Below are 72,089 nucleotides of genomic sequence, written 5' to 3' on the forward strand. Positions count from 1 at the left end.
TCAAAGGAGTGTGACCCCCACACATGGGGCATTCGTGCTTGAACTGGCAAGCCTTCCTGTTACACACTCCCAAAAAACCATATTCCCAGCAGAGGAAGCGGGGTTGAACTGCCTGCCCTGCTGCACCGCGGGGAGAGCTGGATGAAGTCAAAGATGATGCATCTGACCTGTTCACCAGGTGACTGCTATTAGAGCGATCACCCAAATTAGGCCTAGCCGGGGACATAACCTGCATCCACAGCTGCTGATGAATACGGTCCCACGGAAGTGACGGATACAAGGCAGCCCTCATCTGAAACTCCTGATCATATTGCAACCAGGCAGGGCCACTAAATGCTGTGTATCCCTTATAGATTATATCTAAATATTGAAAAAGGGCAGCTGCCCGCCACAGCTGCGCCCGGGCAGTAACCCCAGCATAAATACAAAACCCCGGCAACCAATTCGCCCAGGTCCTGTCAACTTTCCTTTTTTTCAATTTTTCCTTCTTTTATCATCCAACTCTTCCTTATCTTTTTTCTCCAACTCTCGAAAGAGCAAAGAAAAAATGTCCACATATTCCCCTTTCAGGATTTTTTTCCTGGTTGCGGGTCCCCTAATGGCAAGGCAATATCCCCAAAGGCAAGGATGTAAAAGGAACCATCCCATAAGGGGAAGGTCCACCCATAAAAGAACCTGTCAAGCCAGGAAGCCCTGCACCGGGATAAGCACCAGCATTACCTTGTCCATTAGGCCAGCCCCAATTGGGGATTGCACCGACTCCCAAAGGAGCCGGCACCCCAACACCTGCAGCAGACGTACCCTGCCCAACCCCTATAGCTGGTCCCCAAGGCCCCCATGGCCAAACTTGCCCTGCACCAGCCTGCCAATTATCACCAGACCTACCTCCAAATCCAGAAGGAACCAATGGCAAACCGCTTCCCAATGCTCCAGCCGCCACCGCCGTACCCAACTCAGGACCACCAAGGCCAAGATCCTTGCCAGGCACCACTCCACCAGACCTGCCCTCAAGAATAGACAGCCTGGTAAGTATATTAGCCTGCATACCCTTTTTGGAGGGCCTAGGTCCCTCTGGCCCCCCTGGAGAAGGGATACCTGAAGCCTGCTCCAAAGCCTGCAGTCTACTAATGATATTAACATCCACCATTACATCACCCTCCTCATCAAATGAGGATGACGGGGGTGGTGGCATCTTAGCCAGCGCCTTAGATGCCCTAGGTGCTGGCTTCTTCCCCTTGGGCTTACCCGACCCTTTACCTCCTGCCATTTTAGCAGAAGGAACAGCACCACAAAATGGCCTCCAACAAATACCCATTAAGATGGCCGCCTTCCCCTCAACAAGAAAGGGACTTAAAATGGCCGCTCTACTGTCTTTTTTATCACTACCCTACCTCACACCAATGCAATACTGTGAGCGTAACTAACCCTACTGTTAGCGTAACTCACATTAACCCAGCTCTGAGGAACACCAGTGACAACTCTGGACTTCCTTGCAGGTCCCTTATCCCAATCCCACCTACAATGGACCCCGCTTAACTACTTAAAAACAAACCCTACCGGAGTACGGTGGGATATGCCCCTCAGGGACACCGGAATGGCAGCCACCCTTTCAAATAAAGGGACTAAAAAGGCAACACCACCCCTCCTTCAAAAAAAGGCAGCCTTGAATCCTCCAGCCACCAGAAAAAACCCACCTGGGACTCCACTACGCCTACTCCCAACAAGGAAGGAGGCCAACCACACCAGGTGCCAACCACCCAGGCTCCTGGAAGACCAGTCCCCCGCCCCAGGCACACCCAGGCCCCTGGCAGCCCAGCCCCAAGCAAACTCAGCCTCAGACAAGCCACCACTGCTGCCACCGCCCCAAATTCCGTTCTGATGCTCACCACCGCTGCGAAGCCTCCAACGCAACCCTAAAGGCCTCAGAAGCCTTCAAGCTGCCTCCCGAACGTCCAAAGGACTCGAAGGCAGAGCAGGGTCTGGCAGTTGGGAACGCCAAACCCCGCCCACAGAATTGCGCACCCAAACAGCGTGTGCCGACTCCCGCTGTCCCGGGTGGCAAACAGGCTAATGCAGCCTAGCAGCATTGCTGCTGGCTGCAAGCCTCAGATTGCTGCAGAAAGCTAGCTTCGTTTTCAGAAGAGTTTTTGAAAGGTGTCATGTTGTTTTATTTTGGATTATATTATAAATTATCTTAGGTGGTTAGTTCCAACAGACCAGTAGCAATTCCAACAGCAGCAATAACAACAAACCTTTGCTGGATCAGCCCAAAAGTCGATGTAGTTCAGCATCCTGTTTCCAGCGGTAGCTTGCCGGATACTTCCATAAAGGCCAGTAGAAAAGCAGGAAGGCAACAGCTTTCACTTTCTTCTCCAGCAACTAGTATTCCAAAGTACATTACCTCTAAACCTAGAGACTCCATATAGCTATTACAAGTTAATGTCACCAATAGACCTATCTTACACAAATTTGTCTAACTCAGTTTTAAAGCCTTCTAAGCTTGTGAATATCACTACATCCCACAGCAACAAATCCCATAAATTGTAAGCTACTTTGAGCAACCAGCAGTGCAGAACTACAGTAAATAAATATGCGGTGTATGAAATAGTATTATTCTAGTCTACAGCCAAGAGCCCCGTGGCAAAGAGTGGTAAAGCTGCAGTACTGCAGTCCTAAGCTCTGCTCACGACCTGAGTTTGATCCCAGCAGAAGCTGGGTTCAGGTAGCCGGCTCGAGGTTGACTCAGCCATCCTTCCGAGGTCGGTAAAATGAGTACCCAGCCTGCTGGGGGGAAAGTGTAGATGACTGGGGAAGGCAATGGCAAACTACCCCGTAAAAAGTCTGCCGTGAAAACGTCTGCCGTGAAAGCAACGTCACCCCAGAGTTGGAAATGACTGATGTTTGCACAGGGGACTACCTTGACCTTTTTAGTCAACAGCCATTTAGAGAAACTGGGTGATTCTGAGTATTATGACTAGAGTATTATGAAAGTAAAAAAACCCTCTCCCTCTACTATTTCCGTATGATCCACATGTTCCTGTCTCTGTATAGCAACCCTTGAACTCCTTTGTGGTCCCCAATCCAAATAGTAACCACACCAACCTGCTTAGCTTTTGAGATCTGACAAGATTAGGCTAGTGAGGGTCATCCAGGTCAGGGCACTACTCAAAGACAGAACTTTAAAATACCACTGGGTGTATAAAAAACCCAAACATTTGGAATGTGTAAAATAGTTCTTTGGATCCTAGCACTGGGGTTTTGTAAATAAAAAGTTCTCAAGCTCTGGGATCATTTTCTTAGAACTTGAGAGCACAATCAGAATATAACCTCTATATACAAATATCCAGATGTTCTTTAATAGGTACCTTGATCAAATAATTGATTCTTCCTGTTTTTGTTCCCCCTTGCTAGCAAATCTGGAGAAGCTACTTGGCACAAGTAATCATATGATAGCCTCACTATAGCCCCTCATGTATATACAGATTGCATTTTTCTCTTTGACTAAAGGAGGTTGGAGAGGAAGGCATCCAAAATATTATGAGGTACCTTGACGAAATAGGTATGAGAACAAAGGGTTGAAATCCTTTCAATCATGAGCCAAAGGCATTGAGCAGAAGGCATTTGTGGATCTATCTCATTACTTCCTTTCCATAGTAATGTCGGCCTTTTCAGAACAGGTTAAAAGTTTGGGGGTGCTCTTGGACCCTCCTTTGTTGTTTGAAAAGGAGGTTGGCATGGTGGCCAGGAACATCTTCTATGAGCTGTTATCTGACTTACTAACTTTCTTGTTACCTAGACTCAGCTGATCTGGCCATATTGTTCCATGCTTCTGTAACCTCACAGCTGGATTACTGCAACATGCACTATGTGAAGCAGCCCTTGAAGACAAGCAGGAAACTACAACTGGTCCTGAATGTAGCAGCACAAGTGATGTGATAAGCTAGCCGCCAGGAACACATGTTGCCCATTTTGAAAGCTATATTGGCTGCCAGTCCATTTCTGAGTTCAATTCAAGGTGCTGGTTCTGTCCTTGAAACCATCCTTCACAATCTGGTTCTGAGTGATGCTGCAGTTATAAGTTCCACAATAAACCTTGTTTTGAACTTAAACTGTATTCATTTGCATGATTTAAAAAAAAACCCTTTGTGGCAACGAAGCAGTGTCTTCTGCCTCTGAACAAGGGTTGCCAAACTCCAGGTGGAGCCAAAAGTTTTTCTCAAATTACAACTGATCTCTTGAGTACTGAGACCCATTTCGCTGGAGAAAACGGCAGTTTCAGACAGCAGACTTGATAGTATTTCATAGATTCCACATGGAATCCCTTCTCAAATTACCCCCTTCACACAGGCAGCACCCCCAAATCTCCAGGCATTTCCCAGGCAGTACTTGATAACTATACAGTCTGGACCCACCTACACCCTTTTTTCAAAGCCCAGGTAAGCCTGCAATTGCCTTCACTGCTTGGATTTGGGTGTTTGACATTTACTTGCTAACAACACACAAGCAGCCTACCCCAATACTAAATCATTGTAAGATTACTTCAATTTTTAAGAACCAGCCATAGGAAAATGTAAACCCCTGCAAGCCTGTAAAATGTCAGTAACATGCTATAAACTACATATAATACATGCATATCGACTGGATAAAATTTCTCCCTTGATATACACATGCCATGCATTTAATCTGCATACAGCTGATTCAAAACAGGCTTTTAAAAACTGGATTGGAAAAGAAATCCTTCCTTGCTTGCCACAGAAGCAGGTCAATTAAAAATAACTTGTAATTTCATGGTTCAAGCACATTTTCTACAGTGAATTTTTACACTAAAGAATAAACATACTAGCTTGCAATTCTATGGGACCTTTCACATCACTCTTTCAATTTTACAAACATTAATTAACTTTGATGTTGGAAAGCAAATATCTGTGAGCGTGACATATTCACATTGAGTGAAAGGTTAAAAAGTAAATGGTATTTTAATTGCTAGCATTGTGAGCATTATTTCTTTGAGCAACTATTTAGAATTAATAAACACATGAAGCATATAAAGTAACAAAAAAGAGACCTGTCCCTGAAAACAGAATGCCAAAAGGGAGGCCATCATGGAATTCTCCCACAGTTCACAAAGACATCCAAGGCAAGGAGACAGACATGCTTTGAGAGGGGTTTCAAAGTATTCAACAACTATAGGCTGAAAATAACAAGAGACTTCAGCTCCTGTGATATAACATGGAAAACGCCATCTAAAAAGTTGCTGGCATATGGTAACGATACCTCTGTGTTAAGGAAGGGTAGATGAGAAACTTGACTATTTTAGATTATATTCTTTTCTGATCAGCAGAGAACAGATGGAGAATGTAATGATGAAAGGCATTATGGAAGAAAAATATCATGAATTGTGTGGAATCTGACAAAAGCAGAGAGAAGAGAATTTGGCAAAACATCAGAAAGTAGAAAATGATATAGTCCAGCAAAAGTGCAATGTGATGCACAGCTGGTTTTCATATGCATATTCAACCCAATTAAAGCATTGTCAAGCAATAATGTGAATAAGATAATGAGCCATCACCAGTCTGATTATATAGAACTTTCATACTGCCCAGTGTCACTCCCAATGAAGTGTTTTTCAATATAGTCACTTCATACATCAGTTCCTAGTCATCATGTGCTGTATGAACCATCCTTAAGGGCAATTAAATCAATGGGACATATTAGTCCTGACCAAGTCCCATTCCATTATTTTCACTCAGTTGTACTAAAAGTCACAAAGCAGAACCTCACAGAACATTAAATTAAGCAAAATAGGAGGAGTTGTGGATAGCTAGTGACTGTGATCATTATTACTCCATTACATTTCTCTATTACAATTCCCAAACAACTGATTATTTGGCAGAAGCTAGTATTAGTGGAATAGCTGTTAGTTTGTTGAAGCAAAAACAAAGCAAAGCAGAAGAGTCTTGTAGCACCTTAAGAGATTTACAGACACATAAGCTATCATGGGCTAAAGCCCACTTCATCAGAACCCATAGAAGTTTATGCTTATTTTGGTCATGTCATGCAGAAGAATTCACTAGAAAAAACAATTATGCTTGGATTGGTTAGCACCAGGAGCAAAAGGAAACCAGACTGCCAAAGAACACGGTGGCCAAAGAACCATAAAAGCTGACACCAGTCTGAACAAGGAACAGCTCAAAGAAACAGTACAAGATCAGAAAACATGGAGAGAGCTGGCCCATAGAATCACCAAGAGTTGAACACGGCTGAATGGTTAACAACCACAAAGTAAACCAGCAGTATGAGTAGATGCCACATTCGTTGAGATAGCTTTTTTCGATTTAAAGTTATTGAAAACATCTGAAGAATTATTCCAAAGAAAGCAAAAGCACAAACATTTTTTCTCTAATTTTAGATTTTACCAGAAGTCAAGACATTTAATAAATCTTTTATCAAACCTGCTTTGCTGATTTGGGGGGGGGGGGGATCCATGTGAAGCAGCAGTAGTTGTGACTGTTCCATAGCAAGAATTCTCTCTCACTTACTTTTTAGCAGTGTTAGATGACAAGCCACATTTTTAAAAAAAATGTGATGCCTTTAGGTTTGCTGGCAATATTGTTTGAAATGTCTATTGCAGCAGCTCCCAAAAGCTTTAATTAGAATCAATGCTCTGTTGCATTAGACACTATACAAACACTCACAAAGACATTTTGCATGTCCCTGAGAGTTTATATGCCATGAACTGCTCTAATTCTCTTCTCATATTTGTATAAGCTATTCAATCCATTCTGTTCTAATAAGGGGGGGGGGAGCCTCCCTATTTAACTCACTCCAGAAATCCAAACTAGCACTGGCAAAGAGTTGCCCTTGTCAATGGATGCAAAAATAATCTTATTCATTTAACAGAGTTAGAGTCTCTAAGGATCATCCTGGGTTGTTGGGGGTTTTTTTTGCAAAACTGTCTTGTATGGCAATGTTTGCATTTGGAATCTTTAGATATTAATATTACACATGGATAGTTAAGAGCTTTTATCTATTATCAACAAAGCCCCAGGCAGCTGCTTCTTTTATTGGCTGCATGAGAAAGGAATGAGACTGGGCAACCAAAGCTCATTCAGCCTTTGAGGGAAGCAGGTTTTTCACCTTTCAGGTCAATAGATCTGAGGTCTCCAAAGCATCCACCTCTCCATTAGATTGAAGATAGGTAGCTGGGCTATCCACAGTACAATCTTAAACAGAGTTACACTATTCTGTGCTCATTGACTTAAATGGATTTAGAAGGGTTAACTCTGTTTGGAATTGCACTGCAGTCTAGAAAAATCAGAAGCATGACCTGATTTTCTTCTCAGCAAACCATTAAGGGACACATGGAGACACCTCACTAGGAAGTCACAAACTGTTAATCGGGGCAGAACTGGCTGCAGCAGCTGCAAAATAGCACATGAATGGGCATATAGGGGCCACATTTTGCACCCAACTGATCAAGTTCAGGCTGTTCAGGCATAGGTGAACAGAGTGGCACACCTTTGACTGTGAGAGCGTAAAATTGGCAAGTAGTCTGCAAGCTGAACCAGCAAGTGATCGAGAATCCCTGGAGAAAAAGAGCAACTATTACTCTTCTTTTATAAGTGAGGATGTATACAAAAGGCAAATGTAGCAAATTCTTCAAAGCTAATCTGGAAGTACAGAAAACAATACCCCATTTGAACCATCAACAATTACTTGTCCATATTATTCAGAACAATTAATAAAGTAGGTTAGGTTAACAAATATGTTTTGCACTTGTATAGTAATTCAGGGTGTTCAAAGTGTTACACAGACATGATCTCAGTAATTCTTACAAAAACCCAGTAAGGTTTGCAAATATTATTATCACTTTATTGCAGCCATGGGATGACCAGTAATAGGCTTCCCAAAAGACTCCCACGTTTTAAAAATATGGCTCAGGTGAGATTTTAAGCAGAGACTTCTGGTTCACAGCTCACATTGTTATCTGCTATGCAGTACCCAATCTATTATAGCACTCTTTATGTGTGCTACAAGAGCTTTTGAAAAAAAGGTTTTATGTGGTTACAAACTAGGCATCTGAAAAAAGATCTTGAGGACTGATATGTAGATGAATTTTACATAACTGTATATTTTTTCCATTCCATTCTTTAATTAGTGCTCATAGACAGATCATAAGCAAAACAGAGGAAAAGGGGGGGGGAGTAATAGACAGGCAAACAAGGAGGGGGGAACAAAGGTGCAGAATTATGACTAAAAGATTTATATTAAAAAGTAATACTATTAAATGCCATAGACAAAAATTTTGCAACTGTGAGAGTCACATTTGGGTCATTGTCAGCTAATAGCTTAACTACAATCTCCTGGTTTATCACAGGGCTTTATTTTTGGATGTAAACTGTGATTTCCCTTGTCATAGGCAGTGTTGTACTTGTTGCAATCAATGAAAAAAAAATGCCAAACAGTATTAAATTCCTGGATCTGCAGTCATAAAGCTGCTCAGAGAATAGAATCCCTATGAATCTACCTGCTAGTTGCCTTGAGAATAGTATTCTATATTTGGGAACTGTTAAAAACTTACCGTAAGCACGTAGGGACTTTGGGGCTAAGAGACCCAAATAATATAGGGAATATATCCTTTGATGATTGTTAATATGTATGGAAATGTTTTATTATATATTTTATTTTTAAATGTTCTATATGTTTGTTAATTGTTAATATTTTTAACTGTTGTTAGCTGCTCTGAGTCCGTCAGGGGAGGGTGGGATATAAATCTAATAAATAAATAAATTTGAGCTCTACAACCAGTGCTCCATTGATCAAAGTGTAGCATGCTAGATTTTAATCAGCTTACATGTGGAGGGATATTCCATTCAGCTAAAACACACAAAGGAGAATCCCAACCTTTGTAGCCTATAATTAGCCATGAGCTTCAAAAACCATCATTAGCAAGATGCTGAAGATAGCAACCCTCTATGGAATAAAAAAATGTTCAATCTGGAGAGGAATGTTGCTATCCAAGCTTTGGCTTCCAGGGATAGTTCAGCAAATTCCAAACAGATAGCTGGACCAGAGATACCCACTGGCAGATTGGACAATGAACACAGAAAGAAGGTTAAAAAAGAGACATACTTATCATTAACCTTGGCTGTGGGTCAACAGTATGCCATATAGTAATGAAGGAACTACCTGAGCCTGAATGGCCCAGACAGCACACAGTGGCATTCTCTATCAAGCCAGGATTTATTGCCAGTTTAGGAACCAAACATTGGTCAAAATTTGCCCCAGAATCATGGATTGCCTAATGGACAAAACCTCATTAATAAATTGGGATATAAGAAGAATTTGGCATGTGGTCAAATAATAGATTTTGCAGGCCTCCTTAGACTTATTAGCATCCCAGCAGGCTCTCTTCATGACATTGCTTAAGTAAAAAATTATTTCCAGTTTTTGATCTAGCTTTTCACCAAAAGGCAGTGTTAATTCCACATAAAGTGGAAAATGGGCTCTGCCCATTGGTTCACACACCCTAAACCTACAGCAGTAAGGAAGGGTAAGACAAAATCAACTATGCCGCTTTCCTTCTCACTGATTCTTGTAAATTCTCCTAAATCCCCTAAATATCTACTGCCATTAAGAATGTTAAGAGCCGAATGGGAAAAAAATCCCTTCCCCGTAGTGCAGGAGTGTCAAACATGCGGCCTGTGAATCAGATCAGGCCCTCAGAAGGCTCCTATCAGGCCTGTGAGCAACTCACTGTCATCTGCTGCCTTTTTCTCTCTTGCTTCCTTCTGCATCACAGTCTGCTTTGCCAGGCTTCATCAATTGCACAGGAGCGACAGAGTAAAATCTCTATTTTCTTCCCTCCCCCCCCCCCGCCCTGCTTCAGAGCAAAACCTCTGGTTGACCAGCACATGAAGCAACTTATGTACAAAAAGCTCACAATGCCCAACCATTTCATGTTTTCCTCAGGTCATAGGTTCAAAGCACTGATCATGAGATTTCTGTAATGAATGCCAGAAAATCAAGAATAGGTTGGCAACTTAGAGATACACAACTAGACAACACTTGAACAGCATACTCAAAATTGCTACAGCACAGACATTGTCTCCAAATTTTGATGCAATAATTCAGATCAAGAGGTATCAGTTATCAGAAACTGTTAAATAAACAAAATATTGCAAGAGTACTAATCTTTTAAACATGCTTTTATTTATTTTTTTTAAAAAATCTTTGTGTTTGTCTGTGTCCTTTATAAAGTTTTTACTTCCGTTACCTGGCATTACATTTTATGACACACATGGGCCAGACCAACAAGATCTCATTTATGTCAGATCTGGCCCTCATAACAAATGAGTTTGACACTCCTGCCCTAGTATTTATTTTAGAGTCTTCAGAAGAAATGATTATATTGGAATTATACCCTGCTCTTCACTACCCAAAGGATTCTCAGAATGACTTACAATCTCCTTTCCCTTCCCCTCCCCACAACAGACATCCTGTGGGATAGCTGGAGCTGAGAGAGCCTTCCCAGAACTGCTTTTGAGCACAGCTCTGTGAGAACTTGTGACTGACTCAAAGTCACATCAGCAGGTACATGTAGAAGAGTAGGGAATCAAACCCAATTCTCCCAGATAAGAGTCTGTACACTTAACCACTATACCAAACTGGCTCTATCCAGGATTATAAGGTCCAAAGCATCAGCTCCATACAGGGGAGAAAGTATTGACTCACTGCAGCATCCTATGCGAGCATTTATATCTCCAGCTAGCAAGATAAATGATTTGGGATAATATTCTAAAACAGAGAGTATCCTAGTCTCAATGTCCTTCCATAATAAAGGAATATTCACCAATAGACTGCCCTGGAGACATATAAGTGGTAAGCAAGACCAAATGATGGCCCTTAGATTCAAATTTATTGGCAAAAAATAATCTGTCTAAAATCAAGTCTAAACTATGAAATCTAAAGAAGAGGAAATCAAACAAGCAGGGGCACCCTTAGGTCTCCCTCTCTTGGAACTGGGGATAGCTGGGGATAGATTAAAAAGATACAAAACCAGAAAAATAAATACATTCTTTGCACCAAGTTTCTTGATACAAGATAATCTCATGGGTACTAATAAATTCGTGGACTTCAAAGGATGAAAAAGGAGAATACCAGCCAGCTAAATCCCAGAATTTTCAAAGCTAATCAGCTTTGAGTTTGATCAGCAGATTGAATGTGATAACCAGGCTTCTTCTTGACTACAATATGTGATTTCAGAGGAATCATTGGCATGGTATGTGGAGAATCCTCTGCTGCAATAGAAACAATAGAAGCAGGTTTTCACTGAACATTTATAACACTGCTTTGAGGAGAGATATAATGAAGGAAGGATTCTTGGAAACTGGCACCATAAGAAGAACCAAAACATCTTGCATCTTGGTATCACATTTCACTGAAGCAACAGATTTTAGATTAGAACACATTGCTTCAAATCTGCTTAACATATATAACTGATCAGAAGGTGGTAATCTGCTAAAGGAACAAAGTCGATTAGAATCTCCTAGATCATAGTGAAAATCTAAACCATTCAGTTCATCAGGATTTGTTATTACTGGAACATTCTGGCATGTCTGATGTGTCTTACAGGGAGAAGGCACTGTTATATCAATTAGCAGAGGAGAATCGTAATTAGTCTTCACACTTGAAGAAAGACAAGGCTTTCCACAAGAATCACTATTCTTCACTAATTTTAATGAGAAATGCATTCGTTTACAAACAGGGCCACTAAAATTCTTTGGAAAGAGCAGCTTTATGTCAGAAATAAAATGCTTCTTAACAAAAAAATTAAAATTACCCAAATAATCTTCCTTATCCAAGAGAAGGTAAAGGACTGATCTTGAGCAATAAGACAACAGTTTGGGCCTGGAAATCATTCTGATCTTCATTATATTGATGATAAAAATGGGTATCTCCAATAGGAAAGATTAAGGCTGGCCTTAATCAAGGAGGTGGAAGTCTCCCCAGGATCCGCTGCTCCTTGGACTCCAGACAACGGGCAGCAGGAAAGAAAAGGCAGTGATGAGGACTGTTTGGTGGGGCCATAAATGGTCCATGGCAGGGTAATTGGAGGTGCTGAGACCCTGGGGCCCCACCATAGCTACAGGCCTGAATAAACGAGCAATAAATAAAATGAAACAAAGTAAGATATAATAAATAATACAACATAAAAGATTCTAGCAATCCCACTCCCCCAATGCTGCAATTGCTCATGGAGCTTTAATTAGCTTCCATGCTACAATGTAAACTGGCCCTATTTAAAGAGTCAGGTACTATTTAAATATTATTAAGAAACTAAAACCAACACCAGAAGAAGCAAAAAATAAAGTGTGAGATCTTAGACTCCTTTTCCCCCATCCTCTCTGCACAAGTGTTTAACCTGTTTATAGATTCTTTTTTTATGCTTACCTTAACATCTTAAGAGACATACGGAAGAATGTATAAATTTCACTGTTGTATCTCCATAGGCAAACAAGGAGTCTCAAGGCTAACTTCTCTACCCTAACCTCAAACTTGGCATGAGGAGCTCAGCTTTATTAGCAGACTGAAGCCTAATCAACAAAACAAAGGCTCAACTTTGCCAGCGAGCCACTGGAAGCAGAAACAAGACTGGAAGCAGAAACAAGAACTCCATATGCTTCTAACAAAAACAACGGATAAAATGAAATAAATAAAATTAGAAGACTGTAGATGGAAGGCTTTTAAAAGTTTTCAAATACAATAGAGCACAACCACAACACTTCCCTTTGCCTGTAGACCAGGTGTCCCCCATAATCATATATAAAAAGACAAAGCTGTGATAAAGATGGTGACCAAAGCTGGTGGTAGGAAGAGGGAAAGGAAACAGAGAAAAGGAACTGCAAGATGTTTTTCCAAATGACCATTTCTAATGTTAAATAACATCACATTAAAGTTAATAGCTATTTTATGGGATATTGATTATAGCATTAAAAGCCTTAAGACTATAGCACAGATCAGAGAGGCCAATGTAGTAGGTGCAAGCTACACCAAGTGGTCTTTGCTAGAACAACTATATTGTCTATCAATGGGAATATGTCCAAACCAACTTGTTCCCAGCAATGCTATCTCACAACAATAGCAATTGCATTATATTACTACTTACATTTACAGCTCAAGCCTATCTTCAGATTATGCTGACAAACCAAAGAACCTGATGATAGGATTTCAGTTAAGTATTCTTGACTCCATGGATTCTAAATAAGCAAATTCCTCCATGGAATGTCTGCTTTCATGTTCTAAAATTGATCTCATCTCATTACAAGCTGCTTGAACCTCTGCTAACTCATGTAGGAAGCAATAATATTAATCTATCTTGCTTTCAGAATTTCAGCACACACATATACACACGCATGCTGATACATTTCAATAAACGCTAGTCATTTATCAGTTGTATCTTTATGGCTGTGAGAGTTAAACAAGATGGCTTCCTCCCCTTCACAATCTTCAGGATAGGGACAGCAGCTCAGACAGCCTCCACAACACACACCCCAGTGCTCAGTAGCTACATCTTATCTACCCTGCGACTATGTGACCAAGAGAAGCAGAAAGCTCCTAAAAGTTCACAATCCCCCAGTTCTGCTGGTACAATAAACCACACAACAGGGTTGCATTAACGAGAAACAAGTTGACAAGATCTGCTGGGATGATAACCAGCAGGGAATGGCAACCAACCCAATGAACAAAGTGTCTGCATGTCTGACTAGTATTTAGGGCCACCCCTTCTGATTGTCTACAGTGCTACAATTACATAGGGGTGCCAGAAACTCCACTAAGCTCTTTCTCCTGGGTGACCACGGCCAGGGATTGAAAGTGGGAACTTGCTATCCCCAAGGGATTGCAATTCTACTTCACAGTATCCTTGTGTTTATGGCAGGGTTCATGGGAGATAACAAAAGGCCCATGATGCACCAGTCTCAGGTGGCTGTGAGCTTCTATACGGAGTGATATGTACAACTTTCACCCTGTCTACCCCCCCCCCCCATTCCCATGTTGTCCACCAAGTATGTGTGGTAAAATAGGACAATGTTGTCATGGAGGTTTTGTGGTATATCCATGCATGGTTTGGTTCTTTTCATGCATTACTAATACAGAGGCATTGTCAATGTTGAATGCATGATCAATCGGTGATGGTGAAATTGCCATGGAAATGTCTATCAGTATTGCTAGTCTTAAAGTATGACAATATGCCCCTGTAACTGACATTGTAGCAGGTGCAGTGGTACCAGAAAGTTCTACCTGAGGATGGAGGATCATCTTTCAGGATTCATGGCAAAACTGGGAGAGTCTTTGAAGACTTGAGAACTGCAAATATGGGCGATTCTATGAATGAAACTAATCACACATATTTAATTGTATAAAGCAGGGTAAACATTATTATAGTACCTTGTACTGAGATTCATGCAGACTATTGCTCCCATTGTTGGGAGCTATGTAATTAAGTGCTGAAAAACTAATTAAAACCACATTCATATTTGCAACAAAAAAACCCTTCAGAACTCAGTAATCTTATCAGGGGAGGGGGGAATTTAAGTTCTAAGACATTTCATAACAACAGAATCCCAACAATCACCTCTCATGTGATCTCAGATTTCTCTAATATCAGAAGAGCTGTCACTCTTTTTACTCAAGGCAAGTAAATAAAAGTTATTATTGCTCTCACATTTTGACACTATGAGAAATTATTTTAGATGACCCTGGAGGTCCCTTCCAACTCTATGATTCGTGATTCTATGATTTCATTAAGATTGAATGCTATATGATAATATATGTGTTTTAGGACTACTTCCTCCCTCTACTGGTCTCTTAATGAAATGAGAAATCCTTTTCCCAAGGGGGGTGGAAATTATGATTATTTTTTAAAGATTGTCATATTTGTCACTAAACAAAGTTTACCCAACACTTCCAAGGACACATTCTTTGCAGGATTGCTGAATCACATGCTGCAGTAAATCACAAGAAAATGGCAAAGACAAGTTGGCATATTTGTGACTATAATCATGTCCACATTATTCCTTCTCAGTGTACTGCATTGTACAAGGATTTGAGTTCAGTCACATGATGGCAAGAAACCTGTTCCAAAATCCAAGATTAACATTGGTGACTGCCTAGCAGTGAATACATTTATTGTGTGACAGTTAGCTGGGTGAAGTAATGTGGAACAACTAGTCATTAAAAACACAAAATAACAGTTTCTCTCTGATGGGGGCTGTGTTGTCCTTGCTTACTACCAGAAGTCATTTCAGAGTAGTCTTCCCTCAGTAATGCAATGCTCACTCAAATGTTCTATTGCACTTATTCCAGGAAGATGATACCAGAGTTTGAGTACTGTGTACTGTGACAGTACCCACGTACTGTGACAGTGCACAAATTTGGAGGAATTTCTAGAGCATCTGGGGGATTTCTAGAGCCTCACCAATGTCATGACATTACTTCCAGGTTGACAGCCAGAAGTGATGTCATGGTTTTGCTCAAAACTGTTTCAAGAGTCTCCACTCCCACAGAAACCTTCACCATATGCCTGCAACAGTTTATCAACCAGGAAGTAAAGGAGTCCAAGCTATAAAAGAGGTACCTTCACAACACCCAGAATCTTGTCATTTTTATTGAGGAACATCATGCAGAAACTACCTATAGAAATAAGATTTAGCAGGATAATGGGGGCAGGTGTCCTCATTGTCTCACCTCTATTAATGATAAGTTTTAGAGCAGATCTTATTGATTTGATTTTGGCTGACTACACGAACAAAGCATTCAAGGCATCTTACAGTTTAAAATAATGTTACTTATTACAATAATTATGTTCTACCTCTAGGACTTCAAGGTAGTGCATGGGTTAAATTTTTAAAAAAGTTCTATTACAAAAAGAAAAAAGAAAAATTAGACCCGTATATGCAAGAGAGTTCACCAGATCAGCCAGTCCCTTTTTGCCAAAAGTAAAGGTATACCAAAATGTTACAACTTGCCTCCTAAATGTTAACCAAAAAGGCCTTCCAACCTTCCTTTCATAGGGTTAGAACTAGACCAAAATTTCCAATGGCAGAATGGAACTTTCATTCCTCCTCCCCTTTCATTACATCCCAGTGATCTCCATTTAATAATGCTCCTGGGAGATAGCGGATCTTGAAGAATGACATAATGGGGGGGGGGTCTGACTTGGGAAGGGGGAATCAGTAGAAATTGCCACTTTAGTCTGGGTTCAGTTCACTACCTTTGAATGCATTAAAATGGCCAAGAGACACTCCATAAAAGGGTTATTGGAAGGAAAGGACATCGGCAAATTCAAGGTACCAGTTGTATCATAATGTTATATATAGTGAAATCACATAACGGAACTGAAGGAAACAGTTCTGGGAGAAGAACCAAAGGGCCATTGGTCCCCGGCCAACCTTTTATATTGGGCAGCATAGAATCCAGAACGGGTGCACACTTAATTTCTAGCAGTCATGCATTGTGTTAATAAGGTTGCAAATGCCTGCTGACATCTCAGAAAATGAAGAAGGACTCCGAGTCATGAATCCTAGTGATCAAGTGCAGTCTGCGATCTCTTCTGCTCTACGTAGTCCTTGGTATCATTGCCCTGGACAGTTACCAGTTCTAACTTCATTGCCTATATGAAAAGACTGCAATTTTTTAATGAAGCCAGGTATTATAAATTTTGAATAAAATATGCAAAGCAAATGTACAGAGTTCCACAATTGTTGTATTTTTTGATGAAGAAAGTATTTGTTATCGGTGTTTGATATGATATCTCTGAGGAAAAACTACGGCATTGAAAATAACCTACGAGTATGGTTTTTTTTAAAGTGTTTCAGTTTCTACCCATGTACAACACACACTGTGATCACTGTTTGATACCAGAATTACAAAGAAGTGATCTCTTTCTTTCAACAATACACTCTTCAGAGGTTTGGCAACTGATTAGTTCTGTACAAGAGACCCCTGTGGATGGCTACAGCTGCAGCATGGCTTGCAACTGTGTGTGGATGCTGAGGTTTTGTTTTGGATTGTGTCACGGAGGAGAAATCACCTAACTCCTTGCACACACACACACCAGGCAGTTTGGATAAACAAAGGGGCATGGTCCAAAAAAACCATCCTAAAATGTGCTTTGCACTGAATACCAGGACTTTTTTTTTGCCAGGACTTTTTTTAGTTTGATGTTCTCTTCCTTTCTCCTTCCAGAACAGGGCAAAGTCTGTTAGTTAGAACAACAATTAGCAGTCCTTTGCAGGGCCGGCCCTGCCACTAGGCAAACTAGGTGATTGCCTAGGACGCCAGCCTTCTGGGAGCACCAAATTGGGTGCCCCCTATGTGACTCGGTGATGTTATCAGTGCGAGGGGGGCACCAGGAGTTAGCCTTGCCTAGGGTGCCAGAGAGTCTAGGGCCAGTCTTGGTCCTTTGCTAGAGCTAGGAAATCTACCAGCTGTATGTGAAGAACTGTGTGAGAGGGAAACCAAACATAACCTTCAAAACCATAATAAATAATAATAATAAATAATTGAAAGGTCATGGAACGGAGACGGTTCTGGTTGCCCTCACAGATGACCTCATGTGACATCTGGATCAGGGCGGCTCAGCGGTGCTGCTATTATATCTGTCAGCCGCATTTGACACGGTTGACCACCAGCTACTGACTAGCCGCCTTGCCAATGTGGTGATTCAGGGGTTCGCCTTACAGTGTTTGGCCTCCTTTCTCAAGGTTGGGGACAAAGGGTGGTGATAGGGGAGGAATCATCCCAAAGGCACCCACTTATATGCAGTGTGCCACAGGGTGCAGTTCTGCCTCCGATGTTATTTAACATCTATATGCGCCCCCTTGCCCAGATTGTCAGGAGGTATGAGCTAGAATGTCACCAATATGCAGACGACACCCAGCTCTATCTATTGATGGATGGCCAGTCCGAATGTACCCCGGAAAATCTAGACCTGGCTCTTCAAGCTGTAGCATCTTGGCTCAGGTTGAGTCGGTTAAAGCTGAATCTGACGAAGACGGAGGTTCTCTATCTGAGCCGGGGAGGTCCAGGGGGGGAGATCCCTCTGCCAGCTCTTGACAGGGTGTCACTAATACCGACCCCTAAGATCAAGAGCTTAGGTGTGCTCCTAGAGTCCTCTCTTACAACGGAGGCCCAGGTAGCAGCCACTACCAGATCCACCTTTTTCCATCTTTGGCGGGTGTGGCAATTGGCCCCTTTCCATGGAGCCTGATTGGGCCTTCAACAAACATTTGGATTGGCTGACTTTTGGAACACTTGTAACATTGTATATAGTTATTAAAAGATGATTGGCTGGAGGCAATGTCTGGAGTGTAGATAAGTGGGAATACTGTTGGGCTGTGACTGTGTTGTGTTTTGTGAGCTGGATAAATCACTTGCTGTTTTTGAAGAAGAGTTGTTCCAGCCTCAGTTTATAATACTTCCCCTGTAGGAAGTGACTGGAGATCTTCCAAAATTACAACTGAGCTCTAGACTACACAGATTATTTCCCCTGTATAAAATGGCAACTTCAAAAGGTGGACTCTGTGTCTATGGCATTATACTCCGCTGAGGATCTCCTCTAGAATCTATATCCAAATCTCCAGGAATTTCCAAACCAAGAGATGGTAATCTTATGTAGTACATATACCAACTTTGATGTGTTGGTATGTTTGTGGAAGAGCACCTCATTTCGTTGCTCTCTTTTTGTTGAGAACAATGACAATAAATTCATCTATCTATCTATCTATCTATCTATCTATCTATCTATCTATCTATCTATCTATCTATCTATCTATCTATCTATCTATCTATCTATCTATCTTTTCCCTGCCTTTACATAAAGGCTCAGAATGCAAGTCTGCATAATGACTGTTTCCATTCACATCTAGGAGCACAAACCAATGGAGTTCTCCAGAGTCCAGAGTAAGTACCACAGAAATGGTGCTGCTGTGTTTTAGTGCAGTTCCCATTCCTTTCAAAGCAGCTTGCTCAGAATTTCATCCTTGCTAACTTCATTGCAAGTCTCTGCAATGGCTCCTGTAAGTAAGTGAAATCTGCTTTGAAAAACTGGCTCCCCCCCCCACCCCTTTCCACTCATTGACAAACACTGAGAACACTATTATATTCACTGTATATAAAGTAATGTAACCAAAATGAGGGGGGGAAAGATAGAAAGAAACTAAGACTACTTTCAAGGATGGTTGAACAAGCTCATATTAATGTGGGAAATGGACAGAAATCTCAGGAGGAAAAAGATGACAGAACAGTTAATCAATTGCATTGAAAATGCAAATACAAGCACACATTGAGGAAAGTACAAAGGCAGATATTGTTAACCAAAGGTTTTGTTTTTCTGATGAAATAGATTGTGAGTCACAAGTACATTTTCTGCTGAGGTTGTACTTTTCACTTTACTCCAGTATATTTTCCACTGAAGGCCAACCTGCCACAATCCATTTTGCCTTCTAATGTTTTCTTCCTCCCCCTCCCCCAAGGTCCCAATAAAATAAAAAAGGTTTAAAAAACACATATAGAAACAACATAATTAAAAACACTACCAAGAAAAAAGCTTTAAAAATAAACTTCAACAAAGGCTATCTTCCAGAGTACCCACAAAGCAAAAGTCCTGTTTTTTTTTCCAGTTTAAATTTTTTATTAATAAAAAACACAATTTTACAAACATGAACTATAACAATAACATTAACAATATCTATACCACAAGCCATCCTGTTTTGTATATGATATACATAGTATATGTCTAGTAAAAAGCAAAATCTAAGTATTTGTCCGGTAATTTACAAAATGCACTTTGATCGGATTGTACATAGGCAAAAAAATGAAACCATTTTTCTATAAACATATTTTTCTCGCTTCCTTTATCAAATGCTTCTGAATTTTGTATGGTACCAGCTATTTTATCCATCACTATTAGGTCCCAAATTTTTAGAAACCATTTTCGTTTAGAAGGTAGAACCGAAGCTTTCCACTGTTGAGCTATTAATAATTTCGCCGCTAAAATAATCATAGATGCTAATTCTTTCTTATGTTTTGGTAATTCTGAATTATTCCATAGGTTAAGCAAAATTGATTCAGGGGAGAAGGGCACCTTGTGATCTATGATAAGCCTTCCAGAACTGCAAGACAGATATAAATCTAATTTTCTCTGGAAGCAGAATTGCCAGAACCCCCAATGGAGGCAGGAGTCCCTTGACACTGGGCCCTGCCATCTGCTTCTGATCAGCTGGCCAGTGGGGGGACTTACGAGAAGATAGAGGGAGGCCCAGACTATGTCACCAGTAACATGGTGATGTCACTTCTGACACACACAGGAAGAGATGTCATCACATCAGAGACATCAGGTAACGCCTCTGGTAATTCTTACATACCTAGGAAAATACTGTTCACCACTTTGGGGTCAGGCAACAATCTTTCTCCAGGCCAGTTTTCTCAGGGATCCTGGAGTGGTTTCCCCCACACACATCTTCAGGGCATGGAGCAGGGGTCACTGGGTATGTGTGTGGGGAAAGTATTTGTGAATTTCCTGCCTTGTACAGGGGGTTGGACTAGATAACCCTGGAGGTACCTTCCAGTTCTACATGAGCAAAAACTCTACGGTAAAAGCCGTACTGCAGAGTTTTTGCCCAAATAGGAGACAGTCACCATGACATCACAGCATAATGAGATCACTTCTGGTACAGGCATGACTATGACACTGACAATATCACCTGGGCTTCCCTCTCACTCATGGTAAATCCCCTCCACCCCCAGCCAGTTGCCAAGAGGGACCTATCTGGAAGTATATTTCCTACCATAAGAACAACCACAGAAAATGTCCATAAGCGACTAAAGAATGGCCCAAAGGCATTGTTCGACAGGGAGGGTGGGATATAAATCCAAAAAAATAAATAAAATAAAATAAATAAATACCAGGAGAAACTGCCCTCCAGGTCAGGAATGGCTTTAAGGGAAAGCACTACCACCTTGGAGTCAGAATCCAACAGGCAATCCAAGCAAGGATTGCAAAACAGGTGTATTCTGTCCACCCCACCTAAAAAACAAAGTGGTTGCCTCATTTCACACTAGCTGCAACTTTCAAATGGTCTTCAATGGCTGTCCCACACAGAACACTTTACAACAGCTAAGCATCAAGGTTACTGTTTAATAGATCAATATAGCCAAATCAGCAGACCCCAAACAGAGTAAAATCTTAAAAGGCCTAATGTAGTTAGTAAAATGTCCTTTTTACTACTGCAGATACCTGTTCTGAGCTGCATTATCTCTCTTATAATTAGGTAAGTCATACACACACTATAAGTGTCAAATTTTAGTGCAGCTCAGCTAAGTAATTCTGTGCCATAGTTTGGTATCCAGCTTGAATTCAAACAAGGGCATGTTTCTATCCCTGTGGATATGGATTGTTTAAGATCCTTGTCTGATCTTTTGATTATAACACCTGAAGCTGAAATAGTACACAGCAAGACAACCATCTTCAGAAAGTCTCCCACCATGTAATTAACTACTAATAGATTTCTGTAGTGCTAAAAAATATTTACAATGAAGCATAGTTCAGAACCTAACTGGAAATCTTTATAAAATTCACCCAAATTGTTGTTATTTAGTGCTAGTTCATTCTTCTCATTTCCACAAAAGATCAGCATTTTTTTTCTAGAAGAATATTTAGAAAAATATGACTATGTGGGAGATGCTACCCATTTCATTGTTTTTGCAGGAGAACATACACTCTAAGATGCTGAACAAAATGCAGCAGCAACACCCTTATTAAAAAAAAATCATACTATCAAAGGCTATTTTTGTCAACCAACATTCAACAATTCTTTATCCTCCATTTAATACTAGGAACATGTGGAAAGATGTGATTTAATAAAATAATGCAAGTTAGTTTCCCAGAATTACAACTGATCTGCTTTGGGGGGATTGTACCCTGCTGAGGTCGCTCCAATACCCAAACCCTGTCCTTCCCAGGCTCCACATATACCATCTCCAGGTATTTCCCTACCCTGAGCCAATGTTCCCTCTAAGCTGCAGTCTTATGAATAAAAATTCTACTTTGTGAGCTACCGGCATTAAAGTTGTGAGCTACTGCATAAATTATTGTGCTCTGGGGTAAGACAAAAATGTGTGAGCTAGAGGCTAAAAATCTGTAAGCTAGCTCACGCTAACTCAGCTTAGAGGGAACACTGCCCTGAGCTGAGAACACTATCACCCAGTCTCCAATCTGCTCTTTCTGGGCAAAGTGATTGAGAGAGCAGAAGTGGACCAACTCCAGGTCTTCTTGGATGACTCATCTGCTCTAGATCTTTCTCAGCCTGGCGACAGGCTACGATATGGGACACTGACTGCTCTGCTAGCTTTCGTTGATGACCTCTGTTTGAGTGTAGACAAAGGCCATACCTTTTTGTTTCTCTTATTGGACTTATCTGCAGTCTTTGATACAGTAGATCATACAGTGATCTACATACAGTAGATCATACTTTGATACAGTAGATCATACCATCTTGTTGAGACTCTTGGAGGCAGAAGTAGGTGGCAGGAGATGTGCACTTATCTGGTTCAAATTCCTCACAGATCACACTCCAAGGGCTGCTATTGGAAACCAGTTATCACCAGTGTAGGACCTATCCAGTGGTGTTCAGGGTCCCTCATGTTTTTCTTTTGCTATGCAAAGCCCTTAGGACAAATCATTCATAGCTTTGGGGTTGGTTGTCATCAATATGTGGCTCTATAATTCCTTATTCAATCTCTTGGTGATGCAGTAGAGGTCCTGACTGGCTGCTGTGGTAAATTGGCTAAGAGTGAATGAACTGAAACTAAACCCAAAAAAGACAGGTGATGCTAGTTGGGAAGGCAGAGATCTTGAGGGATACTGTGCTCCCCACTTTTGATGGATGCATGCTGACAGTTAAGAGCCTTGGGGTTATAGTGGACACAACCAATGTTCCCTCTAAATTGCAGAGACCTTCTATCACAACAACTTTGCCCATCTGTAGCGTTGCCAGGTCCAACTCAGGAAATATCTGGGGACTTTGGGGGTGGAGCCAGGCACAAGGTTGTAACAAGTATGGATTAACTCCGAAGGGAGTTCTGGTCATCACATGAAGAAGAAGAGGAGAAAGAAGAAGAGGAAGATTATGATGATGACATCATTGGATTTATACCCCACCCTTCACTACCTGAAGGAGTCTCAGTGGCTTACAATCTCCCTTTCCTTTCCCCTTCCCACAACAGATACCCTGTGAGGTTGAGAGCTGTGACAGAAACTGCTCTTGAGCAGAACAGCTCTGAGAAAGTTATGCCTGACCCAAGGTCACTCCAGAAGTTGCATGTGAAGTCATGAGGAATCAAATCCGGTTCTCCCAGATAAGAGTCTGCGCACCAAACCATTACACCAAACTGGCTCTTAGGGACTGCACTCCTTTTAATCGCCTTCCCTTCTTTGGAAATAATGGAGGTGGGGGCACCTTTTGAGAGGGCTCTTAGATTTGGACCCTCTGGTCCAATCTTTTTGAAACTGTAGGTGAACCAGGGACAATTTCTAGAAATTGGTACGTGAACCAACCAGGGGCAATTTCCTTTCTATTGTGTTAGGAGAATAGTCACTTATCGTCTAGCTTCCTTTTAAGTTCTTTGCCCTGTGGTGTTCTTTTGTTTTTTGGGTTTTTTGGCCAACCCCACTGCTTTCCTTCTGCTCTGAGCCCATGCAGTTTCAATTTGAAGCAAGCTGCTACTGCTCTACTCCTCTTTCGATACAAGCGCACTTAACAGCTGCGCCCTGTCCAGAGTGCCCTATCAGTTCGCAAAGACTTCATGCAAGCTCTCCATTATTTGGAGTTGTCTTTTTAAAGTTCTGTTTCTCTTTGCAAATTTCTCAAACATATTACAGAGAATTTCATAAAGCAAAAGGAGTACAGTGATTCAAAGAGAACATAAAGATTACAGATTATGTTCAAAGAGAACATAAACATAATTGCAAAACATTACTTAAGAAGTCAATTATTGTGAAACCTGTCTGCATGTAAAATGTTACTGCATAAAGACTGTTTATAAGTTTGTTTGGCTAAATATGTTACTTTCCATACTTTATATAACCATTTGGAGCTATAGGATTCCAATTACTTTTGGTACATGTTCATCCGTAAAGAACTGTCTTTCTGTTATGCAAGTTAACGTTTGGCACCTGTTAACTTCCTCTGTTTCGAATGCAGTCAGTAGCACAGAACCATTTAATAAGCTGGAAGCCACAAATCTGGATGTAAAGCAGTGCCTGTTGGACCTAAGTTTGGGAAATGAGGGCTATCAAACAATGTTAGGAATGACCAACAATTAATACAGTAACTGAACTGCCCATGCATAAACAAATGCAATTTTTCAATGTAGAGTTTGAAATTCTGCTGGGGTGCTTAATGCATCAGACTTGCACTTTCAGTTCCAGGGGATAGTAGCGGAAGGAGGTGCTCCGGGCTCCTCTATGCAAAGTAACCTCCTTAACTGGAGAGGCGGCAGTGGTTTACTGTACCCATCTATCCAGGGTTAATTAGGACATGTGGAAGAGAGCCAAAGGGGTAAGGGGGTGCAGGTCCATATTTCAGCCAGTTCCTCACTTCACACTCCTAGGTCCTGCTTTCACAACATTTGTGCAAATCTGTCTACTTTTGAGATTTTTAAACCCAGAATATTACTTGCATGAGAAATCTCTGTGAGATACTGCTTTGAGCTCAAGAGACTAACAGAAATAGCTACAAATTGCCCACTCTCAGTATTAGATCAGCAACCTAGGAGCAATTTATGCCCAAACTGGCCGATAACTGTTGCAAGTGATGTGATGTCTCCCTTCTCCAGGGAAGGGGGGAGCCCTGGTGGTTAATTAGCCTCCTTGCAAGGAATTGGCCTAGCTTTCCTTCCCAATTGCTACACCCTTGACTAAATAGCCACCATCAGATGAGTTTCATCTGTGTTAATTATTTGCACTTAGATCAGCCTCTTGGGCAGAACTTCCAGCAGTTAACCAGGCCGGGTGCTCATCAAGTCTTGTGACATAATGCCTGTTTTCCACACTTTGACTCATTTTTGCAACCATCGCCACAGCATATCATCTTTAATTTCCTAGACCAACATTTCTAATGACACTTTGGCAGGGTTCCCAGTAATAAATTTACACATGCTGTTGTTTTGCTGCTAGGATACACAGTCTTATGATCAATATGCATTGCCTGTCAAACAATCTGTCACACTTAAGTTACCTAGCCTCGAGTGAGGGACAACAAGGGGCCATGTCACTCTTCTCCCCTGCAAACATGCATGAGTGCATTCTGCAGGAAAGATAGGGTTTCTCCCCAATGATTGAAAGCTGCCCAAATGAAGGTGAGAGTGATTCAAAACAGTATGTTTTGCCCTTTTTAAAATTGGAGAAGATAAGACAGTTATAAGAATACAACTCTTGAGGTTTTGCAGGGCTGTAGCTAAAATGCAACTCATTACACAAAATCTGAGGGTTTCTTGTAGAAAGTGGAAGGAAGGGCAGTAGGAAACAGTCTAGAGAAATCAACCAACAAAAGCCAGTCTCAGCACCACATAAAGCAATTAGAGACATATTATAAGCATCATAAACACAATAGTCCGGTGAAGGAGCAACTGGTGAATAGTCTGATGAAGGAGCAACCCCACCTAAAGATATGAATAGGTCTTACAGTAGCCTTTTCATAAGTTCCATGTGCACGTGTTTATTGTACACATAAATTATGCCCATGCATGTTTGTTCACTGTTGCACCATACATTAATTCAGTGCTTTATTGGCTGAAACCAGATGGCCGGTATGGCTGAAAGCCAGCCGGAAGAAAAGCGTCCCGGAGCTTCCAGATGGCGCTGGAAGAAGAGGTGGGCCTTGGGCAGCCAGGGATCATCTAGAATGCTCATGTGTCCCGCTCGCGGCTCCCCGGGCACTAGTAAGGTGCCCTCTGGTCTTCCAGATGGCCGGGCACCACCTCAGAGGCACCCCAGCAAAAAGGGACCACTTTCCAAGTGGTGCCTTTTTGAGGCAGTTGGAGCATCCTCAAGGATGGGGTAAGTGCAGGACAGAGGCAGGCGGCAGATGTTACCAACTGGATGGGGTTTTTTGGTCGACTTCAGAGGCGTCTCTGAGTCAACCCAAAGTGTCAGTTTGTAATCAGCCCCCGTTTGTTTGTTCGTTTTAAAGATATCTGTATTTGTACATAAGCTTCCACCAGTTTCCACCAACTCCCCACTCAGGACTTGAGAAAGTGCCTTCAAAAGGTACTGGTACTCAGTACTGGTGAGTACTTACCAGGGGTCATTTTGTAGAAAAATAGGTGGTGGAGCTCATCCAGGGATTGTTTTGCAGCTGCACCTACTATTCAATGGACATGGGAAGGAGGAGTGGAACTCTCAGAAAGGTTCAGAAGCTGCACTCCTGTGAGCTCCCACTGAATCCGAGTCCTGGTACTTATACTAGAGCACATGATGTGAATCCTGGATGTTCTGGTCCCCAGGTACAAAACTGAAATTAACATGCATTCAGAAAATCACACATATGACACACAAACATATGTGTTCAAATGTAAATTAAAAACCCCTACACATAAATGTGTGTGGAGTATAAGCACCTCTCCATGGCTGGAAATGCTGACAAACCAGAACCTATCGACTTGTAGAGCTTATACTCAATTTTTAAGGAATGCCTATAAACTGAGAATAGTTGCTGTTGTTCTCCCACTTCTCCCCCCCCCCCCTTGACACATATTACCTCTATAATATTATGTCAATGTAGGTTCTGGGTCTTTGTCATAGGTAGGTTAGTAAATTTTGTGGACTTATACAGATGAAGGACTGTTCCCTCATAAAAGACATTTTATGTGCAATTGCAAGGAGAAATACAGAAGAATATTTTTATGCCTGAAAAACACCTAGCAAGAAATATCCTGTAGATTGCAACTGAGAAAACAAAGGCAGACTTCTGCAAGAGACTATTACAATGTCATGGCAGCATCCTGGATTTAAATGAAGGTTGAGAAGCAGACAATTCTGTAAATATTTAATGTTGTGTTCCACTGCTAGAGTCTTTACCAGAAGCATAAATCTTCCCAAGAGCTACAGACCCTAAGCCTTTCTCTGAGCTGTCAAAGTGCACAATGTGCCATGCAGCATTTGTGCAGAAGACCAAGCAAGGGCGAACTAATAAAAAAAAAAGCAGAATAATTTCTGGGTTGCTGGTATGCAGGGAAGACTGGATTTACAAAGCTCATCTCTCCAGACAGCCGGTAAGTTTAGCTAGTGCCAGTTCTTAAAATATTCGAGATATCTGCCAGATCTCTGAACAATATGACAGCTGCCAGTGCAAGCATGTGCCTTTCCCAGTTTCCCAAAACACTATGCTGAATTGCAGATTTATCCCATCTTTGTTTTTAAAATGCTCAAACCATACTTACCTTCTGGCACATCTATGGAGGGGGAGGGACTGTATTTGGACAAAGGCAGACTCCCGGAGACTGCTATTCTTTTTATTTCAGTTTATTATTTTTAGATTATGCCTCCACCCCTATGCCCTCACAAAACTTACTATACACACTTCAAAACTAAAGCCTTTTGTATTCATGTAAGACATAAAAAAGGGGAACAAGCCAGTGGCCCAACAGCAATCAGTTGCCTTGGAGGGCCGACAAACAAACCTTAGAGTTCTCTCGATGTTGTCTTCTAGTTCTAGAAGACAGAAGTTGACTGCCTGGATGTGGAAGTTCTCCTTGTCCACTAGCCACTGATGGGCCTATCCCTCATGAATCTGTCTCACCAGCTTTCAAAGCCATCTACGCTAATAGTGTATGATAGAGGCAGAACTCCTTTGTAATGGACTGTAATTCCCATTTGTTCACAGAACAAAATGAAGAAGCTTTACCTACACTGCTAGGCCCTTATTACCATCTTCATATATAGACAATCTAGATTAGATTATTGCAACACACTGTGGGGCTGCCCTTGAAGACTGTCTGGATGCAATAGTTGGTACAGAATGCGGCAGTTTTTTTAAAAAAAATCAAAAATGATAAAATGAGTGCCCGTAGGTTTAAGCAACAGATTCCCTCAGTTTCTGTTGCGAGGCAACCACAGCCTTCCAAGGTTTGGTTGCCAGTAAAAAGCAGGGGAGAGAGCAGGGCCCTTTCAAGCCCTATTTTGGCCTTTGGGAGAAGATTCATCAGGACCCAGCCTGGCTAGGGTTGCCTGCTTCAGGTTGGGAAATTCCTGGAGATTTTTGTGGTGGAGTCTGGGGAGGTCAGGGTTGGGGGAGGGGCAGGGCTGGCGCATGGGAGTTGGTGAAGTAGGCAGCCGCCTGAGGCACCACCTCACTGCAGGAATGGGGGGCGAGGCAGGTGCCTCCTTCCTGTCTCCGTTCATGCTGACCTGAAAGTCCCTTGCTTGGCCTACTCCTGCTTCAGAGGGAGCTGGAAGAGGCAAGAAAGAAGGAGGTGGCCTCTTTCTGGGTCCCTTTGAAGCAGGAGAGGGCCAGGCAAGCAGCAAGGCAGGCCACACATTCTTTCTTCAAGAACGTGCAGCTCGGTCTGCCCCACCCCTTGCCCGCCCCTCTCCCGCTTCAAAAGGAGCCGGGAAGAGGCCACGTCCTTCCTTCTTGTGAAGAATTATAAACAGTGAGCCTAGGAGAGGAAGGGGATGTGGGGTTCAGCCTGGGGCACAAGAACCCCTAGCATTGGGCCTTGGGAGGGGAGAAGAAGAAGAAGAAGATATTGGATTTATATCCCGCCCTCCACTCCGAAGAGTCTCAGAGCGGCTCACAATCTCCTTTACCTTCCTCCCCCACAACAGACACCCTGTGAGGTGGGTGGGGCTGGAGAGGGCTCTCACAGCAGCTGCCCTTTCAAGGACAACCTCTGCCCGAGCTATGGCTGACCCAAGGCCATTCCAGCAGGTGCAAGTGGAGGAGTGGGGAATCAAACCCAGTTCTCCCAGATAAGAGTCCGCACACTTAACCACTACACCAAACTGGCTCTACACCAAACTGTTGAGAGGTCTTAACAGGGTACAATGTCATAGACTCCACCCTCTAAAACAGCCATTTTCTCTGGGGGACAGATCTCCATTGTCTGGAATTCAGTTATAATCTTAGGAAATCTCCAGGTCCCACCTGGAGGTTAACAACCCTAGCCCTGGCACCACCCTCTGAGTGACTTGATGCTACCTGATTTCCATGACTCAACTAGGCCTGGCTGCTTGCCACTGTTCAACAGCAGTTACTCTATTTCCCCCACAAAAGATATTAAATTTTATTGCAAATATTTTTGCAAATACAAAAAATTAAAAAAAAAAAAGAATTATGAAAGCCAGTGTGGTGTAGCAGTTAGAACTTCAGAGTAGTGTTTGGGAGGTTTAATACCCCATCTTGCTGTAGAAACTGACTGGGTGATGTTGGGCCAGTCACATACTTTTAGCTTGACCTACCTTCACAGGGTTGTTGTGAGGATAAAAAAAGAGGAGAGGAGAATAATAATGTAAACTGAGGAAAGGTGGGATATAAATGACGTAAATAAGTAATAAATGTAGCTGAAAATGGGAGGCAAATAAAAGGTAGGTTGGTGAATGGCTGAGGAGGAGAGAATGAGAATGAGGTCGGTAAAATGAGGACCCAGCTTGCTGGGAGGGGGGAAGTGTAGATGACTGGGGAAGGCAATGGCAAACCACCCCATAAAAAGTCTGCCGTGAAAATGTTGTGAAAGCAACATCACCCTAGAGTTGGAAATGACTGGTGCTTGCACAGGGGATCTTTCCTTCCTTTCATGAGCCTAGAACAGTATACTGTCCAAGCAAGACTCTATTTCCTCTGCATCTCCTCAGGTGAAATCCATAAACTCACAGAGACTAGGAGACAATACTAATTGGACCTTCCTTAAAATGGCAAATCCCTTTTCAACATATCTCTTTTTATAAATGTCACATATTTATATGTCTGACCTTCACTGCTTTTTCTATGAGACTTGGCAGAGAAGAGAAAGAAGTCCAAAGCTGGGAAAGAAGTTAGCTATTTGATAGCATTAGATACATGCATGGGCCTGTGAATTATTTCCACAGATTGTGTACTTTTCACCTCAGATTGTGTATTTTATTCATACTTTTTTTTCCCCTTTTAACATTCCAATCCCAAACAAGAAAATCAGGGGCAGGAAAGGGAGTAGGGAACTGGAAGCTTCTCCTCCCTTTTCACTTGTATGCCAAGCTAGGGTTGCCAACTCTGGGTTGGGAAAAACCTGGAGATTTTGGAGTGGAGCATGAGGAGGGCAGGGTTTGGGAAGGGGAAGGACTTCAATGCCATCTAGTACACCTTCCAAAGTGGCCATTTGCTCCAAGTGAAATTATCTCTGTTGCCTGGAGATCAGTTGTAATCTCAAGAGATCTCCAGCCATCACCTGGAGATTAAACTCACAAAATCTGGCTCACAAAATCTGCTAGTAATCCCCGGGCCAAAGGAGGCCCGTCTGAAATCCACCAGGGATCGGGCCTTCTCGGTAACGACGCCTTACTGGTGGAACCAGCTGCCGGAAGAGGTGAGGGCCCTGCGGGACCTAGGGCAGTTCCGCAGGGCCTGTAAGACAGTCCTCTTCCGGCTGGCCTACAACAACTAACTGACACTGAGAATTTCTGGATGGAATTAGAATGCATTTAACAGACCGCTGGTTTTTATGTTTTATGTTTTATTAATTTACTGTTTTAATCCTTATTATGTAAATGTTTTTAAGATAAACTTATGTAAGTTTGTGTGTTGTGAGCCGCCCTGAGCCGCTTCGGTGGGAAGGGCGGGATATAAGTCGAAATATAAATAAATAAACAAACAAACAAACAAACAACAGGAACCATGAGAGGATACAGTGCAATTATAAACAGTAAGCTCTCCGTTATAAATAAAAAAAGACACTACAGGACATTTCATACAACAATATTCTTTATCTTTGTACATGGAGAGCTCACTGTTTATAATAAACACCTGGAGGTTGGCAACCCTAGCTAATGCCCATGTTCTACTTGCTGACGCCCACTCCTCTTTGTCCTGCTTCATTATGATCCTGCTTGTTGTGAAAGAAAGAGTCCTGGGAGGGGGGGGGAGCGGATAAGAAGCAGCTAAGGGTTACCAAGCTCCAGGTGAGGCCTGGAGACTTCCTGGAGAAAGGCTGTCAAGTTCTCAGATCAGAGTTAGCTGCAGATAGAAACAGGCATCTTTTGCTATTCAGATTAGTCAATGTCATGGAGATAGTTGATTGGGAATTCATGAAAGGTTAAGGCAGGATCCAACGATCAACTAACCTTATCTCCGCAGTCTGAATCCAACAGTGGTCGTAAAGGTGCCACTGGACTCAAACTTTGTTCTGCATTGGGTAAGTGTGGGGGTGAATAGGTGAATGTCCATACTTCTAGTATTTCTGTCAATATGGTAGAGGCAGTAGTGAAAGGTCCAGATATCCCAGGGGTAATGGAGCCTTTCTCAAATAAAGTCAACCCACCTCTATCACCAGGAAAAAGAGCCTGTTACTTCTGTATTACCATATGGGTGTGAGAGAGAGGGGGAGGGAGAGGGAGAGACTGCAGTGATTCTTAAGAGAACTGCAACCCAGCTCAGCTATGAAAAGGAAAAGGAAAGGTCCCCTGTGCAAGTACCAGTTGTTTCCGACTCTGAGGTGACGTTGCTTTCACAACGTTTTAATGGCAGACTTTTTACGGGGTGGTTTGCCATTGCCTTTCCCAGTCTTTTACACTTCCCCCACAGCAAGCTGGGTACTCATTTTACCGACCTCGGAAGGATGGAAGGCTGAGTCAACCTTAGGCCGGCTACCTGAATCCAGCTTCCGCCGGAATTGAACTCGGGTTGCGAGCAGAGAGTTCAGACCACAGTACTGCAGTACTGCTGCTTTACCACTCTGCACCACGGGGCTTGTATGAAAAGGGAGAGGAGTATAAATACTGAAATAAAGAGCCTGTTTTCCCAAAAAGATTCCTAGACTGAGAAAACCCTTGATCCAAGCGATGAAGGGTAACCATGGCCTCAATCTTGTTATACAGCCTTCTTTCTCACCCCCACAGCCCTTTAAATTGTAATCCCCCGTGAAATTCAAAGATTCTACTAGATGAAGATAAATGGGCTCAGAGAATACACTCCTCAGGATCTCTTCTGAAGAAGTGACCAGTGACTCACAAAAGCTCATACCCTTGCCACAAATCTTGTTTTGTTTTTACTGGACTTGCTCTTTTCTATTGCTAAGGATCTCTTAATTTCCCCTACGCTCACTTCCTTTAAACAATGAGATTGTTTCTCCTCATAATTTTGTTGCTCAGATTGGGCTCCAAGGAAGGACATGTCCAAGACCCCAATGCACCCCTCCCCACACATTTTAAACCAGATTCCTTACAATTCAGAGTAGCAGCATTCAATCTTTCCAGAATCAGGACCCCCCTTTAACTTACAAGTGGTAGCATGGGACTCACTGGGCTACAAACATGAGATACCACAGTCACATGATAGGAAGGGGAGGAGTCAGAGTTATGACTTCAGTGCTGTCAAAGCCAGGGGTGACCCTAGTGTGTGTGGCGCCCCAGGGAAGCCCCCCCCCCGCTGCCTGCCGCCTTCCTTTATGGTGCCCACCCCACTGTGCACACCCTTCTGCCTCCTGCAGGCCATGTTCAAAGCCAGAGGAGGGTGGGGAAGGTACCTGTCCAGTGTGTGGCCTCTCTATGGTGCTCAGAGAGTGCCACAGAGGCCGGGCACCAGCTGGGCAACCTCCCTGCCCTCCTCCAGCTTTGTCCATGGCCCAGGGGGTGGGGTGAAAGGGTGCAGGCAGTGGGGCGGGCACTGTGGAGGAGGAAGGTGGAGGGTGCAGCAGCAAAGGAGGGCATTTGCCTATGGCACTAGGCCTGGAGGGGTGGAGGCCCAATTTGGTGCCCCCCAGGCCCAGCGCCCTAATTTGCCTAGTGTCAGGGCCACCTCTGGTCAAAGCCAAGACAACAGACAGCAGGTCAAGAGAGCCAGGGATAGTGAGAATTTTCATTTGTATGCCACTGTCAAGTTCTGCTGGGATCATATCCAAGTCTGGGGCTGTCTTCCTCTCCAGGGTTGCTTTTGTTGGGCTAGTGTATGAGAACAGAGCAAGCGGGGTGCCTCTTTAACCAATTCTCATGGTCTACTATAGCAGTTACCAGTTCTCACCTGTCAGAGAATGGATCTAGCTCTTTCTCCACAGCTGCACCTGGCATGTCTTTTAAATGCTCCCCTGGAGAAGGGCTGACCTTGGACTCAGCCAATCCTCCCCAACCCTGTTTTGGGGAATTACAGGTCCCCAGGCCAACGGATCCCTGTCTTGGGTTGGTGGGCTCACCCACCCTTCTCTCTGGAACTCTTTAAGGGCTGGCTAGCCTGCCTAATCCCTAAGGGTCAGTCCTGTCTGCTTTCTCTGTCCATTAGCCAGAGCTCCCCTTGGTCCTAGTGCCAGAGTCTTCTCTGGAAGGAACTCAGATGGGTCAGCTTCCTTTCTGCCCCCCATTTGTCTCCTGTTTTGCCACCCAGTGCTCCTGCAAAGGGAGTGATTATGTGGCGGAACTGCAAATTCACACCCTCCATTTGCCTGAAGAAACAATACAAGACACTGGGCAAGCATCACTCTTTAAAGCTCAGGACACAGGCTGCTTCACAGCACTTGTTCAAGCACAGCAATATACCAGGCAGTTACAAAATGAGCCCGGACACAGCAAGGTCTATGAGGCTGTGAGAGGTAGCTGAATTTCAGAGACTGATAATGAACCCAGTCTGCCAAATTTGTGGTGGAAGGAGGGAGTGAAGGAAGTCAAACCCTTGCCTGGGTTTCTCTGGGCACACTTCCTGGGGATGATGCAAGAGCCGCATGAGATGGACAGCAGTGGGGGCATCAGTCTTTGCTTCACATTGCTTTCTTTGCACCCAGAGAGGTCAAGAGCAAAGCTAGAGCCATCAGGGTCCACCCTTCCCTGCCTCTCTCCAGATGGATTCCACTCCAGTATCACCTTAAGAGACCAAAAAGAGTCAAAGCTCCCTTCATCAGATACCAGTTTGCTCTGAATCTTGAAAGCTTATAAAAAGGTAAACGTCACCTGTGCAAGCACCAGTCATTTCCGACTCTGGGGTGACGTTGCTTTCACAACATTTTCACGGCAGGGTTTTTTCTGAACAGGAACACACAGGAATACAGTTTGCTTGGTGTTAGGGGGTGTGGCCTAATATACAAATGAGTTCCTGCTGGGCTTTTTCTACAAAAAAAAGCCCTGCATATACCCCCAAAACCTTGTTGGTCTCTAGTGCTAATGGACTCAAATCTAGTTGTTCTTCTGCAGAATGGCTACCTCTTTAACTTTCTCCATGTAATAGCTGAAGTGTTAGGCTGCTAGTCATAATATAATATTGCTATTCAGTCTGTTTGCTTCTTTCTCTGGTAGTAAATAAAGTGTCTCACTAGGACAATTAGCACTGTAGATCTTTCAGACAATGAGTCCTAAAGCTGTCATTTTCTCTTTAGTTAATCAGGTCCAAAGCTTCTTTGCTTTTTATCATAAGTGGCGTTAAGTATACAAGCTTGCAGTATGCAGAATTTTTAAGAGGCCAGTAATAAATCAATTACCTAAATAGTTTTCAAGGACTTTGTGTTTTGCTCTATCTCTTATGTTTACTTCTAGTGGGAATTGGCATAGTGGTAAATTATGAAGTGTAGGAGTTTCTCATAACCTTCCCATAGCCACATCCCCAGTAAATCTATAGACCAAGAAGTGACCTTTAGAGTTTTCCCCTGATACCAAGTTCCTAGGAATGAGCAGTGAATCCAGGATTAGTGTTATGTCCCAAACGGATGCCACCCAGATGCTCTGGGAAACTTATCACCTCTCACTTCAGAAGTTAAGGTAAACCCCAGATACCATTCAGGATCACTGTAAGGTATGTGATACCCACTGAATCAGACTAAGGAGTCATCCAGTTCAGCATCATGCTTCACACAGTGGCCAATCAGGAAAGAAGGAAAAATACAGCCATTTCTTTGACTACTAAATGGACCAAATATACTCAAAACTGGAATAATTTTTTTTAGAACAACAGAATTAAAAAGTTGGAAAGAGCCTAGAGGGGTTGCACCATGCAGGATAGCCTGAAGAATCCCTGACAAATAATTGTCCAGCCCCCACTGAAACACGCCAAGGTGGGAGAACCCAAACATTCCAGCTCAACCAATTCCACCACAGAACAGCCTTTGTTGTTAAGAAGGTTTTCCCAATATCCCACTGATATCTCCCTGCCTGTAATGTACACTCATTATTACAATACCCAAAATGGGGTCTGACCACTGCAGAATACAGTGGTATTACCACGTTTCACATCCTAGATTGTATCTGCTGATATACCCTATGATTGTATTTACCTTCTTCCCACATCACACTGTATAGTCCCATTCACACATGCTACTATCCATAAGAGCATTCCCCAACCTGTAACTGTGCATAATATTTTTATCTAGCCACAAAATCTTACATTTAACTCTATTAAATTGCACCTTGTCCACATCTGCCCATTTTCCCCAATGTATCCAAGTCTGATTGTATTTTATATTTTCTTCTGGAGCAACTGTTACCACAACCAATTTGGTGTCCTCTGCAAACTGAATGAGTAGTTGCTTCACACCCTCATCTATATTGCAGATAAAAATATTTAAAGGTACTGAGCCCTGTGTGGCACCTTGCTAGTTACTACCCTCCAATCAGACAAGAAACCATTAACTACCATGCTTTGGTTGCAGTTATTCAACCAATTCCCTGTCCACCTAACCATCCTAAAATCTAATCCACAAGCCCCCAACCTGTCCATCAAAATCCAAATATACAGTGTCCATGGCATCCCCACATTTTACCAAGCCCATCACCCTAACAAAAAAGGAGGAGGAGGAGAGTCAGTTTTATACCTCGCCCTTCATTAACTGAAGGAATCTTGGAATGGCTTACAATCACATTCCCTTCCTCTCTCAACATAAGAACATAAGAGAAGCCATGTTGGATCAGGCCAATGGCCCATCCAGTCCAACACTCTGTATCACACAGTGGCCAAACATTTTATATGTGGCCAAACCCCCTCTTGAAGCTGGCTATGCTTGTAGCCGCCACCACCTCCTGTGGCAGTGAATTCCACATGTTAATCACCCTTTGGGTGAACAAGTACCTCCTTTTATCCGTTCTAACTCGACTGCTCAGCAATTTCATTGAATGCCCACGAGTTCTTGTATTGTGAGAAAGGGAGAAAAGTACTTCTTTCTCTACCTTCTCCATCCCATGCATAATCTTGTAAATCTCTATCATGTCACCCCGCAGTCGATGTTTCTCCAGGCTAAAGAGCCCCAAGCGTTTTAACCATTCTTCATAGGGAAAGTGTTCCAAACCTGTAATCATTCTAGTTGCCCTTTTCTGGACTTTCTCCAGTGCTATAATATCCTTTTTGAGGTGCGGTGACCAGAATTGCACACAGTGTTCCGAATGAGACCGCACCATCAATTTATAGGGGAGGGACAGTGGCTCAGTGGTAGAGCATCTGCTTGGGAAGCAGAAGGTCCCAGGTTCAATCCCTGGCATCTCCAAAAAAGGGTCCAGGCAAATAGATGTGAAAAACCTCAGCTTGAGTCCCTGGAGAGCCGCTGCCAGTCCGAGAAGACAATACTGACTTTGATGGACCAAGGGTCTGATTCAGTATAAGGCAGCTTCATATGTTCATATATGTTCATATACAGGGGCATTATGATACTGGCTGATTTGTTTTCAATTCCCTTCCTAATAATTCCCAGCATGGCGTTGACCATTTTTATTGCAATAGCACACTGTCTGGACATTTTCAGTGAGTTATCTACCACGACCCCAAGATCTCTCTCTTGGTCAGTCTCTGCCAGTTCACACCCCATCAACTTGTATTTGCAGCTGGGATTCTTGGCCCCAATGTGCATTGCTTTGCACTTGGCCACATTGAACTTCATCTGCCACATTGACGCCCACTCACCCAGCCTCAACAGATCCCTTTGGAGTTCCTCACAATCCTCTCTGGTTCTCAGCACCCTGAACAATTTAGTGACATCCTCAAACTTGGCCACTTCACTGCTTACTCTCAACTCCAAATCATTTATGAACAAGTTAAAGAGCATGGGACCCAGTACTGAGCCCTGCGGCACTCCACTGCTTACTGTCCTCCACTCTTTTATGCATCTTCCCAGTCAGCAGAATGGGGGAATATTCCAGACCAGACTAAGCCTGTTCCAAGGCACCTGACATCTGCTTATACCTGTTAGTGCTGCAAAAGGGAAATTACTCACTGCAGTAGCAGACAGTGGCCATTTCCACATGAAGGTCTTGTTCTGTGATTTCTCTGCTGCTGCAGTGCTTCTAGGTAACGTGATTTCACGAGTGTGTTTCCTAACAGATTGCTTGCCTCTGTTTTTTCTCCTCTTTCTAAGTCAGTAAGTCAAGCTTTCCCTTGCAAATAATGCAGTGAAGGATTGGATTTTAGTTCCATAAGCACTTTAGTCACTGCAGAGGTGGTGATGTACCACTCCTTTTTTCTTTTTAACATGCTCTGTATCAATACAGCAGGCTAACATAAGGTGATGTTCTCAGGGAAGAAGAAAGTTCTGCCTTTTCTAGACCTGAAGCAGCATTTTAAACAGTCTGCCCCCTCATAAACTAATCTTTGCAGGCTCACTAAGACCCTTAATGAGGGATGGCTGAGGAGAATCCATCTCCATGCTCCTCTCTCTTTTACTCACGAAGAAAAAACACACAAACACCCCACCCTCATTGTCTTCGAAGTCTGTAATCCCCAGCTATGGGAACCTCTCACTCCTAGCCCCTTGGGCTGAAATTCAATGTTTCAATAGCTGCCATAACCACCAGGGATTCTGTCTTACTTCCTACCCCATTTCTAGCCGCCCTTGGAGTCCTTGGCCTTCCAGACAATTCAGAACTGTATTAGTATGTGTGTGAATACTTGGTAATTCACTAATCATCATTTATCTGATCAGCTCAGAGTTATCTGTTAGCAGACAGCATATTAAAAAGGAACTTTAAAGGCTGAGCATACCACTCTATGGTAAGATGACTCCCTCCCCCCACAAAAAACCCCCTCAGTTTATGGTTGTCTATATATAAACATGGTCACAATCAATGTTCTCTCTAAGCTGAGTTAGCGTGAGCTAGCTCACAGATTTTTAGCCTCCAGCTCAAACATTTTTGTCTTAGCTCAGGAAGGATGACTCAAGAGCACAATAATTTATGCAATAGCTCAGAATTTTAATGCCAGTAGCTCACAAAGTAGAATTTTTGCTCACAAGACTCTGCAGCTTAGAGGGAACATTGGTCACAATCATTTTTTTAAAAAAAAAAACCAGCAGGTGCCATCAAAGAAAATGAAAAAGAAGAAGAAGATAGCTAGGAAGTGGACTGTGGACAGGACCTTTGGAAGCGCAGCAAGCTGTACAGATTCCACACACACAAAAAGGCTTCCAGTGCATTCCTTCCAGGAACATTGGCACAAAGGTGTTCTGGGAAAACATGGGGGGAAATGGCAGGGCAATAAGTGGCAAACATGGTATTGTGTAAGGTGGGGAAGGAATCAATGCAGTTAAGAAGCCAAGAGGGAACAAAGCCTTTATTTAAAAAATGACCTGCGGTAAAGACCTTTTAGCCTTTTTAGGGCAACTGAAGACTTCCAAGAGAAGCCGAGAAGACACTGAAGTTCAACATACGTTGTCTTGCATTGCTCCAAGGAGAGAGGCTGTGGCTCAGAGCTTGGCATGCAGGAAGTCCCTGGTTTAATCCCAAGCATTTACAGTGAAAAACATTAGGTAGCGATGTGAAAAACCTCATAGACCAAGGAAGAGTTTAAAGGTTATAACCCCTAAAATATAATTGGAATAGAACAGTAACTGTTGAAACTTTGCTTTCAGGAGATGCCAGCTCATGGCCCATTTCCAAAGTCTTGTGGGGGGCAGAATGAGCCCTATGGACGTGACACACACTTTTCATAAAATGATTCATACAGCTGAGGAATTAAACATTCACATAACACATGTGTTGTGTTTAAAAACCATGTGACAAACACAAGATGTTTAGACAACTACATCAATTTCTTCCTACAGCCATACGTTAAAAATAGCCATAAGCAGGGCTTTTTTGAGCAGGAATGCGCAGGAACACAATTCCAGATGGCTTGGCATCATAGGGAGTGTGGCCTAATATGCAAATGAGTTACTGCTGGGATTGTTCTACAAAAAGCCCTGTGCAAAACAATGGTGATGTCAAGGGGTGTGGCCTAATATGCAAATGAGTTTCTTCTGGGCTTTTTCTACCAGAAGAGCCCTGTCCATAGCACCACTTCCCCATTATGCAATGGCAAAAACACTTGTGAGGAGCTGGAGATCTATCCTGATTATAACTACCTGTGTAATTAAGAGATTACAAACGTGTGTCTCTGTGTAAAAAAAAGTAAGGTGTGACAGGGTCATTAAGTAATAATGTACTTCATTCAAATACATTTTTCTAATCTTCTGCTGAGGATCTCAGGGCAGAATGCAGGTTTTCCCACTTCTGAACTTCACAACAACACTGTGAGGTACCTTAAGCTGAGGGAATGTGACTCACCCAAGACAACCCCCTGAGATTTATGGCAGAGTGGGGATCTGAGCTCCAGTTTCCCTACTCCCAGTACTGGTGTTCGTAGTTTGTATTTCAGGACATTCTGCTCAGCGTTAAAACACACACAAGCTACATTCTGAGATCATTACCAGGCATACTCTAGAGCTAAATCCATGTGATCAGTGATAAAAACGCAGCCCCCTGGAGCCTTGCTTTCCAGACTAGACTAGCTACTGTAATAAGAGAATTCTCTGTTATCGGCAGAACCAGATTGCTGGCACCTTCACGCTATATAGAAATGGTACAAAAGGAGGTCAAAATGAGAATAGAATCTGTACCATATGGCATGCAAGTTCCACCTACAGAATGCTATATTTTATATTTCCTCTCTTTAGCAAAATTAACGTGGATGTAATATTGTAAAAAAAAAATCGGCAGAAGGATTTTCAAGTCTAAACTGATTTGAAGATGGCAATATCCCCCCCCCCCCCCCAGTCTTCAAGTAGCTTGGGGAATTTTTCAGACATAAGAAATCTCACCTGCAGGAATTGGTACAGAGATGCAGAAGCAAAGTGGGTATATACTTGATTAGCAACATAAATGGAAGCATTTATTAAGATTCCTATGTTAAGAACAGAAACTAAATAGCGTTTTTAAAAGGTTACTGTCTTAAATACAGTTACTAGGATGTAAGTTCCATCTAACTTAACAGAGTGTGTGTCTGAGAAAATGTGCTTAGAACTAAAACACTGTTATCTTGTTATTTCTATTTCCTGTTATTTCCATTGGAGTAGAAACTTAAGTGGAATAAAGTTTATCTTTGCAAGTTGCTAAATTGTTTGGGTTACTGAAGGCACAGTGAGGTGTACATAAAATAATCCAGCATCACTGTTATAAATTTTCCAAGCTGAAGGGAAGTATTATTAAATTTATAGGATTGTACCCAAAGGTTTAGTTCAACTAATGGTGGAGGCTTCCACCATGAAACATATCTCTTGCACTGGAGGCAGGGTCCAGAAAACACCTGCAACTAAGATATAAATCACCTTGAATCTGTGAGCCTATAGTGGATTGATTGAACCAATAGCATTCGGAGCTAATGGGATGGACCAAATTCCAGTGGAAACTGGGTTAATCAGTGACAACAAAATAGAAGTCTTGTAGGATTCTGAATGGTTTTATTGCGGCATAAGCTTTCATAGGTTACAGCCTGATTTATTAGTCAACAACAGGGGAAAGATTATCAGTGGAGTCTGGTGATCTGGGTTCTATCAGGAACCTTTCTTGCATTCTTGCCGCAGAAATTACTGGAAATTGTGATTTCCCATTCATTTAAATAAAGCTTCTCCAAAGAAGTTCCCAACAGAGTATCCCACAGATATTGAAAGTTGAAACCTTGGAAAATACTCAGCACTAATCCTGACTTAGAGTCAAGTTTAGAAATGTGTAGTTCTCAGAACCATATAACAGGAGACCTCAGATTTTCCACTTTGCTGAAGATGGACAACATTATAAAAACATTGAAATAATCCCCCTCCCAAACATACCTTAATAGAACAACTTTAAAAAGAGTTAAAAACAGAATTAAAACACATATAAAAGAGTTTAAAAACATACAAAACACGAAACATTGGTTAGGAAGGAGGGATTTAGCTTAATTCATATCTAGAATATGTTCCAAAATATTAATATTTCTGGTTTAGCTTAAAAAAATCATACCTTCTTATTTTTGGGTCTTCAAAAAAGGGAAGGTAAATTTTTTGCCAAGACTTTATTCATCTCCAATCAGTCCCTTTCTTCACAAATTCCATCCAATCACTGTTTAAAAGATATCCAATACTCAACATTGCTTAAAATTTAGGGCTACAATTTAAATACAAACCTTATTGAGTACAAAATACAAACTTCTTCCTAACATGAATAGACAAAAACATAAAAGTGGCCCAGTTAAAAAGTAACATAAGTAAGTGCATCTGCCAATAAAAAATGCATGCACTCCTCATCATAGCCTAAAAGTTAATAATGAACTGGCGAATGAACTATGACACGCGTAATTCTTCCTCCGAGGGAGAACAGCTTCCTCTGATGGAGAAGAGTCTTACTTCTCTCCATTGGAGGATGACTTGGTAGAAGAGAGTCACAGGATCTAACTGTAGCTTTATCCTTTTTTTTTTCAGCATGGAACTCAAGGGAGCATAGTTAGAGACCCCAGGAAGTATTCTTTCCAGGCATTGACTAGCTCCAGGGCAATGCAAGTACAGAAAGATTGCTAAATTGCGCACCTGCGTCAACCATTTGAAAACCACACATTAAAAGACCTTTTAAAGACAAAGCTGTACTCTGTAAAGTTCAGCTCCTTTACAATGCAAATCATACAGGCACCTTACAGGACATATCTTCAATATCCTTCTCTGAAGTATCATTTATATTTTCACTCAATATTTCCCTTTTTAAAAGTTAATATTTCTCCTGCTCTTCCATTTGTCAAGCAACCAAATCTGCTAGCCTCAGCGACATAGGACAATAATTTTCTTGGCTATTTCTGCTTCCTTGCTTATTGCCCTCCTTATTTTCTATCTGCTTATCATTCAGATAGAATGCAAAATAGTAATACTTTTCTAGGCTTTCAATGTAACACTAACCTAAAGTCTTATAAATTAATATTCTATTACTGTTATGTAGCATTTTGGTCCTTTCTCATATTGTCATATAGTCCAATCTCATATTATTCCTTCAGATAATTGTGCCTTCTCAGACTAGGCGTTAATTCCCGATCTATCTGACCATCCTTCTATCCGAAGTTTTTAACATTTGATGGAAGACAGTTTTAAGTCACTACTAATTTTAACTTTAAATTACTTCAAAAGAAGAGCTTTTACAGTGGGACATGTTTGAACGAGAAAGAATGTCTCAGCTGAAATGAACTACTTTCCCCCTTTTCCTTTCCATGCTATTTAAGATTTTTTGAATTTGATCTCTTTTCTCCCTCTTCACCTGGGGACATAATTTGCTCGATCCTCAGTGATATAACTAAAGTTAGTTCTAATTCTCTGAACTTTCTCTGTTTCATAGGTTTGCCATTCAAATGAGATTTTTAAGTTCTCAGTGGCTTTTAATCAAATAGTGTGAGGGGTTTTTTACCATTGCAAATCTGTTCTGCCCTCCATATTCAGCACACTTAGGTTCAAACTATACATTTGGGTTTTTAAGTTGGATCTGGGTTCCCCAGACTCAAATTAGGTCCCCTGCAGCCCCAAAGCAGCTGAGAGAAATGGCTTTTAAAAAAATAAAAGAGAGCCCATATAGCTCCACAGGGGGAGAAGGGATCCTGCCCCCCTACCAGCACTATTACACCCTTCTACACAGCTGTAGCCTGATAGCCCAGGCTAGCCAGATCTTGTCAGATGTCAGAGCTAAGCAGGGTTAGCCCTGGCTAGCATTTGGATGTGAGACCTTCAAGGAATACCAGGGTCATGATGAAGAGGCAGGAAGTGACAAACACCTCTGAATGTCTCTTGCCTTGAAAACCCTACAGGGTCAACATAAGTCACCTGTGATTTGATAACACTTTCGACCATCACACAGCTGTAGACCTGACATTCCTCTTTTAAGGAAAAAAACATTGTTACACAAACTCCATGTGTATGCAGAAGGGATAGTCTTAATTGGTCTGGGATCCATGTATCTATGGAACTCCCTCTCTGGTATGTTCCTGGGAGAGTGTTACTATCGCAGCGCCAGCCTCACGGCCTCACTGGATCTCTACATTTCAGTCTCTTCGGGGTATTTTACTTGTTTAGATGGATGGGACCACAGCAGCTTTGTAGTTTTTCTCACACAATATAGGCTCACGAGAACTTGAACTTAAAACCACAGATTTATTGTTACTAACAGTCTTGAACTGGGGATATGGGATATATTTACACAGGCTTAATCTTTTGTTTCAGGCTTCACGATTACTTTTACTTTCTTGAGTCTTGCACAGTTACACAGTCCACCTTCAACTCCCTCTCCACCTTTTGTCGAGGTCTGGCCTCTTGGGATATATGTGTCTAGTCACACCCCTCGACTGAAGACTCTTCTCTCAGCCCTTCTTGGTGTCTCTGACCCACATCTACTCCCTCAACCTCCTCACTAAGGTCTTTAGAGTAGTTTCCTGGTGTCTGCGACCGTTCAGGTCTTTAACTGACTCACACACACACACACAGCCCTCTCGGCTGGTTAGGTCAAGCTGGCAGTCTCTGGAAGACTTCCCCGTCTCCTCATCCAGCTTCTTCTCAGGATCAGCTTCTTCTCAGCCTCTCTCAGGCCCGAACTGACCCTCTCAGTCTTTCTGTCAGGCTCCAACTCTGACAGACTCCTGACAGAACTCCTGCCTCAGCAGTTTCCTGTCACCAACCAACTTTTTTTTTCCCTCCCTGAGAGCTCAGAGCACTCTGCCCCCCCACCCTCAGGTCACCTGACGCAGCCCTGTGCGCCTTCAGTTTATTCTTAACCCACTGCTTTCCGTCACATGTCCCTCCCCCTTTTGAGACATTGCGCAAGGCGAAAGGTCTCAGCCTTTTGCTGAGCAATGGGACATGGGCACACTTGCTTGGGTTACACTACGTTATAACACTTTTGTCATAATACCAACTTCAAAATTATATACATTCTTCATCAGGTATACAGTCTAATTTCTTTTAACATTACCATACAAACAGACTTTTAAAATTCACATTCTTCTTGATAGCGCATCTGCTATCACATTTTGCTTCCCAGGGATATGCTGGATGTCAAAGTTGTAATCTTGGAGCTGTAAACTCCATCTTATCAGTTTGCTGTTCGTATCTTTAACTTGGTTCAACCATTTCAGGGGAGAATGATCTGTACACAGTGTAAACTTCCTTCCCCATAGGTATGGTTTCAATTTACCTATTGCCCACACAATCGCTAAACACTCTTTTTCAATTACTGAGAGGTGTTGCTCTCGGTCCAATAACTTTCTGCTCAAATACAGAACTGGATGATACAGTCCTTCCTCTCCTTGCTGACTTAAAGTTGCACCAACCCCAACATTAGATGCATCAGTAAAGAGGGTAAACTCCTTTGAAAACTCTGGAGTTTTCAACACCGGTTCCGTGGTCAGAACCACTTTCAGATGTTCATACGCTTGTTCACACTCTGAATTCCAGATTACTGGATCAGGGTTCTTCTTCTTGGTGCACTCACATAGCGGTGCTGCTATCGTGCTAAACTCAGGTATAAACCTCCTGTAGTATCCTACTACACCTAAAAATGCTCGTATTTGTTTCTTGGTTTGGGGTCTAGGCCACTCATGTATGGCTTGCACCTTTCCCCAATCTGCTTTGATCTTACCTCCTCCTAGCACATGCCCTAAATACTTAACCTCGGCCATGGCTAGTTGACACTTAGATGCCTTGATGGTGAGACCCGCATCTTTCACTCGCTGTAATACAATGGCCACATGCTGCAAGTGTTCCTTCCATGTAGCACTGAAAATAGCAATATCATCAATATATGCGAGCGCAAATTCTTTCAGTCCTACTAGCATTTTATCAATTACTCTCTGGAATGTGGATGGAGCATTCCTTAACCCAAATGGTAACACAGTAAACTCAAAGAGTCCCTCCTTGGTTATAAACGCTGTTTTCTGTTGATCTTTTGGATCCATAGCTACCTGCCAATAACCTTTTGTCAAATCTAAGGTGGTAGTAAAATTGGCAGCTCCAATTGTCTCGACTAACTCGTCTATGCGAGGCATTGGATACACATCCGGTACTGTTATTTTATTCAATCTCCTGTAGTCTACACAAAACCTCATAGTTTTGTCTGGTTTGGGGACTAGGACTACAGGTGAGGCCCACGGACTTTCTGATGGTACAATTAAACCCAGTTGTAACATCTCTTCTACCTCCTGCTGTACATACTTGGCATTCGGGCCAGTCACTCTGTATGGTTGGAGTGCTACAGGCCTCGAATCCCCTGTGTCAATCTTATGACACGCTAAGTTCGTCTTCCCTGGTACATCTGAAAAGATTGTCTTGTACCCTCCCAATATCGTTTGTAATTGGGCTCTCTGTTCTCCATTAAGAGAAGGGGCGAACTGAACCTCCTTAATGGTTTCTTCCTGGGATATTTTCCCCCAACCCGACAATTCAGTTCCCGCACTCACTCCCTTCTTTGCAACTAAAACCAAATTACCCCTGTCAAAATAAGGTTTTAGCATATTTACATGGAACACCCTACATTGTTCCCCATCTTCACTTAAGTTCACTACATAGTTCACGTTGGAGACCTTATGGGCGATGGTATAAGGTCCCTCCCAGGCCACATCTAACTTGTTCTTCTTTCTGGGCTTCAAAACCAGTACTCTGTCTCCTGGCTTGAACTCTCTGTCTCTGGACTTGGAGTCGTACCACTGCTTCTGCCGTCGTTGTGATCTTCTCATGTTGTCTGCAGCAGCCGTCCTCACCTCCTGCAGATGCTGTTGTAGTTCTTGTAGGTAAGAGATGACATCTGTCTCCTGGATGTCCTCGTTCCCGGACCACGCCTCTTTCAGAACATCAAGGGGTCCTCTGGCTTGTCTTCCATACAACAGTTCAAATGGACTGAACCCGGAACTTTCTTGGGGTACCTCCCTGTACCCGAAGAGCAGATGTTGCAACCTCTGGTCCCAATCGTTGGGATGCTTGTATGCGTAAGTCTTTAACATATGGTTCAGGGTGCCATTAAACCTTTCATTGAGTCCATTTGCTTGTGGGTGGTATGCTGTTGTGGTCACAGGCCGGATTCCACAAGCTCTTAACAATTCTTGCATCACATTTGACATAAATGTGGTGCCTAAATCAGTCACCATCTCTTTTGGAAAACCCAATCTTGAAAACACAGTCAATAGGGCTTCCGCCACTGTCTTTGCCTCAATGTCCTTAAGTGGAACCGCTTCTGGAAACTTGGTGGCATAATCTACGATGGTCAGGATGTACTTGTTTCCCCTTCTGGTCACTCTGGAGATAGGACCAACAATATCTACTCCTATCTTCCCAAAGGCTTCTGTGACTATAGGGACTGGTTGTAATAGACCCTTAGTTTTGTCTAGAGCTTTCCCCACCATTTGGCAGGCCTGACACGATTTGCAAAAAGCCCTTATGTCCTTGCCCATATTTGGCCAAAAGAACCGTTCTTGCACTCGGTCCCTTGTCTTATTGATGCCAAGGTGAGAGGCCATGGGTGATGCATGAGCCAAATCCAACACTTGCATCCTATACTTTCTTGGCAGGACTAATTGCTTCTTTCTTTCCCAGACTATGTTATGTTTTCTTCTTAAAGCCACCCGGTATAGTTTCTGGTCTATCACTTTAAATTGGCATGGGTGTTCAATTGTGATCTCAGTGTCACTCACCCCAGTTCTCTGCCATAGTTCCTTCAGGCTGTCATCTTGTTGCTGCTCTCTGAGGAATTCTGCAGCAGGGATGGTCTGCAACATTGTTTCCTCTTCTTCTGCTGGTTGCTGTACACACACCTCAGTAGTTGCTTCTTCTGGCCTGCTTCTTGTAACAATGTTGACAGGATTAGCTTGCTGTCTCTTTAACTCATCAGCTAAATCATTGCCCAATAGAAGCGATGTTCCTATGTCACTCAGGACTCCCACAATCCAATCACCTTGGAACTCTCTATACTTGATAGGAACTTCTGCTAGGGCCACTTCAAATGTAGGTCCTTTAATGCCCTTTATGGTGTAAGATTTCCCAGGCAAATACTGATGACTTTTTACTAATTCTGGCTGTACTAGGGAAACCTGCGCCCCTGTGTCCCTATAAGCCTTGACTTCCTCGTCATTTACTGTCACAGTCTCAGTATATTCCTCACTCAAGCTCTCCTGCACCTTCCACACTTTCAGAACACTATTGGGTCTTTCTGGTGGTGTGTTCTCTGGAAGTGAGGGGTTTGTTTCTACTTCTTGCTTTTGACTTTGCACTATTTTAACTGTCTTAGCTGGTGGGGTCTTTTTCCCTTTTTCTGGGCAAAATTTGGCATAGTGCCCAATTCCTCCACATTGGAAGCAAGCAGCCTGGGTCCTTCTATATGGAGGTGGACTGTACCGCTTTGCAGGGTTGTTGTTACCCGCCCCAGACTTCTCTGGAGAGTTCCAGACTCGGGGTTTTTTAGTTGGAGCAGTCCACATTGATCTCCCTAGATCTGATTCAATCTCATCTAGAATCATAGCTGCTTCTTCTACTGTTTTCAACTTCTTGTCTCTCAGAACCCACCTATACTGAGAGGGGACTTGGTTATAAAACTGTTCCAAGCCCACTAAGTTTTTCAGGTCCTCTAAAGTGGAAACTTTACTCCCTTCCACCCATCTGTTCAGGGCTCTGTCTAACCGACAACCTAGTTGAGAGTATGTTTCTCCAGGCTTCCTTCTGATTTCTCTAAATTTTTTTCTGCTTTGCTCTGCTGTTAAGCCAAAGCGGACTCTGACCCTTTCCTTGTACAATTGATAATCAGAAGTCTCCTCATCCCTCAGTTCAGAGTAGATTTCACTCAACTCTCCACAGATCTGAGGTCTCAAATAAATCATTCTGTCCTCATCAGCAACTCTTAAATCTTTACATGTTCTTTCAAAATTAAACAAAAAAGCTTCTACATCATCCCCTTTTTGATACTTGGGGAATTTCTTTTGTTCTACTGTGAGGCGCCTCTCACTTCTAGTATCACGTTGAGACTCAGGCCTTCCTTGAATCTCCTGGAGTTTCAACCTGTACATTTTTTCCTCATGTTCTCTCTCTGCTTCCCTTTCTCTGTGTTCTCTCTCTGATTCCAGCCTAGCCATTTCCATTCCTTTTTCTCTTTCATGTTCCCTCTCTCTGTGCTCTCTCTCTCTTTCCGCTTCCCTTTCTCTGTGTTCTCTCTCCTCTCTTTCTACTTGAATTTTGGCCATCTGAATTTGTTTTTCTGCTTCTATTCTGGCCAATTCCAACTGTATTTTCATAGCCTCTATGCTATGAGTAGGATTCTCCTCAGGAATCTCCTCTTGTGTCTGCCCATCCCCCGTGGCTGTGGTAGTTCTCTTAGGAGGAGCCATTTCTGACAGGAATTTTTCACAAAACTGTCTTAATTCCTTCACTGCAGTGTCCCTCTACTTTCTGTGTGTCTTAGTGACACTTATTTTGGGGTTTTTCTTCGAAATCCCGACGCTGGCAACCAATTATCGCAGCGCCAGCCTCACGGCCTCACTGGATCTCTACATTTCAGTCTCTTCGGGGTATTTTACTTGTTTAGATGGATGGGACCACAGCAGCTTTGTAGTTTTTCTCACACAATATAGGCTCACGAGAACTTGAACTTAAAACCACAGATTTATTGTTACTAACAGTCTTGAACTGGGGATATGGGATATATTTACACAGGCTTAATCTTTTGTTTCAGGCTTCACGATTACTTTTACTTTCTTGAGTCTTGCACAGTTACACAGTCCACCTTCAACTCCCTCTCCACCTTTTGTCGAGGTCTGGCCTCTTGGGATATATGTGTCTAGTCACACCCCTCGACTGAAGACTCTTCTCTCAGCCCTTCTTGGTGTCTCTGACCCACATCTACTCCCTCAACCTCCTCACTAAGGTCTTTAGAGTAGTTTCCTGGTGTCTGCGACCGTTCAGGTCTTTAACTGACTCACACACACACACACAGCCCTCTCGGCTGGTTAGGTCAAGCTGGCAGTCTCTGGAAGACTTCCCCGTCTCCTCATCCAGCTTCTTCTCAGGATCAGCTTCTTCTCAGCCTCTCTCAGGCCCGAACTGACCCTCTCAGTCTTTCTGTCAGGCTCCAACTCTGACAGACTCCTGACAGAACTCCTGCCTCAGCAGTTTCCTGTCACCAACCAACTTTTTTTTTCCCTCCCTGAGAGCTCAGAGCACTCTGCCCCCCCACCCTCAGGTCACCTGACGCAGCCCTGTGCGCCTTCAGTTTATTCTTAACCCACTGCTTTCCGTCACAGTTACGCTCTGTGGATAACAATCTGCTGGTGATCCCTGGCCCCAAAGCTGTCTGGCTGTCCTTGACCAGGGTCAGGGTAGGGTTGCCAATCCCCAGGTGGGGTCACGGGATCCTCCGGTTTGCAGGCCCTCCCCCCACTTCAGGGGCATCAAAAAGTGGTGGGGGAGGGAGATGTCTGCTGGGCACTCCATTATACCCTATGGAGATCGATTCCTATAGGGTATAATGAAGAATTGATCTGTGGATATCTGGGGCTCTGGGGAGGCTGTTTTTTGAGTTAAAGGCACCTAATTTTCAGCATAGCATTGGGTGCCTCTCCTCAAAAGACCCTCCAAGTTTCAAAAAGATTGGACCATGGGGTCCAATTTTATGAGCTCCAAAAAAAGATGCCCCTATTTTTCATTATTTCCTGTGGAGGGAAGGCATTTAAAAGGTGTGTGGTCCCTTAAATTTAATGGTCAGAATTCCCTTTGGAGTTCAATTATGCTTGTCACAACCTTGTTCCTGGCTCCACCCCAATGTCTCCTGGGTCCACCCCCAATAGGGTTGCCAAGTCCAATTCAAGAAATATCTGGGGACTTTGGGGGTGGAGCAAGGAGACTTTAAGGGAGGAGCCAGGAGACATTAGGGGTGGAGCCAAGATCAAGGCTGTAACAAGCATAATTGAACTCCAAATGGAGTTCTGGCCATCACATTTAAAGGGACCGCACACCTTTTCAATTCCTTCCTTCCATAGGAAATAATGAAGGATAGGGGCACCTTCTTTTGAGGCTCATAGAATTGGACCCCCTGGTCCAATCTTTTTGAAAACTTGGGGGGTATTTTGGGGAGAGGCACTAGATGCTATACTGAAAATGTGATGCCTCTACCCCAAAAAACAGAGCCCCAGATACCCGCAGATCAATTCTTCATGATTTTCTATGGGAATAAATCTCCATAGGGAATAATAGAGTTCCCAGCAGACATTTCCCTCCCCTCCCCCCGCTTTCTGACGACCCTGAAGCGAGGGAAGGGTCTCCAAACCGGGGGATCCCCTGCCCCCACCTGAGGATTGGCAACCCTAACCCCCAAAGTCCCCAGATATTTTTTGAATTGGACTTGGCAACCTAGGTCAGGGCTTTTTCAGTCCTGGTCCCAATCTAGGACTGCTAAGCTCCCACCCAGGAAGGCCCCAACCCACTGGCTGCTGGGAGGATCTCACCCCAAGGAGCCCTGTTGGGCCATGCCGGCCCCAGTGTGATGACATCACCTGGAAGTGACATTATCGCGGGGGACACTCTAGAACTCGGGCTAAAAGTTCTATGGTACCATAGAGTTTTTAGTGTGAGTCCTAGAGGATCCCTGTGCAATGTCCCCCTGCGATTATGTCACTTCTGGGTGTCGTCACCACATGCGTGAAGAACAAGTCCCCCGCCAATCTGGTGGAACTCTCTGCCGAATATCACCAGGAGTCTTCAGGATATAATGCAATTCTGCAGGGCCTGTAAAGCAGAGATGTTCTGCCAGGCTTTGGGTTGAGGGCAGAGATGGTCTCCATCATAGCTGGAACCCTCTCAGTTTCCACCTAGATTTATGTGTTCCACCTCTTCCCCTTCCCATGAGGTAGCGGTGCAATCCAGAATGGAAAAAAATTCTATATCCACACCATCTTGGATTCTTTTAATTGTTTTTGTGATTTATTGTGCTGTATATTTTAATTACATTGCTTCTATGTAATATATGCTGTATATTCCCCAGAGCCCTGCATAAGATTCAGAAATAATAATAACAACAACATTGTCAATATTTAGTCAAGGAAGCCTGAAAAACATTCTGAAAGACTGTTAACCATTGAGAGGCATTCTTTAAGTCTCAGATGACCAATTGGCATCCTATGAATCCACCTGGCTTCTCTCTCCTGAGCTCTTCAGAAATAGTGCTCACCAATTCCTTCTGCCCCAGGCACACTGCTTCCTGGACCAACAGCTGTTTATAAAGCACCACTTCTAAGCTGGCCAGCCACCCCCTGCCCGTCTATACACCCCTAGACTGATCTCATCTACACTTAGAGCCCTGGGGACACTCTTATCTACAGCACCAGGAAAGCTGAGAAGTGACCAGCTCAGAAATGGTGCATGACTCTCATGCTCACTTCATTGAGCTTGGGTTTGCCAGTTCCTATCTGACCTCAGGAAAGGTCATAATTCAAGCTCATCATAGCACATCTGGGGAGGGGGCTGTTGCCCACCATTTCTGTGCTTTCAGTCTTTCAGCATTTCCTGAACTGGAGGATAAGATGCCCCACTGTCTCTCTCCATGTCACCACTTGGAAGTGACAAGTATGACTTGAGAGGGATGGCTGAAGAATCCAGCGCCACTCAGTCTGGGAGACCAGCATTCCCAAGCCAAGGGGAGGAAGGTGAGCGCTGACATCATGACCAATGGAGCCTGATACTTGAATATACCGCCTGAGAAGGATCCAGCCCTACTCAGCTGCATAAGTTGGCTATCCTTGATTTGAACCAACAACAAACCAGCATGAAGAGCTCTGGCCTAATTCAAATGATGATGATGATGATGATGATGATGATGATGATGATGATAATTTTATTCTTATATCCCGCCCTCCCCCACCAAAGCGGGCTCGGAGCGGCTTACATCACATGGTTTACACCATGATTATACTAAAATCCAGTCATTACAATAAAAGACAATTAAAATAGTTAAATACATTCAATTAAATTAAGTAAACAATTAAGATTATTAACAGCTACAAAATAAAGTGCCACAGTTCAATATATGTATAAGATGGCTAGGTGTCATTTCCGGGTTCCATCTTAAACGCGAGTTGATAGAGGGTGGTTTTGCAAGCCCTGCGAAACTGATTTAGGTGATGAGTTTGGGGGCTAAATTAAATCCATATACTATTCTTCTTCCTGAATTCTACCAAAGCTTCATGTGCAGTAACAAAAATAACTCACATGCCCTGGAAAACAAGTCCTCAAAGTAGTCACATAGCTGATCCTCCCTCATTCTCCCTCATTACCATCTGCAACAGAAAAGCCAGATGATTATGAGATCTGAGAAGCATTAGCTGCCTCAAGGAAACATACCCATGTTCAAATTCTCAGTAAATGGTTGATAGGGTGGCCAAACTCACTTAATGTAAGTGCTGCATAGAATAAACATCAGATGTCTGAGAGCTGCAAGACATGAACATCAAATGTTTGAGAGCCAGAAGGGAGGGGGGAGGGAGAATGGAAGGAGAACAAATAGGTGGGGGAAGGGAGAGGTGGAAAGAATGCAACTTTAACTTCAAATGCATTCTCCAAGTTGCCAGCTGGCTTGGCTTGGGGAAGTGATTTAAAGAGACAAATGCTTTCTTCAAGCTGGCTTACAAGATGGTGGGGGCTTTGAGGGCCACACAATATGTGTGGAAGAGCCACATGTGGCTCCTAAGCCGCAGTTTGGCCACCCCTGCTTTAAACACTCTAATACCCATATGTGCCACTTTTTACTTCTTTAGATGCATGAACATGCCATAAAAACCCATGCTTGTTTGTGAAGATTTCTGGCAGAAATGAGTATCGGATGCTAATGCTTCCATTTGTAGTCTAGTCACAAACCATGTGAAAATTGCCACCTACCATGAATATTCCATCAATAAAAATTCAGCCAGCATTTCTCACTCGCAAGTCAATAATCACAATAATTTATTTACTACTGAGGCCCATAGGCAACAGTTCCTCTGCACTATGCTGCCACATATAAAGTGAATTAGAAAACTTCAATAACCAAAATAAATTATAAAGCTCCGGAACATCATCTTGGATGATTGAGTGTGTAGGGACTTCTACAAATATCACTCAGCTGGTGATTAAATAAAAAGGGAGAAAATATGCAAGCAGTTGCATCTCACAGAAGCATAGGGGCATTAATCTCACATTTTTAAGTCCCATGAAAGAAAGTAGATTCAGAAGTCTTTTTAAAAAAACATTGTCTTCAAAACGTTGTCTTGCTTTATTAGCTTTGGTGTTCTAAACTAATCACCAGGTGGGACCCAAACTAGCATTCAGGTGGGGAAAGAGGAGCTGATAAGTGAGTCATGTGATGACTCAGGCAGATTTGCTCCTCTGAAGCAGCCAGACAAACCCTGTCACTTTTTGGGGGTGGGTGGGTGGGGGGCTATTTTCTCCCTGCACAGTCTTTGAAGCTATAATCCAGGCCTGAGGAAAACTTGCCATCCAGGGCTATTTCTATCTGCTCAGCCCCATCTAGCTCCCTGCCTGTAAAAGAACTTAAAAGATGTTACTGTTCTGTTAATGAAGGTTCTGTTATTTGAGGTTTGCGTTATAATGTTGTTGTTGTTGTTGTTCAGTTGCACAGTCGACCCCATGGACAAAGTCACACCAAGCCCTCCTGTCTTCCACCATCCTCCGAAGTCTGCTCAAATTCGTGTTTGTTACATCAGTAACACTGTCCAACCATCTCATCTTTTGCCGTCCCCTTCTTCTTTTGCCTTCTGTCTTTCCCAGCATCAGGATCTTCTCCAGGGAGTGCTCGTTTGATGGCCAAAGTATTTGAGCTTCAGCATCTGACTTTCCAATGAACAGTCTGAGTTGATTTCCCTTAGGAATGACTGATTTGATCTTCTTGCAGTCCAAGGGACTCTCAAGAGTCTTCTCCAGCACCACATCTCAAAAGCATCTATTCTTCTGCGTTCGGCCTTCCTTATGGTCCAGCTCTCACAGCCATACGTTACTACTGGGAATACCATTGCTTTGACTATACGGACTTTTGTTGGCAGGGTGATGTCTCTACTTTTTATTATACTGCCCAGGTTTGCCATAGCTGTCCTCCCAAGGAGCAAACGTCTTTTAATTTCATGGCTACAGTCACCATTTATAATATATAAATGTTATAATAGGACATTTTATCTCCGTCAGCTGCCCTGTGTGTTCTTTTTGAATCAAAAGATGGCATAGAAATACATTAAACAAATACTGGTTCCTTTTTGTGCCTTTCTTTTCCTCTGTTCCCTGCAAGCACCCAATAGCTGCCTTTTGAGTAGAGCTGCCAACTTCAGACTGGGAAATTACTGAAGATTTTGGGGATGGAACCTAGGGTTGCTAGGTCTGTGTTGGAAAATACCTGGAGACTTAGGGGGTGGAACTGGGAGAGGGCAGGGTTTTGGGAGGGGAGGGGCCTCAGCATGGTACAATGGCATAGAGCCTACTCCTCAAAGCAGCCATTTTCTCCAGGGGAGAAAATGCCAGCTGGAGATCAGTTGTGAAAGTGAGAGATCTCCAGGCCCTATCTGGAGGCTGGCAATCTTAGTGGAGTCTGGGAAGAGCAGGGTTTGGGGAAGGGAACGGGTTCAGCAGGATATAATGCCATATAGTTCACCCTCCAAAGCACCATGGTACAATGACATAGAGTCTACGCTTCAAAGCAGCCATTTTATCTAGTGGAACTGAATTCCACAGTCTGGAGATCAGCTGTAATTATAAGAGATCTCTAGGCCCCACCTGGAGATAGGCAACCTGTCACACCTACACCTTCCTCTGAGACTTGCATTTAACTTTGAAAAGATGAATGCACTGACTGTTAGGTGTACTTACAGTTAAGAAAATTAGCACAGCACCTTTGTTCTGAGTGAATGTCAAATGGAAAGGCACAGAAGCATCACATGTCCTTGAAATAGAGTTGATTTTATATGCTGGGGCATATGTAATCCTAGTCAGTTTGGCAGATGTGAACATGTGCCAACTGCAGTTTACCTGGTCACTGCTGTGCTGAATGCTACCAACTAAGCAGATTTGAAACCACATGAAATAGTCTTCAATTTTAAACAAATAACCAACATGATTATATGGGATGCTCAGGTGGGCAAGGCAAGTTCAGATTTTGGACACATTCTTTACGAAATGTGAATCAATTTTTACTGGGATGCTTTAAAAAGTAACCACTGAAACACTAATATTTGGAGAGGATAAGAGAGTCAGCATGGTGGTTAGATGCTAGAATAAGCTCTGGGAGTCCCTGGCATTAATCACACACACACACACCACCATGGAAGTTCACTGGGTGAACTTGGGCCAGTCAGACACTCAGCCTAACCTACCTCCTAGGGTTGCAATGAGCATAAAATAAAGGAGATGGGAATGACATAAGCCACTTTGTGTTCCCAATGGGAAGAAATATGGACTATAAATGCACTAACCAACTACCTATAGGAGCTCAAGGGACTAAGCTTTTCCCAGATGAAGCTTCCAGATGGTTTGCTTGGGGGTTGTTTTTGTCTCAGCTAGCATGAATGAGCCAGCTGGCAAAAGCCCCAGGTATGCATGCTCATCTCTCCTGCAATGACATCAGGACTGTAGCTCCACTTCACAGTTAAAATAGCAAGGATAATCTCAGTAGAGCAATAGTCATTCATCTTGTCAGTAAGGGAGACTTTGTCTTGACAAAGCTCCACAAAGGTTGATTCAATTATGGACTCTATGGAAACTTTGCCAATAAAATGAAGGGCAGCGGTAGTGGAACTGATGAGTCCCTGGCCTTGAACCTTTTGTAAACTGAAAGTTATGTTGCCTGCCTTGTGACTTCAACCCTGACTTCTCTCTGCAGACATTTTGCTACACTATTATGATGCTGACATAATTTATTGTTAACTAAGCAAGACAGTTGGTGAAAATCTTTTTCATTTTGTTCTTTATGGCCATCCAGAACTTTGCAGAGCTCTTTCTCTTGCCTGTTTACACACAGGGTTACTTTGGAAGACTTAATCATACAAGTCTGCAAGAACTGTGATTTTAATTTGTAACACTTTAGATATCAGATGGGCTTGATTCTTGTTCAAACAAGCTAAGCTACCATTACCTTTCGAGTTCATTCTGGTGGAAAATTTATCCATTTCAGGCTTGCATCTTCATGTCTACTATTCACATCAAACAGTGTGATATTGGTTTCAGAGTACATATGGCATTGTACTGGAAAAACCTAGGCAGAAAGTGCGACCTTTCCATATTGAAGACCCCGGATGAAGAACAACTTGGATTTACAAATTAATTTCAGATTTTCAATGGAACAATTATTTCAAGAACCATTCTTCTAGAAGGGATTATTAGGGATGAGAGATGTCTCATTTTAATCTTTGGGTCTTCTCCCATGGAGTTACAGCAGGAGGATGACAGGTAGTTTCATGCAGCGGAGTTGAAACCATCTGTGCATTCATATAGAACAGCCCAAGAATGTTATTTCATTAGTCACTGTATGATTTATTTATTTATTTTTATTTATTCTATAACTTATATCCCGCCCTTCCCACAAAGTGGCTCAGGGCGGCTCACAACAAACAATAAAACAGAATTCAAAATTATTACATTTAAAAGTTAAAACATTTAAAACCTAAAAACCTTAAAATTTTAACATTAAATCTATACCATATGAGTCACAGAAGTCTAATAAGCTACATTTATTTCCCAGTCAGGCGTAGGCTAACTGGAAGAGGGTTGTCTTACAGGCCCTGCGGAACTGAGCAAGGTCCCGCAGGGCCCTCACTTCTTCCGGCAGCTGGTTCCACCATGTAGGGGCCATTGTGGAAAAGGCCCTGTCTCTGGTTGTCTTGAGACGAACTTCCTTAGGCCCGGGGATGATGATGATGATGATAATTGGACAATGCACACAGTTCAAAGAGTGGTCTGAGCTTCAGCTCAAGTAATTCATGAACATATGAAGTTATACCACGTCAAACCATTGGTCGATCTAGTTTCTTCACTTGTAAGCATAAATTGTGATTTAATTAAATTGGTTTCTTTTATAACACAGCAACTTTCATAAAGAATTGATGAAGATGAAGAGTTGATGAAGAGCTGATTTTTATATCCCACTTTTCTCTACTCTAAGGAATCTCAAAGCGGCTCACAATCTCCTTCCCATCCTCTCCATACAATAGTCACCTCATGAGGTAGGTGGTACTGAGGGAGTTCAGAGAGACCTGTGACTGGCCCAAGGTCACCTAGCAGGCTTCATGTGAAGGAGTGAGGAATCAAATCTGGTTCTTCAGATTAGAATCTACAACTCTTAACCACTACTCCATGCTGAATTGCTGATGTTTTCACTTATTCTTCGCTTATTCTGGTTTTGCTTATGGTTTCACTAATTCTTCCTTTCCTTCTCTCAACTCCACCTTCACTCAAGGATACTGCTGTTACACATCTTGGATTCTTAGATGCTCACATGAAAGGCTTTAATATATTTAAATATTTAAAATATTTTTACCCAGGCCTTCAGTGAAGGAATTGATCTTGTAACATTGGCTGCTTCTATTCATAACGAAACCTCTGTCTGGAAGAACTGAAAGTTCATAGACAATCTTTCTCAGCCAGGTAGGCTCTATTTTAAAATAATAACAAGTAAAATAGGTAAAAATAAATAAATAAATACAGTATACAGCCTGCAACTTTGTCTTCAGGGAGCACAGCAAAACATCATCACCCATGTAGCCGAAAAACCAGAGCTGTAGTCAAAAAGAGAACCGAACTAAAATAGTGTGGAGGGCTTAATAATGCCCTTATCAGCCAGTTAAGACAGCTAAGCTCTGCTCTAAAATAATAACTAATAATAACCAGGGGGCTTTTTTAGTAGAAAAAGCCCAGCAGGAACTCATTTGCATATTAAGCCACACCCCCTAGCATCACCCTTGTTCCACACAGGGCTTTTTAATAGGAAAAGCCAGCAAGAACTTATTGCATATAGGCCCCGCCCTCAAATGCCAAACCAGCTGGAACTGCATTCCTGTGTGTTTCTGCTCAAAAAAAGCCATGCTAACTGAGTAAAATAAATAAATAAATTTTAAAAATGATAAAACCTACCAAATAATTTGGTTTAAAAAAAAAAAACACCATGGGTAGATCTATTCATACAGATTGTAATTCCATTTAATAGGTATTATGAAGCTGTATTGCTCCTCAGCAGCTGGCGTACTTTTTGTTCTTTTCTTTTTTCTGACTACCGCCACCGCTGCCATTTACAATAACAGTGTGTATCACTTTCTCATTCTTGCTCTTTTGTTAATTCTACAAGAAGACAAGGCACGTGATGAAGTCTCAGTGCTTTACCGTCAGAGAGATGTACCTGTACCATTTTATGTTGAATGAAGTGCCTGGTTCATCAGAGTTGCAACTGCAAATTAATGGCAGCTGTGTGAAAATCAATGCTGATACTCTGGAGGCTGAGGAGGCAATGCTGATTGAATCAAATATCTATAGCACAACAGAAGCAATTAAACCTTTTCTCTGAAATTAGCAATGGATCCAAAGTGCACCACAAAAACCAAGTGCTGATATTATATGTGGGGAAATGAAGCCCAACCCATTCAGAGTCTGGACTGAAATCTCAGTGCAAAAGAATCTGAAATATTTTGAAAAATAAATTTTACTGACTTACTTCAAAATTGTTATTGGCAAAGCTTTATAATGGTCTGGTATTTTATGTGTTGAAAGTTTCTCAGTAGAAATATCATTCAGTTGCACTGTTCACACATTATGAACCTCTAAAGCTGGGGCTTCGTTATCACTGGATGCCTTAGCTTCCAGTTCAGGAAGAGCAGCACACACACCTTGGGGAATATGTGATTTGGAAAGCAACCGCAAGGGGTGCCAATCTGGATTTAACAAGAAGTCTTGGGGAGGGGGCATCAATTTGGATTGAGGCCAGGTTGTAGGGAGTTGAAGGTTAAATCTCCACATACACTATGATGTCCTGAATGGAAATTTCGCCATCCTGTGCTGCTTTATCTCTGGTAGGGAAAGAGGCAGTTACAAGTCTCCACATCTTCCCCAGCCTCAGAGCCTCAAGGGCTCTCCTTGGCAATGTTCCCTCTAAACTGCAGAGTCTTGTGAGCAAAAATTCTACTTTGTGAGCTACTGGCATTAAAGTTTTGAGCTACTGCATAAATTACTGTGCTCTGGGGTCATCCCTCCTGTGCACAAAAATGTGTGAGCTGGAGGCTAAAAATCTGTGAGCTAGCTCACACTGACTCAGCTTAGAGGCAACACTGATCCAGGGGCTCCTTTTCAGGCCCAAATTATAGGCCCAGAGCTGCAGTCACAGAACTCTAACATCACATGTCCTTTGACCTTCTCTCCCCACTTGCACTTCCCCTGCTTATGCATACCTTGGGTTTCAAAACATTTGGGAGTTTACTTCCAACCTAAATTATCAGCCTGCAAGCGGTATTCACTATCAAGAATTAGAAGTCCATTTTGCTATCATTTCTATAAAATAAATACACATTTCCATGAAGAAAATAAAAGCTTGACAATGCTTGATACAGTGTCATTTTATGACACTGGAATTTCTGCCAAACAGTCTTACAGGCCCCAAGTCTAAAGGCAGTTCTGGTTCATCAGGTCTGACTTTCTACAATTCCTGGAGAAAATAAGACCACTCAGGGAACTCCATATAATCAATGTATAATCAATACATCAGTAATATGAGTTGACCATCTGACCACCCATGGGGAGTAAGAGCTTTAGGTGAAGCAGATGTGATCTGCTGAGAGCCATGCAGCTCAAGAACCTTAACTTAGGGTAGAGAGTTGGGGGTTGTTCGGGAACTGCATACGCTCCCTCTCCATCAGCCTGCCTTTTAATCTTCTCAGTCAAAATTAGAATTGAAGTTGACAGCAGTATTGAATAAAGATAAAATTCCCTTGGCTCAATATCTTGGTTAAACCTTTGAGAAGAACTTCTTTACAGAGACTTGCTATTCTGTTCTTCAGGGGAAAATAATACAAGATAGTATCCTGTGGACATGATTTGTTTGTTTGTTTTTAATGTAATTACTGTACAGTACTTAGGTGTACAAGTGCTTCATCAGTCATGACAACAATACCAAACTGTCATGGATACCTTTTCTACAAGGCTGTAAAGACACATTTATACAGCCAACACAATAAATCAGCTTAACTATCAATTCCTGACAGTAAAATCATGTTTTAATCAAAGCAGCACTCATCTTGTTTCCAAAACTAATTAGGAAGACCAGAGCACGGCCAATTTGATTGCAAACAAATGGACAACAGAAACGTTGCTTGTTAAGAAAGAGTTACAGGACAGTAAGAGGAATATTGTCAGTCCAAACTAGTGACAAAGGACACAACCTAATGGAGCCAGACAGAGATCTCTACATGCGTGCTGGAAATTGCTATGTGCAACATTCTGTATGGGAGCTGAAAATAGAGCCACAACACCAACACTGAAGACAGCATTGCTGAAACATGCCTATAGCTCTAGATCAGAGGTGGAAAATCTCTGCATGACAACCAACTGCCTCCTGCAGCATACAGATTCTTCAAGTGAACATGTGTTCAGGGCAAAGATCTCTAGAAGTTACAGCTGTAGATATGGATCGCTCGCCCATGCAGAGGCTAGTTGTAGAGATTTGCGGGGAGAAAAAATAAAACACAGGCCAGATCATAATCTTCAGTTGGGATGAGTTTCATTTCATTCAGAAGCCCTCAGAGGTCACAATAAGGTAACTCATGCATTGAATTTGATACCTATTACCCTCTTGATCTAACTAATTAATTATTTAATTATCAAATGGCATTGTGTGTCGTGTAGCTAGGTGATCCACAGATTGTTTGGGAGTCTTAAGTTTTAACTCTTTTAGCATTATGCACCACTAGGTGGAGAGCTAGACTTATCAGGGGGGGAGCTTTGAGAGCTGTGACTAATCCACGGTCACCCAGCTGGCTTCATGTAGAAGAGTGCAGAATCAAACCCAGTTCTCCAGATTAAAATACACTGCTCTTAACCACTACACCATGCTGGCTCTCACCCTCTTGATCTCTTCTCTGGGTAGGGATGATTACTAACTCTTTTAATAAGGAAAATTTCTCCTTGTCATGATGGCTTTAACATGTGAACTGCCTCTTGAAATTCAACATCTTGCCTTTCCCTCCTGCTGAATGGAATGCTTTATCATACATGGTGGTTTTAAAAGAAAAAGTTTTGTATTTCATGATGAGGAGAGCTAATGTGTCCTGTGGTGATGCAGGCCTGTCCTTATCTCCTGACAGAATCAGAGAACCTCGGTGCAGCCCCCTTTATGACTATGTACTTCTTAAACATAAGGTGGCATTCCCCAGTGGAAGAAAAAACAGAATTCATTTGCAAAATTCCAGAGTGTGTTTAGGGTTGCCAACCTCCAGGTGGCACCTGGAGATCTCTCCCTATTACAATTTATCTCCAGACAGCAAAGATCATTTGGAGAAATGCCTGCTTTGGAGGGTTGTCTATATTGCATTATACTCTGCTAAGACACATCCCCTCCGCAAACTCTGCCATCCCCAGGCTCCACTCCCAAAATCTTCAGGTACTTCCCAACCCAGGGATGGCAACCTTAGTTGTCCTCATTTTCAGGCTCCCCCCTTTCCACATCATAGAATCATAGAGTGGGAAGGAATTTCCACAGTCATCTAGTCCAAACCCCTACACAATGCAGGAAATTCACAAGTATCTCCCCTCTCTACCACACACACAGAAGATGTGTACATGCCCAGAAGATGGCAAGACTGGCCTGGAGAAAAATTGCTGCCTAACCCCAAAGTAGCTAACAGCATGTCCCTGGGCATGTAAGAAAGGGCCATGAGAACTAAGCACTGCTGCAGCCCTTCCAGCCCTCCTTCTCATGATCTGCCTAAATTCACAGAATCAGCATTGCTGTCAGATGGCCATCTAGCCTCAGTTTTAAAACCTCAAAAGAAGGAGAGCCCATCACCTCCTGAGGAAGCCTGTTCTTCCTGATGCTTAGTTGAAAAATCTTTTGATTTAATTTCAACCTGTTGGTTCTGGTCCAACCTTCGGGGGCAACAATCAATGAAAGACAACTTCTCATTCCCTAACAGGGGCATCTGTCTTTCTCAATAACTTGTGTCTGTATTTTTCCTTTTTTCTAGTTTTTGCAACTGATTTTTAGCTGCAAAAGATTTTTTAAAATTTCTCTTTCTCTAATTCACCATCTAAGAAGAGTGTAAAGAACTCTACTCCACTAACAAATTAATCATACGGTAGATCAGAACTAATTTTTAAAGTTTCAGAATGACAATGGGTATCATTCATCTACTGACACGTCCCACTAAACAGTAATTAACTCTGCTATTTATTTGCAATACTCATTCATTCACTGCAGTATTTTGCAGACAAAGCTATTATTCTAACAGCGCAATTCTAAGTGGAGCCACACACTTCTAAGTCAATTGAAGTCAATGGCTGTAAAATTATGTGACTTTGCTTAAGACTGCACTGTTAGAAATGTATTGTCTGTACTTGGGTCTTTATCTAGTCAGCAAAACGTTGTTGCACACACCATTTGTGCCAAAAGTTGAGTCCCTCTAGCCCAATTGAAGAGACTCAACAGCCAGAGTTCCAAGTGAGTTGATCCAGAGATTCCTTTATTACCACCAGTGGCAGGAGGAAAAACCCGTCCTGTATTTTTCCTCATACCCATCTTTACAAAACATAGCATATTTATACAATTTCTGGTAACAAAGCAGGTCTCGTTGATTGGTTACAAATCCTTGCTCTTAGCCTTTTGTGGTATCTCATTGGCTTAAAGAAACCTGTCTCTACCAGGCTGAGGTAATTCCTTGGGGATTTCTTTGTTCTCTACTCCCAATCTCCCGTCTTCTTGGCATCTATCATCCTCCCGATTTCTGGTTTTGTTCCAAAGAATGTGTCAGTAAATGCAATCTCTACTGCATGGGCTAGATGATTCCTTTCAGACTAGGAGGTCCTTCCTTGAGGCAGGGAGAAAAGCTTTCCTTATCAAAGGATGCTAACAGAACTTTGATAATGTTCTCTTGCTAGAGAAATGTGCTTTGAGATATACAAGCACTCTAATAGAAGCCTATTGTCCATTGTTAGGACCTTGGAACCAAATCATAGTAACAGCCCTATATATTTTTAAGGCAAGTTCAGCAAATATAATACTCTGAATGTTATGGTTTTGTTACAACTGTAAAGGCAGATTAGTGCAAATGAGTTCTATAATCAGGATTAGTGCAATTCTTTTTGGCATTCTGTCCATGCTCTAATGCAAATCTGAATTTACATTCTACAACTTTGTCCTTCTGTTTCTGTCATTTCTGTTTCATCACAGGTCCATTATTACTTGAATTTTTAAAAATTACATTTTGACCTAAATTTTGCATCTGATGACAAAAACAGGTGACCAGAGATATTTACTTGGCTTAGACAACATTATATGGCACCAAACAACGTTCATGAATGTAGTGCTAAATAATCATTAGTAACAGCAACACCATCTTGGCTTTTTAGAGATTGTAAATCATAAAAGGAACGTGCAACAATTGGTCCTACAGCCCAATAAGGTATGCATCACAGTTTGTCCTTATGGCAGGAAGACCCCATGCTGGAGAAGTAAACCTTTAGTTAAATCTCATCTTTGTGAACTTCTTCATCTGAACTATCACAAAATTGACTTGACTTAATTAGTCCTTCAGGCAGATGCACAGGTGTATTCATACCCAATGTCTCTCTGGAAAAGGCTGTTGGAAATGAAGAGTGCCATGCTTGATTTTAAAGGAAGGTGCTCTGGTGAGGCTGCTTTTCAGATACATTTGAATGGTGGGGCTGCAACCCAAAGGACACTTTACTACGAGTAAGCCTCACTGAATAACATGCAACTTACTTCTGAATATATCTGCTTTGGAGTGCTTCTACTGGGAGATTGATGATAGGTCTCTGGGGGTGCAGCTGATTCTGGAGAGGTGAGTTCCAAGTCTGAATAGGAACCAGAGGTACCTCTCAAAGTGAGAAAGACATTATGGTCTCTTGGGGGGGTCTTTCTGGACATTGAGGGGGGGGCCTCTAGAGGTGTCCCAGGTGCTGCCTCTGAGGTTCATTCTAGGACCTCAGACTCCTCAATGTTGTTTTGAAGTCTCCACTCAAGAAAGAGGAGCGGCATCATGGTTCACCAGAACCGTATGCTTCATATCTGGGTTGGTTTGTTGGTTAAAATGCTGCCAAAGTGAAACATTTTTAATTTCATCTGCTGATTTTCATACTGCCTGTATGCTGCTTGATGCTGCTGGTTTTTATCAAGTTGGATATGTTTATCTCTTTGCAGACCCTTTGAAGAGCTTTATGGAGATGAGATGGTAAATAAATCACTGAGGTTTCAGTTACGTATTTATGCATTGCTTCATCTCTAGACTTCTAGGGCAGTGTACAAAGATATGGCTCACATGCCAGCACTGAAGGTGTCTGTGATTTCTGGCCCTTTAAATACCGAGGGAGGGAAAAAGCAGCAGCAGCCGCAAGCAACACATTTATGCTCCCAAGATAAAACTGCATTTATTCCTTGTGCAGAACAAGTGGCTTTCCCCAAAAACCCTAAAATCAGGACCCCCAAATGCATTGTTATTTGCCTTGGCAGGATGATTTATGTACAACCACACTTTGCATTTCTTCACAATTTATAAGATCTTACGTAAGCGCATGGGTAGGCAAGCATTTTATTGCTTGAAAGTTTATAGAACTGTTTTCCTTGCTCCCTGGAGAGCATCCTTTTTGAATTTTACAAGAGGTGCAATGCAGCTTTCCGATCACTCCTGTTTTAAGCAGGCAATAAACTAAGTTCATCTTCCATTGCTCATTTGGTGTGGTGGGGGTGTTTTTGTGCAAATATTTTTGCCCTGAAGACTTGCGTTTCTTTGTTGTTGTTTTTCTTCTCATTGTTGTTTAGGTTGCCAGGATAGCTTGCAAAACCTTAAATAAGCAGATCAATAATACATAACCAATAATATAAAGATCTTGTATCCAATCAGGGGAGTTTCTATAGTTAATATCCATATAATAATATCCATATTTCACCATGCATATCTCTGGGGCTGTGAAATATGCACATATATGAAAAGTAAAATTCTGCCACCCAAATTTTGCACCAGAAAAGTCTTCAGTCTAGGCATGCTTACATAATTGCTATTTTTTTCAATGAATATTCTCTATCTTTATTAATGTGCATAATTGATTTTGTTTATTATCAGGAAGCTTTGCAAAGTACCTCAACTCCTGCAGTGTAATCTTAAACAGAATTACCCTCTTCTAAATTCATAGGGGCATAAGTGTAACCGAATAGGACTGCACTCTCGTCACTTATCTGCCTTCTAAAACTTCAGATGGCATTACTGACAACCTTCAAATGTATCTTCACAGATAGCCATCAGGGAGAGAAATGATTTTCTCCCAAGAAAACTAAGAGGCTCAAGAAACTTAATCCCACTTTACAGTCAACATTTCTCCACAACTGTGCCATAAACTCAGTCTTGCCTGTTCCCTAGGCTAACAATCCAACATAACCACTATGGGTGTCATGGTACCCACTGATATTTCCTGGGTGACACTTCCTGGTCCCTTCCCCAAACTCCGTGTCTTTCTTAAATACCCTTCTCTTTGCTCTCCTTCACACTAAGACTTAACTCCTCCTTTCTCTGCTCCTCCTTATTTCCTGAGTCTCCCCTCTACCCCACTGCTTTTCCCCAGCCTTCTCTGAGGCATGTAAAAAGATGGGAAAGTTGTGGGTGTTGCTGATGAGATTGGCCGGGGCAAAGGAGCCAAGCTCCATACATGGCTGTCAAAGTCAGGAAAGAAGCCACAGCTTAAAGTGTAACAAGCACCTGGGCTCCTAGCTTGGCTTAGTTTGTCTTCAGTAGAGATGGACATGAACCAGGAAAATGCAGTTCATTTCAGTTTATGATTTGTGGTGTGCCCAGTTTGTGAGCCATGAACCATCATGAACTTTTAAGAGCTAAATGAAGTGGTTCAATTCATGAGGTTCATGATGCAGTAGATGTCATAAGTCAGCAGCCTACAGCAGCTGATGCCCGGCCAGCTAAGCCTGCTACCACCCTCGTCAATGACTCTGAGGTGCCAGAAGTGGGCCCTTGGGCACCAGTTGCTGAAGTTACTAAGGACAATGGGGACCCTAGCCCCATTGGAACTGAGATCACAGAGAAAGCAACTCCAACAGGCAGTGAGCCAATTACCCAGGATTCAGGAAAGGCTGCCTCGCCTCCCCCTTCCCCAGAGACAGGGGAACACAGGAGGTGATGGGTATGCATGGAGTTCCTCAAAAGGAGATGGTGTGCATGCCTCACAGCCCAGCATTTACCAAGTCAGGAGGAGCACCTGAGGCCAATGAGCCAAATGGACAGCTCCCCTGCAAGTGCAACGAGATCTAGCTGCGAGCTACCCATAAAACATGGAACTTCAGACAGCTCTGGTGTGGAAGCAACTCATCAACATTCTGGAGATGCTGTGACCACAGCACTTGACCCTGATACCTTTTGTGATTTCTGAACTCCTGGCTTTGACCCACAGACCTGCTCGACTGTGCCTCTTGGACCTGCTTGGACCTTGTTCCCTGGATTCCCAGCTGGCATCCCTTGTGTATGACTTTTGGACTGACTTTTTGGCTACACCAACTTGGTTAGTGTCCCTGCTTTGTCACAACTGCCTGAGTCTGCCCTGCTCAGCCCCCTGGTATGCTAGAGACATTAAACTCTCAAGAGATCTCCAGCTGACTCTCCTCTACTGGCCTGCCAACTTTGGTGATGATTGATTTTACAGGGTCTATGTCCCCAAAAGGCTTTCGGGGGGGGGAACAGTTCACAGTTGTCATTTTGACAGACACAGGGTTCACGCAGTCCAGAACTGTGTAGAATGGAGCCTGTGGAATGCATAGGGGATCTCCAGCTGACTCTCCTTTACCTGCCCTCCAAGTTTGATGAGAATTGAATTTACAGGATCTGAGTTATGGTCCATCAAACAAGGTGCCCTATCTTTTATTGTTTCCAATGGAAGTGTGGGGGGGAAGCAAAGAAGAAGAAGCAAGGGCAATAGAAGTCCTGCAGAACAGAATCGAAATCCCAGAGAATCTCTGTAGTAGAAACTGAAGGAGTGTGTGTGGGATTTTTGCAAGCCCAGCAGAACCGGTGCAATGTATCTAGCAGAACCAGTGGGACTGTGGCAGTGCAAACCAACAAGGCTAAGGTCAAACTAAAGAATCTCTGCAGTACAGGCTGAAGGTGGGAGAGGCATTTTTTCAAGCCCAGCAGAACCCAGTGCCATTGTGGCAATGTCAGCTCAACAGGACTGATGTCTAGCAGAGAATCACACTCCATGCAAGGGAGGTTGCAAGCCCAGAAGAACCCAATGCCAATATGGCAATGCCAGTTGAATTGTAATCTAAGCGGGGGGAGGGCACTTTTGCAAGCCCAGCAGAATCAATACAATGTACAGAGTGCCTAGCAGCAATTGCAGAGTGCCCAGCAGAATCCAATGTCACTGCCATTGCAAACTTAAAAGGACTGATCTCAAAGCAGAGACTGAACACAAAGGAATGCCAGAAGGGGTGGGAAATCAGTACTAGTTTGAAACTAGTTTAAAAGCCTAGCAGAACCAATGATATGTATTCATTTCAAACTGACTAGTTTGAAACTGACAACAATGTTTCCAAAGGTGGAAAATTTCAACCCCTCTGTTGTTTTGAAATTTGGTAAACATTTTGTTTGAGTAGAGGCAGTCTGTCCAGAAATGTATCCATTCAGAGATTTGCACAAACCTCCACAAACTACTGGAAAGTTCAGGGAAAGTTCATGCCAGTTGCTCTGCCACAAACTTCACTTCGTGAACTATGAACCACCTAAAATTCATGATGAAATTTAGTTTGTGAGCCAGTTCGTGCCCATCCCTAGTCTTCAGTAGGATTGTATGTTTGTGCAATAAGACTTTACCACAAAAATCACCCAACCAGCAATGGAAGGGATGAAGGAAAGGACCTTTATTCCAAGAAGCTGAACTAAACAAAAAAAGAACTGGAAGAGATGAGGGAAGAGAAGGACAAGGAGAAAGGAGAATTTATATCCCTCTGATCTCAGTCAGAAAAAACATATGCCACCTGTCCAGCATATGCCACATCCAGAATACCTACATGTACATGCGAAATAAAATCCATTGGATACAGATTTATTGACTCCAGAGTGTTGACTTCAACTGAATTTGCTTACCAGAGGCAAATCCATTGAAATCCTGTGAACACTTTCAGGTGGTAAATAAGGTCACCCAAGTCAATTTATTTCAACTGAATAACTATTAGTAAAGTTGGGCAATTGCACTATGTCCTGAAACCTACAAAATGTGAAATTTTATGTCTCTAAAATATTTATGAGCCTTCCTTTCTCCCAAATAACAAAAACAATGGATGATGGTTATCCTCCTGCCCTCATCCAGAGCAACCTTATTTTTTTTTTCATATTTACTACCTCCTCTCAAAATATTCATAGACTCAATAAGGCTGGGAACCCCTATCCTAGAGGTTAACACAAAGCACCCTGTGGCAGTAATAAACCCTTACAGTGTGGTCAATTTAACAGCAACATAATCCTCTGTTTGTTGGTTTTGTTAATGTAGTATTTCTCTTGTCAGGCTGCAGCCTTTTGTGGCTGCTTGCTACTAGAGTTGCCAACCTCCAGGTGGGTCCTGGAAATCTCAAGGAATTACAACTGATATCCAGAGATCAGTTTTCCTGGAGAAAATGGCTGCTTTGGAGTATGGATTCTATGACATTATACCCCACTGAGGTCCTTCCCTCAAACCCTGCCCCCTCCAGGATCCATCTCCAAATCACCAGGAATTTCCAAACATAGAGCTGGCAACCCTACATGCTACTCTATCTAAATAGCAATTTGTTTGGGTTATTAGTTTTTGTAGTAGAAACCCTAGCCATTGGTGGTCAGGCAGAAATGAGGCCACAGGCGAAATCAGGAAAAAACATCTGTTTATTTAACGTGTACGTGGACCCCAGATCAGACTCATGTCCAAACACATCCGGGAGCCCCGATTTCAGGAAGGTCTACAGTTTTATAGTCACAGAAAATCATTTCCAGTAAACAATCACACAATTACAGGAAAGGAGCACCCCATATCCCATACATCATTACAAGCATATTACTAAAGGAACAAGGAGGTGACAGGGAGGGTCTTTCCATACATGGCATTGATGTTGCTAACACCCTTGCAGCAATATCCTTCATCAAAAGCACATTTGCACCTTTGACTTGCTCCCGAGACAATTTCATTTGCTCAATGCTTATTTTCATTCTTATTCCAGCAAGTTTCTAGTTCCTCTTTTAGGCAGCTGCAGCAGAGCCAGTGGGTGAAGGATTAACTTCCTCTTTTGCTGCCTTATGCTTCTACAAGTTGGACACACTGCTAACTCCCCTTTCCTCCCTTTCGCAATCTAGAAGGATTATTTCACAGAGGCATCTAGCAAGCACTTTTAAAATCTCTTTGACCTTTTGTTTTCTTGCCCTTGTGCCTAATTGATGGCTTTCAATTTACCTTATTTAATATCTTTTTATTTCAGCCCTGCTTCACCCTCAGGCTGAAAACTAAACTAAAATTTTGTTCAGCAATTTAAACAGTATTCCACTGTAAGTCATTAGTGTGCAAGCTAGCATATGCAGAAAACCATAAGCATTAAGCATGTACTCTTGAGGATGTGTGAGAATGAACTTCATGTGTTTCTGCATGGGAAGCAGGTACTTATCTGAAGCAATATCCATCCTTTTGGCATTGAATGAACCATCTGCATTGCTGAAGTTTTAATATAGCAGCCTTTATAAAACATTCATTACCATTAGCATGACCAGTAATTGCATAATCCACTGGAAACTACAATATATGCTTGTATTCATTTCTAAAGGGAAGTCAGCGATCAAAAGATTCCCAATGGAAAGGCTAGACATCAAGGCTTACGCATCCAAGTATAAAACCACAATAGTATTGTTGGGGGGGGGGATTGGTTAATACCATCTTCCCCCAAAAAAAACAAATACACACACCACATTTCAACACAACATGATCTTCCTCAGCTCAAACAAGAGCACAATGCAGGGCTGTCATTCGAACTGTAAAACCATGCATCATTTATCACTTTTTCTTTCTTTCCTACTATGGCTACATGTCTCCTGCTGCAATCTCTCCCTACCTTGTCTTTTTCTTGCTTGTCTGATCTTTTCGCATTCCTCCTAATTCTTTCTCTTGACGAGTTTCCATACATGGAGTACTCTAATGAAGCCAGAAGCTTCTCCTGGATTTGAATATGGCACTAACACCATTACCTGAAGAGGCAGTCTCCAATTTAAATGGGGGAATTAGTCTAAGGAGACAGAATGAGGGGCGCGTATCTGGAATTCTCCACCTATGCATAAGGAGATTGGTCCCTTGTTGAACTCTTAAAATAAACCAGTCAGATGTTCAACTGAAACAGGTTGTATTGAAATAGGAATAAAAGGGCAAAACACATGGGTTGTATTGAAATAGAAATAACAGGGCAAAACACATATAAACACATGGAAATCATACAAGCTAGCTAAGAGGAAATCAGGGAGGAGATGCAGTTTCAAGGAAGGCTATAGTTGCCAGTCTTGAAGAATGAGGTCCATGAATGCAGCAGCAAAATGACCAGCATTTCATAAAGAAAAGGAGAAGGCCCCCAAGCAAGTGGGGGGGTGTGTCAAGAATACACACATACTGCTATGGAGCAGAGTACTGCAATTATAGTACTCCCAGTAATGCTCCCAGGGGCAGTCTGACGTGTTTGTCCCCCCAAAGAAACAGTTACTCAATGGGTTTACTTGAGGTGGACTATAAATGCTAATGGTGCTTGATGACCCTCTAAGTACCGGATGGAAAAAGCTACCAGGTTTTGTGATTAGTGTTAAGTGTTTCTTAATTAGGATAAATGGGTGAGAAGTGAGGCTGGGTGTGGATGAGGTTACTCCAAGGTGAGGAGGTGCAAAGGAAGTTCTAAACTATATGTTCAGACTTGGCCCTGGCTGGCATTCATTTTGAGTCATTTTAGGCCAGGCAGTCATTGCAGTTTATGATATTTAAGCTGATATATATTAGGAAGGATGTTTATGGTTTTCTAGCTATAAATTGCCTTCTCAGTGAGAGGAAGGATCTGATTTCTAACAACACAGCTACTGCTGTTTTACAGAAATTGGCAAAGAGATTCATAGGAGTCAAAGCCATATCATACAGATCAGGAACAGTGTTTCCTCTAAGCTGAGTCAGTGTGAGCTAGCTCACAGTTCTTTAGCATCTGGTTCACATATTTTTGTCTAAGCTCAGGAAAAATGACCTCAGAGCAAAGTAACTTATGCAGTAACTTACAACTTTAATGCCGGTACTAGCTCACAAAGCAGAATCTTTTCTCACAAAACTTCACAGCTCAGAGGAAGTATTGATTAGGAATATGCACAATTTTTGGTTTG

This window comes from Heteronotia binoei, chromosome 10 (assembly GCF_032191835.1).
Source record: "Heteronotia binoei isolate CCM8104 ecotype False Entrance Well chromosome 10, APGP_CSIRO_Hbin_v1, whole genome shotgun sequence".
NCBI classification, from domain to species: Eukaryota; Metazoa; Chordata; class Lepidosauria; order Squamata; family Gekkonidae; genus Heteronotia; species Heteronotia binoei.